Source organism: Megalops cyprinoides, chromosome 7 (genome assembly GCF_013368585.1).
Source record: "Megalops cyprinoides isolate fMegCyp1 chromosome 7, fMegCyp1.pri, whole genome shotgun sequence".
In the NCBI taxonomy this organism is placed as follows: domain Eukaryota; kingdom Metazoa; phylum Chordata; class Actinopteri; order Elopiformes; family Megalopidae; genus Megalops; species Megalops cyprinoides.
Window position 1 is genome coordinate 31705 of NC_050589.1, and position 62500 is coordinate 94204.

Here is a 62500-nt window from a genome sequence, read left to right on the forward strand (position 1 = left end):
CATTAGGGGACAGAGAGGGAATTTTCCAATTTTTTTCCTCCATCGCAGCTAATTCGCCTCTATCCGAGCAGGAGCAAATCTTTAAATAATTAAGCAGCACACTTAAGCTAGCTATTGGGGTAGTTTAGCTAACTAGCCGGCTCACTTTTTTTTTTTTTTTTTTTTACCTTTTTCTACTATTTTTCAGCGTCAGATTTTAGGATATTCTGATTCTGGTTGTGTTAGCGCGTCTGCTGAACTGCAAACGTAGTTTTATTGTATTAGGCTAAGTGCATTTCTTGCGCTTGATTTCTGCCTTTGACTGTTCTGAGCCACCTCGGTGCTTTTAGCACTTTTTAGCTGGTAATTCTGTCTCGGCAGTAAATCCTTATTTAGGGAAAGCGTTTTTCAGTTAGGGGACAAAATGTGGCCAAAACTGTGCGAGAGTTGCCGGTTGATCGGATTTTCTATCTATTTGGACTTTCAAAAGGCATTTGACAAAGTTCCGCATGAGAGACTCATATTGAAAATGACATCTGCGGGAATTACAGGAGCTATCACCGAGTGGGTTCGAAGTTGGCTGTCTAATAGAAAGCAGACTGTAACTGTGGGAGGAATTGTATCAGAGCAGGGTCCTGTACGAAGTGGAGCCCCGCAGGGATCGGTGTTGGGGCCTTTGCTATTTCTTATATACATAAATGATCTTGATGCAGAGGTTAGAAGTAAAATAGTAAAGTTTGCAGATGAGACAAAACTAGGGGGCCTAGCCAACAGTATAGAATCAACTAAGGTAATACAGGAAGACCTAAACAGCATCCAAAAGTGGGCAGATACCTGGCAGATGAGTCCTTACTTAACCTATTTAGACTAAGCGAGAGGAGGCTTAGAGGTGATTTAATTGAGGTTTTTAAATTTATAAAAGGACTCAATAAGGTTAACTATAATAGATGTGAGGGTGAGTTCAGTCTGTAAAACAAGAGGACATAAATGGAAACTAGTTAAGAGTAAGTTCCGCACTGATATAAGGAAATATTATTTTACACAAAGAGTTATCAATACATGGAATAGGTTGCCAGGTCATGTAGTTGAGGCAGAGACTCTTGCTGTGTTCAAGTCTAGACTTGATGCAGTTTTGGATACTCTTTAATTAAGAAATGGCGAGCTTAGTTGGGCCGAATGGCCTGTTCTCGTCATCATATGTTCTTATGTTCTTATGATAATTCGGTCTGTCACTATCCTTTTCTTTCTGTTCAATTGATTTGGGTGGCACGGACCCCGGCATCGCTGTGATTCTGTTGTGTTTGTGTGTTGTGATTCAGTTTTTTTTTTTTAATACTGAATGGAAAGTATATGAAACAAACAAAAGTAAGGAGGTGTGTAAAATATAAGCTGTGAAAGTGCAAGGTAAACAGAGTCAGATTAGTGTCCTTTTTGATGTGTGGGTGTGGCTGTGGAGTTCAGCCCCTCCCTCCGTCTATGCCCCTTTCTGCTCATTGGTTCTCAGCCACCCGCTACCTGCTGCACTTTGTTTTGGTCCTTTCACAGCGGTGGTGCCCCTGACTGTTGACGCCACCACATCAACGGCAGATGAACTTTGGACACTTGGGAAGAGCCCGGAGGCTGAGTGCAGCTGCGCACAGAGCGTGCGCAGAGCTGGAGCTCACGCTTCCCGCTTTCTTCACCAACGAAATAAGAATCCTCCCACCCCACCTGCCAGTGCAATGTGCTTGCCAGCAGCCGACCTCTCGGTCACGTTTGCTTTGTTTCCCGGCTTCGGCCACTGTGCTGTCTCAGGTTGCAGCTCTGCCCTGAAGCACTGCCCAGGTGCCTGGATTTCAGGGACATCCTGCATTCTGCCACAGACATCCCCAGAATGCATCAGTGTAGCGTTTGTACGTTTGTATTGTGAACCTCTTCTTTATGTACAATGCCCCGGTGAAATCAACTTTGTGCCTTTAGGGACGGACCATAAGCATGGACCACGTGTGTGTCGCTCTTCCCGGCTTGCACAGGGTAGAGGGCAGCAGATGGAAGACTTGGTATTGACATTGCAATACAGTGTCTTTCATTCTCTTTTTGTTCTGGAAATTATCATCCATTATAATAGAATATGAAATGTATTATTAACAGGCAATGTTACCAAAAGCACTTTTTCTCAGTGGAGGGTAAACACCATGTCATATTTGCAATGTGAACTGTAACTGTGCAAGGGTGATCCATCAAACCAACTGTTGCATTTGCAAGAAACTTCCTTTCTCAAATGAGATGTGTCATTTTGTGTTAACTGACAAGGGATGTTAAGCTGTATCCGGGAATATTGGGTCTTCCTCAGTGTCTAATGGTGCTCAGGACTCCATGGGGTGACGTCTGCCTTTCCTTGTTTCATCGTCAGTTGATTTGATAGCAGCCTGCCCCTACGTCGCTCCAATAATATTTAATCAATGCCTGCACTTTAGGCAAGTCAAAAATCCATTTTAATTCCTTATATAACAAAGGTGATGGAATGAGTTCTGGGGGCAGCAGAGGCCTGTCTTGTCCTCAGTTTTGGTGAATAATGCAGTGGTTTTCTAGCTAGCGTGAGGTGAAAGCACTGAATGACCCAGTCCAGCTAAGTTGGTGTTCTTTATCTTTAAATGTGTGTAGACGATAATACTGTAAATGTCTGTCAATTGTACACATTTACTCATTATTGAAACAATAAACCATCTTACATAAATGCTTTGTAAACTAGAAGACTTAAAAGACTTTAGACTTAAAAATCTTTGCTGTATCTGGTCCTTTCTCAATACAGACATTTTGCAGGTATTATAAAATGTTTTTTTTTTCCTCACGAAAATGACGAAAGACATAGTCAAGAGGTTCAGTTGCTGTTCAGACCAAACATCAGAAGGGGTAGGAAATCTGATTTAAGTGACTTTGACCGCGGGATGATCGTTGGTGCCAGACGGGGTGGTTTGAGTATGTCAGAAAGTGCTGATCTCCTGGGATTTTCACGAGCAGCAGTCTCTAGAGTGTATATAGAATGGCGCGAAAGACAAAAAGCATCCAGCGAACAGCAGTTCTGTGGGCGAAAACACCTTGTTAATGACAGAGGGTCAGAGGAGAATGGCCAGACTGGTCCAAGCTGACGGGAAGGCGACAGTAACCCAAATAACCACACGTGACAACAGTGCTACGCAGAAAAGCATGTCTGAACATACAACACGTCGAACATTGAGGTGAATGGGCTACAGCAGCAGAAGGCCCCTCCGGGTACCACTCCTGTCAGCTAAGAACAGGATCACTGGCATCTGTTTTAATGTACTGTAATGTATTACAGCATACTACAAGAATGCTATGATATATTCAAAGATAATACTATACTGTATATGCATCAATATGTTTCTGATTACAGCTGGGGTCTTTGTTTTGTGGTGAATAACAGGAGTTTGGTTCAAATGCATCACTTCACTGGCTGCGGAAACATCTTGCTGGATTTTGTCATTTGTGTATGTTGCCTGAAACTGTGGAATTAGATGTGTTATCTTTCTGTCTGTGTATGTGTGTGAGGCTGTGTGTGCATGTGTGTGTGTGTGTGTGCGCATGTGCGTGTGTGTATGCGAGTGTGTGTGTGTGTATACGTGAGACTGGTTGTGCGCGTGCATATGCATGTGTGACTGTGTGTGTGCGCGTGTGTTTGTATGCGTGTTAGACTGTGCGTGTGTGTGTGTGCATGTGTTCATGCGTATGTGTGTGTGTGTGTGTGTGTGTGTGTGTGTGTGTGTGAGACTGTTTGCATTTGTGTGTGTGTGTGAGACTGTGTGTGTGTGTCTGTGTGTGTGCGTATGTGCGTGTGTGTATGTGAGTGTGTGTGTGTGTGTATACGTGAGACTGGTTGTGCGCGTGCATATGCATGTGTGTGTGTATGTGCACACGTGTGTGTGTGTGAGACTGTGTGTGCATGTGTGTGTGTGTGTGTGTGTGCGCATGTGTGTGTGTGTATGCGAGTATGTGTGTGTGTGTATACGTGAGACTGGTTGTGTCCGCGTGCGTATGCATGTGTGTGTGTATGTGCACGTGTGTGTGTGTGTGTGTGTGTGTGTGTGTGTGTGTGTGTGTTTGTATGCGTGTTAGACTGTGCGTGTGTGTGTGTGCATGTGTTCATGCGAGTGTGTGTGTGTGTGTGTGTGTTCATGTGTGTGTGTGTGTGTGCGCATGTGCATGTGTTCATGCGAGTGTGTGTGTGTGTGTGCATGTGTGTGTGCATGTGTGCGCATGTGCGTGTGTGTATGCGAGTGTGTGTGTGTGTGTGTGTGTATATGTATGTATGTGAGACTGGTTGTGCGCGTGCGTATGCATGTGTGAGTGTGTGTATGTGCACGGATGTGTGTGTGCGCGTGTGTTTGTATGCGTGTTAGACTGTGCGTGTGTGTGTGCGCATGTGTTAATGCGTGTGTGTGTGTGTATGTGTGTGTGTGTGTGTGTGAGTGTGAGTGAGCCTCTGTCTGTGTATGTTTTTGTGTTTTAAAGTGTATTCATTTAAGGAGTAAAATGTAATAAAACGGTAAAAACTGTCAATTTGCGCCATCTGCTGGACAAAATGTAAAGCTACACCATTCATATTTGAAAGGGGATTTTCAAGGCGAAATGACTGCAAATTTTTAAACGTTTAAAAATAATTTTGTGTGTGTGTGTGCATGTGTGTGTGTGCGCGTTTTTCCTGTGTGTGTGTGTGTGTGTGTGTGCGCGCGTTTCCTGTGTGTGTGTCTTTGTGATTGCACAGTTTTTAAAGTGTACCTACTTTAAGTGTAAAACGTGTCTAAAGTGATAAAAACTGTCAATTTGCGCCATCTGCTGGACAAAATATAAAGCTACACCTTTCATATTTGAAAGGGGATTTTCAAGGCAAAATGCCTGCACATTTTTAAACGTTATCAAGTTTCACACTTAAAATCAGTACATTTTGAAACACAACAATACACGCACACTCACACACACACACACACACACACACACACACTCACATGAACGTGTTTTAAACATTTAGAAAATTGCAGTCATTTTGCCTTTCAAATCACCTTTAAAATATGAATGGTGTAGCTCCGTATTTTGTCCACCAGATGGCGCTGGTACAACTGGTGCAGTCATTTTGCCTTTCAAATCACCATTAAAATATGAATGGTGTAGCTCCGTATTTTGTCCACCAGATGGCGCTGGTACAACTTTTTTTTTTTCCATTAACTTTTACACTTTAAATGAGTACACATTTAAACTTTAAAACGCACAAACAGACGCAGAAGCACACAAACACACACACAATCCCAACAGAATTTTAAAACATTTAAAAAATTGCAGACATTTTGACTTTTAAACCCCCATTAAAATATGAAAGGTCTAGCTCCAATAAATGGCGCATATTCATATTTTTTCAGTTTTATCGTGCTGTTTTAATTTAAATGTGTATGTTTGAAAACACACAATCGCCCAGACAGACACACACAAACTCTCAAATACACGTTTTTAAACGTTTAAAAAAAATTGGAGTCAATTCGCTTTTAAAATCCCCTTTGAGATATGAATGGTGCATCTCCGTATTTTCTCCACCAGATGGCGCTTTTGTACAACTTTTTTTTTCCCTTAACTTTTACACTTTAAATGAGTACACATTAAAATGCAGACACAGACTCATACACACACACAATTATACTTGTATACTCACACTGTTTGTTTGTAAGGGTGCACCCAGTTACTTCCCAATGCATTATTATTTTAATCATTCATATTCTGTATCTTAGTAGTTTTGTATTGTACCTGTTTGATTTGGAATAGGATTTCTTTTGTTTCATCTAATCCATTTCATTTTATTTTAAACCTAAATTGACACAGTCCAATGTCATACATTGATATCAACATGCCTCATAACATTTCACAATTGACTATTCGGGTAAAATAAATAAAAATTAACACCTAATACTTTAAACACGGGGTCAAGTCTTTTCCTCCTGCGTAGAACCTAGACGTGTACCTAGCCATAATGGGTTGCACAACCAAAGAGGGCTGATGTTACACCTCTCTTTGTCCTGCTCCACGGGCTCCCTGTAGCTGCCCGCATCGTGTTCAAGGCCTTGATGCTTGCGTACAGGACGAGCAAAAAAGCTGCACCTAGCTACCTGGACTCACTACTACAAGCCTACGCTGCGCTTTGCTAGTGAACGGTGTCTGGTGGTCCCGTCACATCGTGGCGCAAAATCACTATCCGGAACTTTCTCCCCCGATGGTGGAATGAACTTCCACACTTCACCCGTTCTGCCGAGTCCCTCTCTGTCTTCAGAAGACACAGCTCTTCCGCTCTCACCCGAGCAGCTGATGATGAAATGATGAAAAATGTAATGGAATGCTTTAAGGCACTGGTTATCCCTACCAGCTAGCTGGTACCTTGTCTGGCCAGCCATTGAGAACTGGTCAGGCAGTTCTTTTACTATTGTTGACTCCTTATGGTTTTTTTTGCTTTTGTTGTGCTCTGCCTCACCTGTAAGTCACTTTGGATGACAGTGTCTGTCAAATAAATGAAAGTAAATGTAAAAGGATGAGTGCAATAAGGCTGTGGGTTGTGACTGAAATTTGCAGAACAATTTGATTGTATAGCTAACATAATGTATGCAAAATTTCCACCAGTCATGGGGACGGGGATGAGAGGCCAGGGTTGCTGGGCTGAATAAGGCATCTGAGGACACACATGACATGATTCTTTTCCTGTAGGGTATGATCGAGCAGTCAGATTACACCAATGCCACCAGCCATTTTCTGTGTACGACTGCGGAGGTCAAGACTTCAGGGCCCTTCTCTCCCTTTTAGCATAGTCAGTGTACGTGCGTGTGACTGCATTTACCGGGCCCGTGCACCTCGATTCCTCTGCGGTGGTGCTGTTGGCTGGGCGCTCACCACTGAGCGGTTGTTTTTAGAGGCCCACTGTTGGACTGACAGTGCTGGCGTATCCCATAGGAGGAGGGCCCCATGATGGGGGAGGATGAGATGGAGGATGTGGATGAGATGTTGTGGATTCTGACGGACTGGGGCCTATTTGTTAAAAAGTCCACTACCCAGCTGCACAAGGATGTCTACTATCACCAAGAAAAATGCCGGCATCCCTGGCCCCCTCAGGCCGCGGATGAGCTGACAGAGGTGCAGAAAATGCGCGCGTGCCAAGTAGTGTGAAGTAGATCTGCTGCTTGAATGACACACAGAGGACTCAAAACGTACCTGTGTTGCTTTTTTGATCAACGATATCGTATTATTGTCCAGGGCTTTACTGCATGATCGGAATGACAGATGAATATATCCGGGGCTATTTTTTTAATTATTCTTATTTCTGTTAAAAAAAAATTGAAATCAGGGGCTATTCATGAAACTTTCGAAGCTGTAGCCTCGGATGCCCAGGCCTAACGACGCCACTGACTGTTAGAATACCTCAGGAATAACACACAGGTTTGCCGCTGAGGTGTGTTTAAGGCCTACTGCAAACCAGGCCAACGTTGCCGTTTGATTCGTCTGTCCTCTCTCTCTGTCAGCCTCGGTGCCTTGTGTCTTTGTAGAGAAGACCACTTTTCACCCCCTTCAGACGCCTGTGTGGATTTGGGGGGTTTGTGTGGGCTCAGGTGATCAGGGGAATGCATTTACAAACAGGCTCCTCTTATCTGCTTGCTGTGAAGCCGACTAGTTTGTATCGCCCACTCACAGTATGCAGAAATGTGTGTGTATCTCACCCTCCTGTGAAGGCTAAATGCCAAACTGCCTCTCTTACCCCTTTACACCTTCACACAAGTGTTCCTCAGTGCTGTTGAAAGGGTTAAAAGAATGCATTCATGTGTGCATGTTTGTCAGGTGTCTAAAAATTTGAAAGCTAGTCCTGTTAGGGACTGACTATCAGGTGATTCTTTTTCTTTCCTCAAACTATTCCCTGAACTGCAAGTTCTTCTGTCCATATTGTTTGAAAATAAGTCCCTGGGTCAGAACAAAAGATTTTATACTGTAGTGTCCCCCTTCTTATAAGAAGTGTTTAAGGGCTCGATTGGGCGTCTTGCTCGATTGCTCTAGCGAGTCCCTGCTGTGTTTGTTGGTGTTGTGTTTGTGGAGTGGTTTCTGTGCTATTACATTCAATCGGATAAAAGTAAAAATTGGTGCTATTTACCTAGCTATTACATAAGGTAGGTCTGATCTGCTCTTAAAGTTGAATCTTTTGTTGGCATTAGGGGACAGAGAGGGAATTTTCCAATTTTTTTCCTCCATCGCAGCTAATTCGCCTCTATCCGAGCAGGGTTTTTTTTTTTTTTTTGTGACTTTTCGCCCTCTCAGGAGCAAATCTTTAAATAATTAAGCAGCACACTTAAGCTAGCTATTGGGGTAGTTTAGCTAACTAGCCGGCTCACTTTTTTTTTTTTTTTTTTTACCTTTTTCTACTATTTTTCAGCGTCAGATTTTAGGATATTCTGATTCTGGTTGTGTTAGCGCGTCTGCTGAACTGCAAACGTAGTTTTATTGTATTAGGCTAAGTGCATTTCTTGCGCTTGATTTCTGCCTTTGACTGTTCTGAGCCACCTCGGTGCTTTTAGCACTTTTTAGCTGGTAATTCTGTCTCGGCAGTAAATCCTTATTTAGGGAAAGCGTTTTTCAGTTAGGGGACAAAATGTGGCCAAAACTGTGCGAGAGTTGCCGGTTGATCGGATTTTCTATCTATTTGGACTTTCAAAAGGCATTTGACAAAGTTCCGCATGAGAGACTCATATTGAAAATGACATCTGCGGGAATTACAGGAGCTATCACCGAGTGGGTTCGAAGTTGGCTGTCTAATAGAAAGCAGACTGTAACTGTGGGAGGAATTGTATCAGAGCAGGGTCCTGTACGAAGTGGAGCCCCGCAGGGATCGGTGTTGGGGCCTTTGCTATTTCTTATATACATAAATGATCTTGATGCAGAGGTTAGAAGTAAAATAGTAAAGTTTGCAGATGAGACAAAACTAGGGGGCCTAGCCAACAGTATAGAATCAACTAAGGTAATACAGGAAGACCTAAACAGCATCCAAAAGTGGGCAGATACCTGGCAGATGAGTCCTTACTTAACCTATTTAGACTAAGCGAGAGGAGGCTTAGAGGTGATTTAATTGAGGTTTTTAAATTTATAAAAGGACTCAATAAGGTTAACTATAATAGATGTGAGGGTGAGTTCAGTCTGTAAAACAAGAGGACATAAATGGAAACTAGTTAAGAGTAAGTTCCGCACTGATATAAGGAAATATTATTTTACACAAAGAGTTATCAATACATGGAATAGGTTGCCAGGTCATGTAGTTGAGGCAGAGACTCTTGCTGTGTTCAAGTCTAGACTTGATGCAGTTTTGGATACTCTTTAATTAAGAAATGGCGAGCTTAGTTGGGGCGAATGGCCTGTTTTCATCATCATATGTTCTTATGTTCTTATGATAATTCGGTCTGTCACTATCCTTTTCTTTCTGTTCAATTGATTTGGGTGGCACGGACCCCGGCATCGCTGTGATTCTGTTGTGTTTGTGTGTTGTGATTCTGTTTTTTTTTTTAATACTGAATGGAAAGTATATGAAACAAACAAAAGTAAGGAGGTGTGTAAAATATAAGCTGTGAAAGTGCAAGGTAAACAGAGTCAGATTAGTGTCCTTTTTGATGTGTGGGTGTGGCTGTGGAGTTCAGCCCCTCCCTCCGTCTATGCCCCTTTCTGCTCATTGGTTCTCAGCCACCCGCTACCTGCTGCACTTTGTTTTGGTCCTTTCACAGCGGTGGTGCCCCTGACTGTTGACGCCACCACATCAACGGCAGATGAACTTTGGACACTTGGGAAGAGCCCGGAGGCTGAGTGCAGCTGCGCACAGAGCGTGCGCAGAGCTGGAGCTCACGCTTCCCGCTTTCTTCACCAACGAAATAAGAATCCTCCCACCCCACCTGCCAGTGCAATGTGCTTGCCAGCAGCCGACCTCTCGGTCACGTTTGCTTTGTTTCCCGGCTTCGGCCACTGTGCTGTCTCAGGTTGCAGCTCTGCCCTGAAGCACTGCCCAGGTGCCTGGATTTCAGGGACATCCTGCATTCTGCCACAGACATCCCCAGAATGCATCAGTGTAGCGTTTGTACGTTTGTATTGTGAACCTCTTCTTTATGTACAATGCCCCGGTGAAATCAACTTTGTGCCTTTAGGGACGGACCATAAGCATGGACCACGTGTGTGTCGCTCTTCCCGGCTTGCACAGGGTAGAGGGCAGCAGATGGAAGACTTGGTATTGACATTGCAATACAGTGTCTTTCATTCTCTTTTTGTTCTGGAAATTATCATCCATTATAATAGAATATGAAATGTATTATTAACAGGCAATGTTACCAAAAGCACTTTTTCTCAGTGGAGGGTAAACACCATGTCATATTTGCAATGTGAACTGTAACTGTGCAAGGGTGATCCATCAAACCAACTGTTGCATTTGCAAGAAACTTCCTTTCTCAAATGAGATGTGTCATTTTGTGTTAACTGACAAGGGATGTTAAGCTGTATCCGGGAATATTGGGTCTTCCTCAGTGTCTAATGGTGCTCAGGACTCCATGGGGTGACGTCTGCCTTTCCTTGTTTCATCGTCAGTTGATTTGATAGCAGCCTGCCCCTACGTCGCTCCAATAATATTTAATCAATGCCTGCACTTTAGGCAAGTCAAAAATCCATTTTAATTCCTTACATAACAAAGGTGATGGAATGAGTTCTGGGGGCAGCAGAGGCCTGTCTTGTCCTCAGTTTTGGTGAATAATGCAGTGGTTTTCTAGCTAGCGTGAGGTGAAAGCACTGAATGACCCAGTCCAGCTAAGTTGGTGTTCTTTATCTTTAAATGTGTGTAGACGATAATACTGTAAATGTCTGTCAATTGTACACATTTACTCATTATTGAAACAATAAACCATCTTACATAAATGCTTTGTAAACTAGAAGACTTAAAAGACTTTAGACTTAAAAATCTTTGCTGTATCTGGTCCTTTCTCAATACAGACATTTTGCAGGTATTATAAAATGTTTTTTTTTTCCTCACGAAAATGACGAAAGACATAGTCAAGAGGTTCAGTTGCTGTTCAGACCAAACATCAGAAGGGGTAGGAAATCTGATTTAAGTGACTTTGACCGCGGGATGATCGTTGGTGCCAGACGGGGTGGTTTGAGTATGTCAGAAAGTGCTGATCTCCTGGGATTTTCACGAGCAGCAGTCTCTAGAGTGTATATAGAATGGCTGCGAAAGACAAAAAGCATCCAGCGAACAGCAGTTCTGTGGGCGAAAACACCTTGTTAATGACAGAGGGTCAGAGGAGAATGGCCAGACTGGTCCAAGCTGACGGGAAGGCGACAGTAACCCAAATAACCACACGTGACAACAGTGCTACGCAGAAAAGCATGTCTGAACATACAACACGTCGAACATTGAGGTGAATGGGCTACAGCAGCAGAAGGCCCCTCCGGGTACCACTCCTGTCAGCTAAGAACAGGATCACTGGCATCTGTTTTAATGTACTGTAATGTATTACAGCATACTACAAGAATGCTATGATATATTCAAAGATAATACTATACTGTATATGCATCAATATGTTTCTGATTACAGCTGGGGTCTTTGTTTTGTGGTGAATAACAGGAGTTTGGTTCAAATGCATCACTTCACTGGCTGCGGAAACATCTTGCTGGATTTTGTCATTTGTGTATGTTGCCTGAAACTGTGGAATTAGATGTGTTCTCTTTCTGTCTGTGTATGTGTGTGAGGCTGTGTGTGCATGTGTGTGTGTGTGTGTGCGCATGTGCGTGTGTGTATGCGAGTGTGTGTGTGTGTATACGTGAGACTGGTTGTGCGCGTGCATATGCATGTGTGACTGTGTGTGTGCGCGTGTGTTTGTATGCGTGTTAGACTGTGCGTGTGTGTGTGTGCATGTGTTCATGCGTATGTGTGTGTGTGTGTGTGTGTGTGTGTGTGTGTGTGAGACTGTTTGCATTTGTGTGTGTGTGTGAGACTGTGTGTGTGTGTCTGTGTGTGTGCGTATGTGCGTGTGTGTATGTGAGTGTGTGTGTGTGTGTATACGTGAGACTGGTTGTGCGCGTGCATATGCATGTGTGTGTGTATGTGCACACGTGTGTGTGTGTGAGACTGTGTGTGCATGTGTGTGTGTGTGTGTGTGTGCGCATGTGTGTGTGTGTATGCGAGTATGTGTGTGTGTGTATACGTGAGACTGGTTGTGTCCGCGTGCGTATGCATGTGTGTGTGTATGTGCACGTGTGTGTGTGTGTGTGTGTGTGTGTGTGTGTGTGTGTGTTTGTATGCGTGTTAGACTGTGCGTGTGTGTGTGTGCATGTGTTCATGCGAGTGTGTGTGTGTGTGTGTGTGTTCATGTGTGTGTGTGTGTGTGTGCGCATGTGCATGTGTTCATGCGAGTGTGTGTGTGTGTGTGCATGTGTGTGTGCATGTGTGCGCATGTGCGTGTGTGTATGCGAGTGTGTGTGTGTGTGTGTGTGTATATGTATGTATGTGAGACTGGTTGTGCGCGTGCGTATGCATGTGTGAGTGTGTGTATGTGCACGGATGTGTGTGTGCGCGTGTGTTTGTATGCGTGTTAGACTGTGCGTGTGTGTGTGCGCATGTGTTAATGCGTGTGTGTGTGTGTATGTGTGTGTGTGTGTGTGAGTGTGAGTGAGCCTCTGTCTGTGTATGTTTTTGTGTTTTAAAGTGTATTCATTTAAGGAGTAAAATGTAATAAAACGGTAAAAACTGTCAATTTGCGCCATCTGCTGGACAAAATATAAAGCTACACCATTCATATTTGAAAGGGGATTTTCAAGGCGAAATGACTGCAAATTTTTAAACGTTTAAAAATAATTGTGTGTGTGTGTGTGCATGTGTGTGTGTGCGCGTTTTTCCTGTGTGTGTGTGTGTGTGTGTGTGTGCGCGCGTTTTTCCTGTGTGTGTGTCTTTGTGATTGCACAGTTTTTAAAGTGTACCTACTTTAAGTGTAAAACGTGTCTAAAGTGATAAAAACTGTCAATTTGCGCCATCTGCTGGACAAAATATAAAGCTACACCTTTCATATTTGAAAGGGGATTTTCAAGGCAAAATGCCTGCACATTTTTAAACGTTATCAAGTTTCACACTTAAAATCAGTACATTTTGAAACACAACAATACACGCACACTCACACACACACACACACTCTCACATGAACGTGTTTTAAACATTTAGAAAATTGCAGTCATTTTGCCTTTCAAATCACCTTTAAAATATGAATGGTGTAGCTCCGTATTTTGTCCACCAGATGGCGATGGTACAACTGGCTCAGTCATTTTGCCTTTGAAATCACCATTAAAATATGAATGGTGTAGCTCCGTATTTTGTCCACCAGATGGCGATGGTACAACTTTTTTTTCCATTAACTTTTACACTTTAAATGAGTACACATTTAAACTTTAAAACGCACAAACAGACGCAGAAGCACACAAACACACACACAATCCCAACAGAATTTTAAAACATTTACAAAATTGCAGACATTTTGACTTTTAAACCCCTTATTAAAATATGAATGGTCTAGCTCCAATAAATGGCGCATATTCATATTTTTTCAGTTTTATCGTGCTGTTTTAATTTAAATGTGTAAGTTTGAAGACACACAATCGCCCAGACAGACACACACAAACTCTCAAATAAACGTTTTTAAACGTTTAAAAAAAATTGGAGTCATTTCGCTTTTAAAATCCCCTTTGAAATATGAATGGTGCATCTCCGTATTTTCTCCACCAGATGGCGCTTTTCTACAACTTTTTTTTTTCCCATTAACTTTTACACTTTAAATGAGTACACATTAAAATGCAGACACAGACTCATACACACACACACTTATACTTGTATACTCACACTGTTTGTTTGTAAGGGTGCACCCAGTTACTTCCCAATGCATTATTATTTTAATCATTCATATTCTGTATCTTAGTAGTTTTGTATTGTACCTGTTTGATTTGGAATAGGATTTCTTTTGTTTCATCTAATCCATTTCATTTTATTTTAAACCTAAATTGACACAGTCCAATGTCATACATTGATATCTACATGCCTCATAACATTTCACAATTGACTATTCGGGTAAAATAAATAAAAAATAACACCTAATACTTTAAACACGGGGTCAAGTCTTTTCCTCCTGCGTAGAACCTAGACGTGTACCTAGCCATAGTGGGTTGCACAACCAAAGAGGGCTGATGTTACACCTCTCTTTGTCCTGCTCCACGGGCTCCCTGTAGCTGCCCGCATCGTGTTCAAGGCCTTGATGCTTGCGTACAGGACGAGCAAAAAAGCTGCACCTAGCTACCTGGACTCACTACTACAAGCCTACGCTGCGCTTTGCTAGTGAACGGTGTCTGGTGGTCCCGTCACATCGTGGCGCAAAATCACTATCCGGAACTTTCTCCCCCGATGGTGGAATGAACTTCCACACTTCACCCGTTCTGCCGAGTCCCTCTCTGTCTTCAGAAGACACAGCTCTTCCGCTCTCACCCGAGCAGCTGATGATGAAATGATGAAAAATGTAATGGAATGCTTTAAGGCACTGGTTATCCCTACCAGCTAGCTGGTACCTTGTCTGGCCAGCCATTGAGAACTGGTCAGGCAGTTCTTTTACTATTGTTGACTCCTTATGTTTTTTTTTGCTTTTGTTGTGCTCTGCCTCACCTGTAAGTCACTTTGGATGACAGTGTCTGTCAAATAAATGAAAGTAAATGTAAAAGGATGAGTGCAATAAGGCTGTGGGTTGTGACTGAAATTTGCAGAACAATTTGATTGTATAGCTAACATAATGTATGCAAAATTTCCACCAGTCATGGGGACGGGGATGAGAGGCCAGGGTTGCTGGGCTGAATAAGGCATCTGAGGACACACATGACATGATTCTTTTCCTGTAGGGTATGATCGAGCAGTCAGATTACACCAATGCCACCAGCCATTTTCTGTGTACGACTGCGGAGGTCAAGACTTCAGGGCCCTTCTCTCCCTTTTAGCATAGTCAGTGTACGTGCGTGTGACTGCATTTACCGGGCCCGTGCACCTCGATTCCTCTGCGGTGGTGCTGTTGGCTGGGCGCTCACCACTGAGCGGTTGTTTTTAGAGGCCCACTGTTGGACTGACAGTGCTGGCGTATCCCATAGGAGGAGGGCCCCATGATGGGGGAGGATGAGATGGAGGATGTGGATGAGATGTTGTGGATTCTGACGGACTGGGGCCTATTTGTTAAAAAGTCCACTACCCAGCTGCACAAGGATGTCTACTATCACCAAGAAAAATGCCGGCATCCCTGGCCCCCTCAGGCCGCGGATGAGCTGACAGAGGTGCAGAAAATGCGCGCGTGCCAAGTAGTGTGAAGTAGATCTGCTGCTTGAATGACACACAGAGGACTCAAAACGTACCTGTGTTGCTTTTTTGATCAACGATATCGTATTATTGTCCAGGGCTTTACTGCATGATCGGAATGACAGATGAATATATCCGGGGCTATTTTTTTATTATTCTTATTTCTGTTAAAAAAAAATTGAAATCAGGGGCTATTCATGAAACTTTCGAAGCTGTAGCCTCGGATGCCCAGGCCTAACGACGCCACTGACTGTTAGAATACCTCAGGAATAACACACAGGTTTGCCGCTGAGGTGTGTTTAAGGCCTACTGCAAACCAGGCCAACGTTACCGTTTGATTCGTCTGTCTTCTCTCTCTCTCTCAGCCTCAGTGCCTTGTGTCTTTGTAGAGAGGACCACTTTTCACCCCCTCAGACGCCTGTGTGGATTTGGGGGATTTGTGTGGGCTCAGGTGATCAGGGGAATGCATTTACAAACAGGCTCCTCTTATCTGCTTGCTGTGAAGCCAACTGTCCCCAGGCTAAGTGAGCTCCTTATGTCAGCGGGAGGACGTTACATGGGAAGAGCAGAGGTGAGGAGTGAGACTTAGCAAGCTTAGCAGGTCACCCTCCATGCCTGGCTTGGCATGTCTCACTCGCCCATTCAGCCTCCACGCACTGTCTAAGAAGCCTGGAGGTCGAACGGGCGCCACATTTAGGTACTGTTTATTATCTTTTCCTTTTTAGGTATCAAGTGTTTTCCATACTGTTGAGGATCGTCCAGTGTTCCAGTCGTATATTTGTTCCAGTAATTTTTACTTGAGTTTTCCTTGTTAAATTTTTAGGCCCTTTTACTGTTTTAGATGTGCAAATTTTTACTGAATTTTAGGACACATCATCAGTAGTGTACTTCAGGATCATCGGGTGTTTCAGCCTTTAAACACTATACACCCTCCTCTGAGGCGGCCAGCCAAGGGAGATCAAGCCTTGACTTGTGTCCCATGCCCAATTGGTTTTTTTGTTCGTTGTCTTGGTTTGTCTGCTGTTTTTCTGGTTTTGATTGTTTTATGTTTTAAGTTATCCCAATGCCTGTTTATTGAACGTGTTATACTCCTTCCGTAAGGGTTTTGCTTTTTTTTAGAAAAAGAATTTTTTATTTTATCAATCTCTTTTTCAGGGTTCCAGGATGCCTGTGGCCGTCTCTATCTTAAGGGTTAACCTGGTAGGCGGCGGGACTCTCACGGCTGTTCCGGGGGGAAACACACCAGAGGAGGCCCCACAGAAGAGACCCTTTCGCAGGCTCTACTCGAGGGGTTGGGTAACCTTGCGGTGTTAACAAAGATCGCTTGGGTAGTGCAAGGTAAGTATCCAGCCCCCCTGGGTCCACTTGGACAGCACGCAGGGAAGGTGGTCTGGGGCCTACAGACCTTAAATGGTGGCCCAGTCTTCTACCGGTGGCTAGCACCACTCACGCACCGGACCATTGTGCACTACACACGTGAATTTGACCAGCCAAAAAATCTTTATTTGGGCTTATTCAAAAACTCAACACCCCCAAACCATCGCGTTCCCTGGGATCCGGAAGATGGACGGAAGAGGATATGACAAGTTACAATAAACCTTTTTCTGAATACTGACAAAGTGGAACAACTAAAAAATACCACATGGCAAAAATGGTGGTCTTAACCTTCGCTAAAACTCTAAAAAACTGAAAATAACTCACCCAGAGATAAGATACTTAAAAAATAAGATTCGGACAAAACAATTAAACCTTACCTTTAGAAACGGGCATCCTGGAACCCTGAAAAAGAGATTGATAAAATAAAAAATTCTTTTTCTAAAAAAAAGCAAAACTCTTACGGAAGGAGTATAACACATTCAATAAACAGGCATTGGGATAACTTAAAAGATAAAACTACCAAAACCAGAAAAACAGCAGACAAACCAAGACAACAAACAAAAAAACCAATTGGGCATGGGACACAAGTCGAGGCTTGATCTCCCTTGGCTGGCCGCCTCAGAGGAGGGTGTATAGTGTTTAAAGGCTGAAACACCCGATGATCCTGAGGTACACTACTGATGATGTGTCCTAAAATTCAGTAAAAATTTGCACATCTAAAACAGTAAAAGGGCCTAAAAATTTAACAAGGAAAACTCAAGTAAAAATTACTGGAACAAATATACGACTGGAACACTGGACGATCCTCAACAGTATGGAAAACACTTGATATCTAAAAAGGAAAAGATAATAAACAGTACCTAAATGTGGCGCCCGTTCGACCTCCAGGCTTCTTAGACAGTGCGTGGAGGCCGAATGGGCGAGCGAGACATGCCAAGCCAGGCATGGAGGGTGACCTGCTAAGCTTGCGGCCTCACTCCTCACCTCTACTCTTCCCATGTAACGTCCTCCCGCCGACGTGGGGAGCTCGCTTAGCCTAGGGACTTTTGGGTGGTCGGTTGTTTCTGGGGGTGGTTTTATGCATTGTGGGAAGTGTAGTTCATGTTGGTGTGGCATGAGGGGGGAATTGTTTTCAATGTTTGTGTAATTTTACTATATTGGTAGTGGGGTAAATGTGTATGTTGAATGTGTTGTTTCTGTATTTTCATGTAATATATGTTAGGGAGAGAATTAAGCTTTTTAGTGTTTCTCCTTAGTTAGTTAATTTTAATCTTAACAATGGTGGGGTCTTATTTAAGGCCCTCCATCTGGACCAGAAGAGAAAAAAAGGGCTGAAGCCTACAGGTGGAAACATTTGGGGACTGCCTTATGTTTCACGTTTTCTTTTGGAGTTAAACTAATAATAACAAACAGTGGTTATTTTTGGTTTTTTGGCACTTTAATAAAATAATTAGTGCTGTTCACCCTATTTCTGTTGTCAGCTCCCCTTTTTGACTGCACACCATGCTCACAGCTCTGCTCTTGCAAACCATGCAGAAGGTGCAACAGGTGTCACTCCAAACCTGACAGGCTCATCCCCCTATTTCTGCATTTCTGATAGTCTCAGAGGGCTAAACTTGACTAATCTCTTCAAAACATATTAGTAATCTATATTTCCTACTGGGTTGTAAACATCATTTACGCTGGGGACATTTCCCCACCACTTTTTGTCATGGCCCATTTCGTCCCTACCACATTTTGAAAGCCTTTAGTTAGATGTGAACACACCAAACCCGTCATTGTCCCCAGCACTTTTCAAAACAAACTGACGCCCGTGGTTGTAAGGGGAGTGGAGGGTCCTGTGTCCCACAGTTTGGCTGTGTGGGGCGAAGGTTCTTCCTGGTTCTCTGACACCTTGGCCATGTCCCCACGAGCTTCTGCCCTGCTGCGGTCACTTTGGGGAGTTCTATGACCATTTTCTCTGTTTCAAATATATTTATTGTGAAGCATCTTTTTCCAGAGATAACATTAAATAAAATCCACATGGTTCTTTTGAATACAATCATATATATAACCATCAAGTACAGACATCAAACAAATTTACAAACAAAAACACAATACATTAAAAAAGTAAAATACAATTTAAGAACATGCCCCCCCCCCCCAACCCAGCCCCTCTACCCTCCCTTCCTATCAACCAGATACCCCAAAATCCCCTACCTCCCTACTTTATTTTCCTCCCCAGGAATGCTTTCTCAATTGCATAGCCTATTTCAGTTGTTTTCCCCTTCAAGAGAACACTAGAGAGACTAGAGGTTGCCTTTCTCAAAGTCTTTAAGCTTGTCCTTCAGAATGAATCTAATTCTGTCCAAGTGAAAACTATCAGTTAATTCTGTCAGTCAAGGTTTTAGTGAGGGCACCTCTTTCTTTTTCCAAAATAGTAGGATAAGTTTTTTGCAGTCATAAGACCATATACTAGAAGATGCTGCAGTGCCACTTGAAATTTCCTTAGATCCTCAGATACTCCCAGAATTATGAAAATTGCCTCCGGTTCCATCTGGACAACAAATATTTTTGAAAAGGACCATTTTTTTTCTGGACAAATTATTTTTGCAGTTTGGCATTTCAGTAGAAACAGATGCAGATTTGGAAGCCTGTAGATATCCTGTTGGAATTACCTTTGAACCCTCCCAGTGAGGAAGTGATTAGTTATTAGTAATTAGTAATTAGCTAAAGGTCCAGTTCTGTAGTGTGTTTTACATCTCACCGAACCCCATGTATGGCAAACTTTAAGGAAGCGTCATGCAGACCAGTGAAGCAGTAACAAATTTAGGGCCTTAAATACATGGACCTGGATACAAATAGATGTCGATTTGTAGATGTTGGAAGTACCTTTAGACCCTCCCCACAAGGCAGTGATTGGTTATGGAGCTCTGGTTCTGCAGCATGGTGTATGTATGTTAATTAATATTATGAATAATGTTTAAGATCCTAAAAATCAGAGAAGCCTGAAAACAACTAATTCATGTGTTTCACTTAACTTAATTGCCCTTCTGGATCAGATGTAGCCATTGAATGAGAAAAACAATGTAAACTAGAGGTTGTGTACAGTCTAAGCAACAGTTCAAATTAGTGGCATTTTGAGATCAGATGGATAACAAAGAAAAGAAAATATCAAACATGTTTGGATTTTACATTGAAATCTGTCATGTTCAAAATTAAATCACTGCACAACACACAAAACATGTTTCTCAGAGAAATGGGCTGTATTTAGCTAGCTATATAATGGACTGTATTTACATCTGGCTGCAGCTGTCATTTATGAGAGAGAAAATGTCACCTGTAAAGAGAAAAAAACTGCATGTGCAATTTTTGTTAGTTAATCAGGCAAGAAGAATAGTAAAACACGATGTTCATCTGGTGTACAATGTTCCTACTAAACTGCAGTTGTATTCTGGGGTAAAATACACACCAGCCAGTTAGATTTCTGCAGCCTAATACTTTACACAGAGTCTGTTCCAGTCATTTGTTTTCACATGGCGGTCAGTGACAGGGCAAAGAGAAATGAGAGATCCAGATCTATGAAAAAATATAGTTTATTTAAAAGATGCAAATACAACTGTCCATATTTCCACAAATTATAAAATCTTTTTAAACTCAAGGGGTGAATGCTACTTTGTTACACCCCCACACACTTTGAGAGGTCATGTATTGCTACATCTACATCACCCATATTCTGCTATAAGTCTAAAATACTTATAGGTCATTCTTAGTTTCTATCCATATTTTTCCTACTTCTTATCATGACCATCATCACTATCCCAGCAGCCCAGTGTAGCATGCAACACATTTCAAAAATTATTAAACAATTCATTCTAATGAATGTTAATATTCCAAACTGAACCCAACAGCATGGACACTCTATACACAGCGCTGCAGGAGAAAAGCAGAGAGCATCCTCAGCGATTGACACCACCCAGCTCACTCTCTGCTCAGGTGGAAGAACTCAGGATACAACCTGAGGCACCACAGGCCAGAGAGCTTCACCTCTCACAAGGCACACTTCCACAACAGCCTTTTTCCAGCCACTGTCAGAATGAGTGCAAAGGACATTAAGGTGGGAAGGAAATACCACACTCCCCACCCTTACTCACACCATGGACAATTAACACCTCACAACACTTGCACCTTACGGACTGGGTTTTTAGTTTTTAGTACCCAACTACCTCACCCCCTCTCACTCCCCGGGTCTCTGTCAAACGGAGTCATCCCAGTCCATTGTATTGTTTTGTTTTGTCTTGGTTTGTTCAGTATTTTTCAATTCAATAGTGCAATAATTTACTCTGCAGCAATTAATAGTGTGTATTAGTATTTGTATATAGTGTGTAGAGTGTGTATTTATTCATAGTGTGTCTTTTTTATACAGGTGGTTTCATTACTTATTTCTTATTTTGCTGCTCTTTTTAATTGCCTTTCTTTGCCTGTTTCTTAAAAAAAAAGCTGACTCAGGAGCACAAAAAAATTTCAATGCACCTGTACAGTCCTGTACCTGTGCAAATGGCAATAAAAATCTCTTGAATCTTGAATCTCTCTTGAATCTTGGACTGTCCTTATGAGAGTTTTGGCAGTAGTCTGGCCTGAAGTTGTACTTCTGTCCCAGACTGACAAAGCTGTAACCTTCTAGTGTCTTTCTCTGAGACTTAAGTGGTACAGGGCCTGTGATCTGAGGAAGAGTTTATCCCAGCTGCTGTTCACAGTTTGCCAGCAGAGGAAGAACTAGAGTGCTGGATTAGAGGTAGTGATTAGTATTTAACCGGCTCACTTCAGAGTTGTTGTAGGGTGTGAAGGAGAGCCTTCACCTCCCCTAGAAACTGAATGTGTGCTCATTGTTAGTTTGCATTGATCATTAAAATGTTAAATGTTCAAGGTCCCTTTGTCTTTAATCCAATTCAAACCTACCAATAGCATCTAAATCTTTACATTTACATCTAAATCTAAATAATTACATCTAAATCTGTTCATTGTTAGTTGTGAAACTTTGTCACTGTAATTGTGTGCATGTGAAGCCAGCCATTGGTTAATTGACTAAACCTTCCTAATCAGAAGCACATTAAGTATAGGTGTGTGGGCTTTGCTTAGAGACTTTTGTGAACAGCTTGTGGGCCTTGAGTCTAAAGCTGGGATTCTTTGTATTGCATTTTAATATAAATTATTAGATTTTTTTGTTCCCTCTCCCCACTAACCCCACTCACCCTAACCCTAACCCTCTCACACCAACTCTATCCCTGTCCTGTAACACACACTGGCTCAGACACACACATATGCACACACACATTTACATACATGCACAAACATACATACACACATGTGCACATACACATACATGTGTGCACACAAATGCACACACATATATATACAAGCACACATTAATTCACACACAACACATATATGCACACATACACACACATACACATACACATGCCCACACACAGCCTGTAACTGTGGCCTTGACTGTAGACTTCATCCTTCATGGGACTGCAGCCATTGTCCCCTCCTGCAAACCCTCTGCCTCCACAGCCCTGTCCTGCTAGGAGACCCTGCAGCAGCTGTGACCTTTCACCTCCACCTCCTCAGGAGACTCTGTCAGTCTGAGGAGGGGTGGGTCCCCGCTGGCAGGTGTGTAGTACACCATGCTGCCATTGGATGACACCAGGGGCATGCGGGAGTCACCTGAGCCTGCCCTGAGCTCCGTGCTGTTGCTATTACCCAGATGTCCCTGCAGCTGGGTGTGGCTGAGCTGCTTGGTTGCCGCCCTTTGCTTCTTGAGTTCAAACAGAGTGAGGCTGTGCTCCTTAGAGCAGGGTCCTTCAGAGGGCAGTGGGGGTGTTGCAGTCTGTAGCTCAGAAGCTGAGGGCTCTCGACAGGGGGAATGGCTTGGAGCTGCTGTTTCCATGGAGATGGTGCCATTCTTTTGTCCTCCCTCCCTCAAAATGCTGAGTATTTCCTAGGAAGTACAGATCAGGAGTGTCAGACAGCATGTCTCTTTGGTGTGTCTGTAATGTGTGTAGCATGTGTGCAGCTTGTGTGTGCAGTGTGAATGCAATGTGTGTGTGTGCAGCATGTGTGCTGTGTGTGTGTGTGTGTGGGGGGGGGGGGGTGTGCAGTGTGTGTGTGCACAGCGTGTGTGCACAGCGTGTGTGCAGTGTGTGTGTGTGTGTGCAGTGTGTATGTGTGGGGGTGTGCAGCATGTGTGCAGTGTGTGTGTGTGTGTGTGTTTGTGTGTGAGTGTGTGTGTGTGTGTGCAGTGCGTGTGTGTGTGTGTATGTGTGTGTGCGCAGCGTGTGTGCAGTGTGTGTGTGTGTGTGTGCCATGTGTGTGTGCAATGTGGCACAGTGGGTCAGTTCTGTTACTGGTAGCTTGTATTGCCTCAGTGTATTCTAAGCTGTTTACATAGTTTACATTCACCCAGTGCCAGCCAGAAGCAGATGGGCTCCTCCTCTGACCCGGGTTCTGCTCAAGGTTTCTTCCTATTAGTCAGGGGGCCATACGTATCAATCTTTGTGTACAACTTGCTGTAGGACCATGCATACACACAATGTCACGATTTGTTTACAGAAGTTTTTCGTCAGAGTTATCAAACACCACGTACACCTGATTGTCTTCAAAAATCTGAACGTAAATCAAATCAGCATGAAATTATGTGCAACCCACTTAACGTCCACTCCCACGATTGTTCTTATATGGACCTTTAATTCGTCGAATTAGCATATTAAAGATCCCAGGTAAATCTGACGGAAATGCAGAGACTGATGTTGAGGATCAATGGCAGGAAAGAGAAATTATTCGGACAGGGAGATAGAGGTGATGGTTGATGAGGTCGAGAGGAAAAAAATGTCTTTTTTGGAGGCCAGACTAGCAGCATTTCAAATTGATGGAAAAATACGGAGTGGCTCAAAGTGGTGACTGCTATGAATGCAGTTTCACCAGAGGCACTTACGGTGGAGGAGAAGAAAAAGAAGTGGTTGGGTTTCCTTGCACCATTTAGGGAATCGGAGCACTCGGAACGTAGGTCTACAATACGCAAAATAATAGAATTTATGAAAGATTCTAACCACTGAGAGATGACTGCTAAAATCAACAAAATAATAGCCAACAGTGTCAGGGTCATTAAGTAAAAAAACAAAGATAATCAGATCGTTTTGTCTGTCTTTCTGCTCATGCCATGCAGCTCTCTTCCAACACGTATTCCAATGATTCCAATATTTTTGTTATTTGCGCTACTTTTCTATAGGGTACGTTAAACGTGCGGGGGGGGGTGGGGGGGAGCGCTTATTCGTTTAATTGGCCTCTCTTTTAATACTGGCTTCACCACTGCTGTGAAATAAACATATGATTTGATTTTGAAACAGTAGTCTTACATTGTTGTTATTTAGCCTTTCAGAGGCTATTGCATGGTTAAATCAATGAATTTCATTAAACCTACCACCAGACCAATTTTAGGTGGTGACCTGGCCTTTAGGTGGTGACCTGATCTGCCCCAAATATTCCTATTTCATATTATGGCCATGACGCACAAACACATGGAAAAGGTAAGGTAGGGAATTGTTTGCATCTAGTCAAAACGCCACTATATTGCCACTCGCAGGATGAAAAAAAATGCTGAAATAGGCAATGGCAGGATGATAATGTAATCTACTGTATTACTATATAAAAAGATTTGCCCCACTGCCATTTTTAACTGCCCCCTCAGTCGCTTCATCCTGGTGCCGGGACCTGGTGCAATAACACTCATCAATGATTAACACAAGACCCGTTTACTTGCATCACCTCTTGGTGTCGGCAATCTGCAAAGTACAAATTTTATGCGCACGCCACCTGGAAACCATGCGCTGAGGTACGCAAGTTTTCCTGGGAAGTATCTTTTCATAAATACCGTTTTATGTGTGGAAAAGCACTCAGCATGATTTTAGTGCGTATGCACCATTGATGTCATCCAGGGAGTTTTTCCTTGCCACTGTCACCTTTGGCTTGCTCTGAGGGGGTATCAGGCCTGGAATACCGATGTAAAGCTGCTTTGTGACAATTCATGTTGTAAAAAGCACTATATAAATACACTGAATTGAAAAATTTTATTGAATTGAACATACAGTACATACATATACAAAATGTATATAAATGTATATACAAAAAGCAAAGCTTTGAAACACCCTGAATGAAAGCATGTCAGGCAAATAATTAATGACAAATATACCACCTGCATCTATGCTGTTTTAAACAGGAGATGGCAAGAACTCCAAATCCCAGATTATCTGTTGATGCTATATCATATTACTGCTGTAACCCTGTGTTCCCTCCCGACTGCTACGCTCTGCCACCGAACGGCGCCTGGTGGTCCCGTCGCATCGCGGCGTTAAATCGCTATCCAGGACTTTCTCTGCCATTGTCCTCCGGTGGTGGAATGAACTTCCACACCTCATCTGTTCTGCTGAGTCCCTCTCTGTCTGCAAGAAACATCTGAAGACACAGCTCTTCCGCTCTCATCTGGGCACCTTGAAACACTTCCCCCCTATCTCCTGCTAAACTATAAAAAATTAAAAAATAAAAATATAGCCACAAGCAGCAATTACGTGATCCAAGCAAATCAGCCAAAAATTGAATGGGTGATGGCTGCCATTGTTTCTGAGTCATCAACTTGTCCTTGAATCTTTATCAGGACCTTTGACAAAGATGCAGTATACAAAATTCTAACTTTTTTAGGGAATTGGTTTAGGAGATATGGCCATTTATTTGCTATAGTGCCACCCATTCATGGATTTACACCAAACTTGATCACCTTAAGCCTATTGTCCTGTAGATATCAGTGCTCATGTAAATATGACAGATAATGTAAATGTTAAATAGGTCATTTTTTACCATTGTGAAATACATGTATTATATGCAAGAATGTTTGCCATTAGAAGAGGCCAAATGATTTCTCAGGTCAGTGAAAGTTGACCTGAGTGTAGCTGTCTGGAATGTAGCAAAGTGTAGTTTTTGACTGGGAGAATGGTGGAAAGTGAGTTTGCCATGTAATTTTCATACAGATTGTTATTTGACACATCCAAAATAATCCCGCAAAGTTTCATGGTGATAGTTAAGTCAGTTTAAGGGCAGCTGAAATTTGATTGGCTGATGGTGACCATCTTGTTTGAGCTATCAACTTGTCCTTATAGACTTTATTAGGATCTTTGACCAAGATACAGCATGCAGAACTTGATCAGGCAAGTGCTTTAGGAGTTATGACCATTTGTTTGCTATAGTGCCACCTATGGATAGATTCACACCAAACACCATGGTAGGTATGAGTCTAATGGCCTGAAGATGAATATTTTTAAGTTTGGTGATGATTGGACATTGCATTCATGAGTTATAGCTCACCAATTGAGGCCACGCCCACACAATTCATTGGTTTACTGTGGCCATGTTTTTCAACATAGCGACTTTTTTTACACTGGGTTTAAAGATATTGGTCTGAAGATACTGCTTACCATATTTCATGCAAATTAGACAAATGGCCTAGGAGGAGATAGATTTTAAAGGTTTTAGAAAAAAAACCCAAAATGGCAGAAAATCCAATATGGTCCATAATTTTGGTGCAAGAGCCTTTTTTGTTCATCTGGAGCCAGGGAATCAGGGGAAAAAGAATTTTGACTCTAGGCCAAACGGTTCAAGAGTTATAGGCCAAAAAGTGGTGTAACTTCCAATAGCGCCACCATATGGCGAATCGTTTTTTTTTTTTACCTGAGTAGTGGGTGACCATAGGAACCTATCTACCAATTTTGGTAGCTCTAACATCTATAGTTTTTGCTGTGCAAACACTTTTAAGGCAGAAAAAAATCAGATCAAACACAATAGGGTTCCAGCAGATTCGCATATAGTATAACACTTTCTATAAGAGATTTTTGTCACAAAACAGCTTCACAGAGATCTCGGGCCTGAACTCCCAAGAGCAAGTCTATGGCGTGTGTCATGGATACCTTTAGAACAGGCAATAGAATAGGAGGCCTATTGGGTTACAAGCTGTGCTACCTTACCTCACATCTTACACATCCCATTTACATCCCTGTGCGTTCATGCTGTATACTGAGCCAAAAAGCATTACTAGTGTAGCCCTGAGGTTATCACTGGTTCTCTGATCATTATCACTGATTCTATGATCAATATCACTGACTCTGAGATTAATATGAGTCTTGACACTGTGCATGTGATACAGGTGTGTAACACACACCCACACAATCAGCAGTTCTGCAGGTGTAACGTGTTCAGGCTACATGTATGTAGCAAGTATTCAGATTATGTACACACACACAACCAAACAGGCATAAACATACACATACATACACACAAATACATATTGTGGCAGGGTGGCCCCGAAATAAAGTCACTGTTGATGCCACAAGCAAGTGTTCTCAATGTCATGGTTGTGTTCAGAAAAAATCAGCATCATGCGAACTGTATAAAACATGTTCATGTATTTATGGTCCTGGTGAAGTTAAGCATGAGGCATTGAATGAGATTAGCTCTGTCATTGTGCTCCTGCTGTTTGTGTGTTCCACATGTTTTTGTGTGCTTGTTGACACAAAAACATGACTGTTTTTATTATCGCAATAATGATAAAAGTATGGAATGTGCTACCTATGTACTTCCATCACAGATTTTCACATGAGGACAATCTGTGCATCCTGCGGTGGACGAGACATCTTGCTTTCTTCGTATGTCTCTAATAGACCTGGAATTGTCCTTAAGATGGTGACCAGTTATTGACTTCTGTGTCACGTAGGATATGAAAATGAAGGACTCAAGGAGAGGATTATATTTAGCACTTTTGGAACGCAGCCCTTTTTTGTGTCTGAAGCCTCACCGATTGACTGTTTTCCTGGTCACACTCTTCCTCTTCCTCCTCTTCCTCCTCCTCCCCCCTCTGTCCCATCCACAGGATGGCCTCTGTCTCATACTCCTTCCGATACAGTCTGGTTCTGTCCAACAGACTGGCTCTCCTCACCAGCTTGCTGTGAGACATAGAGCTTAAGGCACAGATACGGTATTTATTATAGTTCATATTTCAATATTTCAATTAGTTTTATTTTCCCTTAACAATTGTCAATGAATTTCAATGAAGTCCAAATGCAGTGTTCCTTTCCTGTAGTTTTGATTTGTACATGTATCATACAGACTTTACAACTGTTATTCTGAATTGTTTGTGCTTTTTTCCCTGTTACTCTCCCTTTCAAATCATTAATGGAATATTCCACTCATCTCACCATGACAACCTTCACACCTGCAGAGACCCACAGTGCACCTTAGTGAAGTCAATGCCTGCTGCAGGGCAGGTGTGTCTGTACTGACTCCTACTGCAGGGCAGGTGTGTCTGTACTGACTCCTACTGCAGGAGTCTTGACATTGCAACTGCATAGTGCATAGTGGTCAGTGCTTAGGATTGGCTAGTAGAGGGCAGCACTCACCCACGACTGCTTGTGCTGGAGGAACGCCGGCAGAGGGGGACCTTCTGCCTGAACTGTGACTTCATCATGACATCATGCTTGTATTTGAGCTCCAGCAGCATGGCCCGAAACTCCTCCTCCTCACACAAATCTGAAAAACAGAGATGGAAAGAGACCCTGTCATTGTCCACATTGTCCACTATCTCCACCTCTCCTCCTCATCACGATCTCCTCCCTGTCACTCTCTACTCTCTATCATTCTCCACTTTCTCCTCCCTCGACTCTCAGGAAAAATAGTGATCTCAAATATGACTGCACACATTGCACAAACACTTTTAGTATGTCCTTGTTTATTGGTAAGAAATTATGTTTATGTATTAAATCAGTTGTGAGTCCCATTACAGAATGACATTACTGTCACTAAAATTAATACCAAAATATGGGGCAATTTCATTAATTCGCATTTACTTAATGTGAATCTGACATTGTGTAGAGTTGTTTACATGCCTGAATCTGCAGCTGCAGGTGGGACCGTACCAGCAGGGAGGGAGAGGACTTTCCTTTATTTGATAATCACTCTGAACCTGTTTTTGATTGTTTTGCACGATTAACTGAGACCAGCTTAAATAAGGATCATTCAAGAGGATCTGACTCCTTTTTACTTGATTGAATCTGTAATAGTGTTATCTTTTGGCACACGGGAAAGGGCTTACCTATGGGTGTCTCATCCAGGTAGGTCCTGGCATCTAAACTGGCACCATGGGAAACCAGCAGCTCTGCTACATGCATCTGTGTGTGTGTGTGTGTGTGTGTGTGCGTGAGAGAGAGAGAGAGAGAGAGAAAGGAAGAGGGAGAGGGAGACAGAAAAATGAGAAGATACAGTACACTCACTCGGCAGTTCAGAAAGGGATCAATTTATATTCATTTCATACATTTACATCTGTTTAATTTGCAGTGACTGTGTGTGTGTGTGTGTGTGTGTGTGGGTGTGTATGTGTGTGTGGGTGTGTGTGTGGGTGTGTGTGTGGGTGTGTATGTGTGTGTGGGTGTGTGTGTGGGTGTGTGTGTGTGTGTGTGTGTGTGTGTGTGTGTCCTGCCTGGCCCCAGCAGGCTGCTGCATGGAGGGGCTGCCAGCCGTCTCTGTCCCGTAGGTCTGTCCTCGCCCCCCGCAGCAGCAGCAGCTCTGTGGGCTGGATGTAGCCGTTGGCTGCAGCGGTGTGGAGCTGGAGAGAGAGGGAGGGGCAAACGCATCACCAAAACACGCTGCCACTCCGCCATTCAGACTCACCAATAGCACAATGCTACTGCTAATGCTGCTGTTCTCTGGTCGAGCCAGAGGCAGAGCTACAGAGTTCAGCTGAGCATAGTGACCTTCGAGTTCTACTGATGATCCAGAGCCACTTATAATGTACACAGCAGAGTGATCCAGAGCCATGCTCAGTGCACAGAGTGACGGCTGGACTGTCTCACCAGCGTGACGCCCTGGGAGTCCTGCAGGTTGATGTCCTCACCATCTTGTATCAGCATCTGGATATCTTCCAGCATCCTCCTCTCCACAGATGCACGCTGTTCATTGATAATGGCCTGGGTGATGCCTGTTGGCCCAACAGAAAGAGCTTATTTTCCCTGTCAGTTACAGCATTTAGTTCAGCTCTGTCAGGCTGAGGTGTGTGTGTGTGTGTGTTGGGATGATCAGACAGACCTTGTCACAGCTGGGGACTCTCTCACACAGGGGATGAATGATCAGTCTTATTCTTGCTGATATTTATCTTTGAGGGATGAACATATAATCACAGTCATGAGTTCTTAAACTATCCACACTGTATTTGTGGAGTCATTCAGCCTGTCCCGTCACCCCGAGATTCACTCAAACCACCACAGGTGCCATTCAGAAAAAGCACAGATTAGTCTGGAAGCATCTCCAAATAAACTGATCTGAATTCAGTCAAATCTGCCAGGCTTTCTTAAGAGAAAGACACATAAAAAACACCCTCCCCAGATTAATCTGGAAGTTCACAATAATACTGTAATTCTAATGTGACTTCAAAAAAGGAAAAAAAGTCACTCCATTAAAATACAATGAAGTGTTAAAGGTTCATTTCACAATAAAACAAGGAACTATTCTTTCACTTACAGAGCTATAAATATATGAAATGGATTATCGGGATTCACACTGGAGGCAGAGCCCAGCTGGTGCTGTTCATAACCAGGTCTGGCAACATCAGACACAGTAGCATTGCACAATCAGCGCAGTTTAGTGACCTGTTCTCCTGCTCTTAGTGCAGCATAGCTGCCAGACAGCTGTAATGTATAACGCAGCATAGCTGCCAGACAGCTGTAATGTATAACGCAGCATAGCTGCCAGACAGCTGTAATGCGTAACGCTGCATAGCATGCCAGACAGCTGTAATGTATAACGCAGCATAGCTGCCAGACAGCTGTAATGCGTAACGCAGCATAGCTGCCAGACTGCTGTAATGCGTAACGCAGCATAGCTGCCAGACAGCTGTAATGCGTAACGCAGCATAGCTGCCAGACTGCTGTAATGTATAACGCAGTAATGTGTAACGCAGCATAGCTGCCAGACTGCTGTAATGCGTAACGCTGCATAGCTGCCAGACTGCTGTAATGCGTAACGCAGCATAGCTGCCAGACAGCTGTAATGCATAACACAGCATAGCTGCCAGACTGCTGTAATGTATAATGCAGTAATGTATAACGCAGCATAGCTGCCAGACTGCTGTAATGTATAACGCAGCAGTGTAAAGTGCTGTCAGGGGTGAGTGCCTCTGCTCTGTGCCCGTGCTTTGAGGGGGAGAGAAACGTGAGGGGCAGACAGGAGGCCGATGCTCACCACGCTCAGCCATGCATGTTTCAATAATGTCCAGCGTAGCATCATCCTCGCACAGGTCATAAGGCATGTTTCCATCAGAGTTAACAGCCAGGAGATCAGCACCACTGCAGGGATAGTAAAACAGAGGAGATAAACCAGTCCAGCTCCAAAAAGCACACACACCTGGGCAGCTCCAAAAAGCACACACACCTAGGCAGCTCCAAAAAGCACACACACCTGGGCAGTTCCAAAAAAGCACACACACCTGGGCAGCTCCAAAAAAGCACACACACCTGGGCAGCTCCAAAAAGCACACACACCTGGGCAGCTCCAGTATGTTGAAGTACCTTTTTCACCCCACACTACTACACTGCTGCACAGCACAGCTATAACAGTCTACACTAATATAAATATGTACAGCCAATAAACTAATTTAGATCAATTAAGCCAGGGTGATAAACCTGAATGAAAATAAGCACACATGCCCTTCAGAACATAAGCTTAATGCCCCTGCACAGCAATATTTTCTTAGAGATAAGATGTCCTTTCCAAAGGCTGCCCATAAACTATCCTCTTCCTCCGCTGGTACTTTATTAAGGTACAGTCCCACAATGCTCTGGCTGTAAGCGCTGCCCCCCTAAGCCCCGCCCTCCTGGCTCACTGCTGAATGAGGATGCAGATCAGACTGCTGTGGCCACAGGTGGCAGCGGCGTGCAGGGGGGTCCACAGCTCTTTATCCCGGGCATTGACGCTGGCCCCCCCACTCAGCAGCACCCTCACTGAGTCCTCGTGGTTATCAATGCAACACTCGGAGAAAGAGAGAGATACCTTACAGTTATTATATTAATAAAGGTTCCAGACTCCAAAGTTTACAGTAAATGCAGCCACTTCAACCCTAACCCTAACAGCTGAATGGTACACTATGCCTTTGATCTCTGTGAAGTTTGTATCGATAACAGCTTGTCGAGGCACACACAATACACACTGAAAAAGTGCCTGAACCCTAACACTGCACCACATGCACATGTCTAGCTGAGAGGCTACAACTGCCGGGCAGAGGTGGAAAATTTCAGCCTTCTATAACAGAAGTATTTATGTGTTTGTTCTACTCATGTACTGAACCAGCTGATTTCACTAATTATTCCCCCTTCTGGCATAAGAGCAATTAGAAAATCCCTGTGATTGGAGCAGATACTGGGCGTACTTACACACATGCACAAAATACAAACCTTCACTCAGTCAAGCACACACTCTTTAATTCGGCCTAAAATACTACCCACTCCCCTATGACAAACAAAAATGTCCAGTCAGAACAAGAGGTCACTTAGTCTTCCTCAGTTTAAGGTCCATTACATTATCAAAAAATGAATGAGTGAATGAGATGTCTGACAGAAAATCCTGCTAAAGCTTCCACTAATTCAAAACACAACTTTGTAATGGAAGTTAGATTCACTGCACACAGGTCAGGGTGTTTGCCCTGTTGTCTATTCACTGGAACTGATCACAGGTTAGACTCTTTAGCCTGTAATGCTGAGGTGGGGTGGGGGTTACCTGATGCAGGGCAGTAAGGCCATCCTCATTGCACAGGTCAGGATTGACGCTGTGGTCCAACAGGTACTTCACTGCAGGAGACAAAACACACAAAGTGGGGGAAGATGGGAAGTTCAACATTGCTGTAATTAATTGAAAAAACAAATTTCACATCAGTCATAAAGCATAGTGAACTGGCTAAAATACAACAGCAATCTTTAAAAGCGTCTCTACAATAAGCATACGTTCTAGATCTGGAAAAAGTCCAGATCTGGACTACTGAAATAGTATGAATTATGTTGTGGCCTTGCAAGTCCATATGGGTATTTATAGTAAATATTAGTCTTTTTTGAATAATTATCAGAATTGGATAATAAACTGCATTTATTGATGGAATCCTGGTTCTGCTGACATTTCAAGTGTAGTTTATAATTCTCATAATCAGTGCTTTACCAATTGTGGTCTGTGCTGTACTGAAACCAACATTTCTCATAACATGAATTAGACTAAAACACCATGGCTGCTAAGGAGCTTATTCCAGACTGCGCCCTACAGCCCACACAAATTCAAGTCTGTGCTGTGGCCACCATGACAGGGAGTTTGCAGCAGAGGAACATAATTTGGTCCTTTCCAGCGAGTGTGTGTGCGGTTGTGCGTTTTATTTTTGTTTGTGCTTTTGTTGGGTTACATTGGCCAGGGTCCCCTTGTCACAGCTCCTAATGTCACAGTCTGGCCTGAGTTGGTGAAAAGATGTCAGTTAAGATGGATGGAGATTTTAAATCATCATACGGTATTTATACAGGCTACAGCGTGTTTCAGTATTTACAAATCATCATTAACATTGCTGATACTAGTAGGCAGGATGCTTTTTAGATTTTACATCAGTGTTACAATGCCTGGTATTTATACTGAAGTTATACATGCGCAAGCATGAATGAATGCTTTGTGTAGCTGAAAGTGGTGACTATCTGCATATGACAAAAAGTGCCACATTTTCCAATAAACTCAGGTTGTGTACCTCAGCGTGCTGGGCTAATTGTTTGGCATTAAGCCATTACAAAAATGCACATTGCTTCTGCATCTGCTAAGTAAATGCTAGCCATTCTACCAGCTTAGCACGCAGTGTTTTACAGTCTAAACGTTATGCAAACAAATTCATTTCCAAAATCATAGCACACTAACACCTCAGATGCTCTCCATCTATTAAATTCTAGGTGTCATTTTGATATCCTGCAGTGCTATAAACAGCAGGCTCATTCTCTCCGTGCTCACAGCCCACTGTGCGCTTCAGACACAGGTGAGAGGACCTGGTACCTCCCCTCAAGTTCCTGGAGAGCAGGTGAGGGCAGGGAGGGGATTATCACTCTGCATCATAGCCTGTGTATCAGCACTGTGTATCAGCGCTGTGTATCAGCACCACATCTGCTGCATGGCAGAGCACGTACCAGCAATGGATTAAATATTTATAAAAAGCTGCTCTTGACTATTTTTTCACATTTGTGATCCTCAGGTTTAGCAGCTGTACTAGAGTAGATTTTAATAATATAAGCGACAAGAGCATGAAAAATAAAATGAACACAAATCCTACAGCTCTGTTTTCTGCCAAAGGATCCAGAGATTTGTGATGATAATAATCAAAAGCAGTATAATCCCCCACCTGCCCAAAACTCTATACCGCAATACCCACTACCCCTCATAAACTTGCCCCCATAAAAAATCTCCCCGTCCAACCCCATCTTTATCCATACCTTCTCCCTCATCAGTTATCAGTTTACTTTTCATTGGGACAAACCTAACCACGCACCCTGAGATCACTTCCCAACTGTACCCCCCCCCCCCCCCCACACACACACACACACACACACACACACACAATAAAGCACTCAGAATTCAAATTTGGCATAAGTATATTTGGTATAATCCAATGGTGCAACAAATCCACTCATATATTCCTGTACTGTGGACTCATGTTGGACAGACTTAGGGTTTAAATGGGGTTTTAAAAATCAAAATCTCTAAAGACGATACTGTCTGCTGCCAAATATCAACTGTTAGAAACAGAATTATGGATGTTGTGAGAATTGATATTTAGATATTTGTGTTTCTAATGCCTGGTTGTATCACCTTCAACATAACCATGATGGCTGAAAACTGAAACAGTATAGACACTGAGACAATGTCTTTATGGACATTTATTTCATAGCAGAATATTGGTGAAAAACACCAGTGAAGATTTACTGGCAGGCCTGCAGGCAGTTTATACAGACTGAATAGGATATGCATTTTGACTCTGTTTCACTGGTCCCTATGAACGATGCATGCAGTTTCGTTTACAAACCAAAATGTGCTGTGGCTACAGGAGAAAGCAGCTCAGAACCAAGCTGCTTCATAGCGCCATCATTGGTGCCCCAGACCAAAGCAAACGCAAGCAGAGAGCAACGTTATTCTCACTCACTGCTGCCTATCCCAGACCAAAGCAAACGCAAGCAGAGAGCAACGTTATTCTCACTCACTGCTGCCTATCCCAGACCAAAGCAAACGCAAGCAGAGAGCAGCGTTATTCTCACTCACTGCTGCCTATCCCAGACCAAAGCAAACGCAAGCAGAGAGCAGCGTTACTCTCACTCACTGCTGCCTATCCCAGACCAAAGCAAACGCAAGCAGAGAGCAGCGTTATTCTCACTCACTGCTGCCTATCCCAGACCAAAGCAAACGCAAGCAGAGAGCAGCATTACTCAGTTCACAATTTCATGATAATTTTTTATATTAAGCATGTATATATCTCCACCATCTGTGCAGTAGAATAACGTGTTTACAGAATAATCCCTTCAGTATAGCGACCTGCTGGTGCTACTGAGTGAAGCCTTTATCGATTCCCAATAGCAAACATGTAAAAACTTTTTACATGGGGTTTTTACATGGGGTACATGCAGACAGTGTTGAACACATTCAAATGCATACAAGCATGCATGTGTGTACACCACATACATACACATAAACACTCAAGCACACACACATGTGCATGCACATGCATTCACATTCCACTCTGCTGTGGAGGAAAGGTCTGAGGAGGAGGGGCTGGTCAGCTCAGTGGGACTGTATCAGTATCTTTCTTGGATCCTCTTCACTATATTTGCTCCCTGATGACAAATCGTTTCAGTATTTAACATTAGTATTAGTATCATTAGTATTAGTATCTCAGTATATAATATTTCCCTGCCTGGACAGAGGATATGAGAACTCTTACGATGGAGTAAATAAAGCACTCAAAGGAACACATCCAAAACAAAATTTTGCAAAAAATTACAAAATTTTTGACCCATTTTGCATCCCAGAGTTTTCAAGAATTATGAAGCAAGCAGAACACTTCCCGGAGACAGACCCACAAACTGGCTTTGTTTATCATCATCTTTTAATTTTCCGAACCTTTTCTATATCAGAATGAATCTTTCCAAGGACACTGTGGCCTCATTTAAAGGGCCTATTCATAGTCTGAAAATGTGTAATGTGTAATGAATAATGAATATAGTCTGAATTATTCATTATGCATGACAATTAAAAAGATAATAGATAATAAGCAGTAAGTAAACAGCTAATAGGAATTCTATTCTGGCTGATGGAACTGACATTCATTTACTCAAAGCAACAAATCTTTCTGTAAATGTTTTATAGGCACTTTATTCAGAGTACTAATAATGTAGTGTGACTAACATGTTTCAGTCAAATTCTACCTAAAGATCAAACTCATTCTGGAAGTAAAGCTGCTCTGGACTCCTTCACTTCCCCAAATATTCTGCCCTCTGCCATTTCCTGTTCTCTCTCTCCCCATCTCTTCGCCTCTCTCTTCCTCCTGCCCCCCCTTCCTCCTCTTTCTTCCTCCTGCCCCCCCTTCCTCCTCTCTCTTCCTCCTACTCTTTTTATACCCCCCTTTCCTCCTATCTCTTTCTCCTGCCCCCCCTCCTATTTCTTTCTCCTGCCCCCCCCCTTCCTCCTCTCTCTTCCTCCTGCTCTTTTTCTCCCCCCCTTTCCTCCTCTCTCTTCCTCCTGCCCCCCCTTTCCTCCTCTCTCTTCCTCCTGCCCCCCCTTCCTCCTCTTTCTTCCTCCTGCCCCCCCCTTCCTCCTCTCTCTTCCTCCTGCTCTTTTTCTCCCCCCCTTTCCTCCTCTCTTCCTCCTGCTCTTTTTCTCCCCCCCTTTCCTCCTCTCTCTTCCTCCTGCTCTTTTTCCCCCCCCCTTCCTCCTCTCTCTTCCTCCTGCCCCCCCCTTCCTCCTCTCTCTTCCTCCTGCTCTCCACCCCTTCCTCCTCTCTCTTCCTCCTCTTTCTTCCTCCTGCTCCCCCTCTCTGTTTTTCACTCTTTTCCTCCCTCCATCAGTACTCTACTCTTCAGTCTACTGTTCCAGTCAGAATGACTGCAGGTATGAATAGGAGCTGAATCTGAAAGACTGGTGCAGGGATGAAGGGATGAAGGATTTGAGGAAAGGGAAAGAAGAAACAGAAATGGCAAGAGGCTTGTGCCTCCCGAAGGCAGGTAAAATTTGGCAAATGCTTTTCACTGCAGAGAAAATCAGTTTGTTTAAAGACTTCTGTCATGTCCATATAAGTGATCTGTATTTAAGATCTCAAATGACTTAAAGTTCATCATTTCCAAAAGCCTCTTCTGCTTCTCTTTTCCAGGGAGTAAATGTGCCAGACAACCTTAACCATGACTAATAATATCTGGCTTTCAAAGAGCAGCTGAGAGTTAGTCGTTCATAGTCAGGTGACACCTAAGTAAGCTACCGGATCAGGCCCCTGGTCAGGAACATTTGGACAAGAAATTAGTGCCTCAGAACTGAGAAACAGGCTCCTATGCAGCTGTGCCTCTCGTTAGACACATACCAGTGGCAGAACTACTACTGCTGAGAGGATTGCAAGTGGGGAAAGTGTGGGTTTGATCTCCTGTTAACATGAAGGTGGGATAGTGGAGGGGGCCAATTAACTCCCTTGGGTCTATTCCTTACTGGTTTCCATGGCAATGCTTCTCAATGCAGGAGAATATGAGACCATTTTTGTTCTCATAACATATCCTGTATATCAACAACATGTGACTTGACTGATTCACCTGACAGATTCACTCATTTGCTGTCAAATTCTAGCTTTTGGCTGCCAAGCTTTTTCCTCTTTCAAATGGTTTTAGAGGCCTTTGTCAAAGAAGAGACAAAAGAACAGACAAATGGAGTTTTTCCTGGTAGCATCATTTCGTCAGCATATCACGCTCTCTATGCTTTGGATGATCATTTTCTCTCAAAAGCAAGCTCTACTGCTACCAATCAGCAAGAAAGGCAGCTGGGTCATGTGACCAGGCTCTGGGTTTGTGATAGGGAGAGGTAAAAGTGGTGGAAAGTTCACAATGTAAAAGGGCAGCTCCTTCTGCTGCCCAGGAGGACCCACCTTCCTCAGAGTCGTTCCTCATGGCAGCCTCCAGCAGAGCGATGGAGGCGGTAAAGGAGACGTGCTTGCTGGGCGCGGGTGTGGCGGTCAGCGCGATGTTGCGGCGTTTGCCAGCCTTGCGCTTTCTGCATAGCAACTCTTTCTCGTACGCCGTCCAGCGCTTCAGCTGCTGGACACGCCGCCTGCGTGCTGCCCGCACGCGGTCCGTGCTCGAAGCCTTCTCCATGGACCGCAGCTCCCGCAGCAGCTCCAGGTGATTGGCCATGGGTGTAGGCGGTGGGTGTGGACGGTGAGTGTGGCCTGTGGGCTCAGGTGTCAGCCAGGCAGAGTCTTATCTGCTCTTTCCTGTATGGCACCTTGCCATTACTGCCCCAGCTCAGCACCAGCCATCGCCACCTGCTGGTGAGAGTGAGAAACAGCACTTAGGGTCATACAGTGATCACTGCTGCTCACTCCTGTGTTGCATCACAAGCTATTGAGACACAAGATGAAACAGCTGTGACTGCAGATTAGGCCTCTGCTTTGATGAAGGCAGATGAAACATGTGAAACTGGCACTAAGATCAGAGACTTTGACTGGTGTGAGGGAGAGAGGCTCATCACCTTTGCACAACAAGTTTTTCATTCCCTTGACCACCCTTCTGTTCTCTGATTTTTCCAGCTCCCTCCAGCCAGAGCAGCAATTGTTCTCCATTGAGAGGATCTGGAAGCTGTATCACCAAAAAGCTTTCAGAATCTGCAGTCTCCCAACACTAATGAAGCCCTGTCAAATCCTGACTCAAACAGAAAGATAACAGCAACATGTTGCATGTTATTCCAATATTACTTCATTACAAACTATTTCAACACCATAATAAACACTATTACCATGTTAGCCAATTACTGTTACTAGTAAAATGACAATATTGCACTACATATTATTATAATTCACATTACATTACTGCCCTGCTCACTATTATGTCACAGTTTCAGCACACTATGCCAACTCCACTCAACTTTAAACCCAACTTTATCAATACAGAGCCAGGAAACACACAAAGTTCCTGCTGCACTTCTCTCCAAACACCTGACTAAGCCACACCCCCTGTTACCCAACACTACTGCTTAATAGCCCACAGTAGACAGGTGCAGTGCTGGACTCACAGCAGGAAAAACGTAATATCTGGGTCAGTATTACACATAAGCAAAATATTACCTGTTGCGGCAGCTTTACAGTTTAGGATTGTTGGTACTGAAAGAGTGATATCATGGCATCTGCAAACAGATGCATTTCTGGTTACTACAAACACATTATTGTTTCAACATACACCCTATCTGCACAGAACAATGCTGAATCATTTCAAAAATGCAATCACTCAATTTTTGTTGCTACCTTACTCTTGTATTTACACATATGGATTTTAAAGTTATCCTAAATCACATCTAATTACTTGATAAGGAGGCATCCAACATCATCAATGATTATGATTTCATGATAGTTGAAGACAAACCATACTGTTGCCATTTCAGGCTGGTATTTGTGAGGGTTTCCTTCAAATGAAAGTAACTGAAAGGCATTTTCTTCTTTTTGCAGAACCACTTCCTATGGAATCATTTGAATACAGAATTCTCTCTGTGGTGCCCACCATCACAGAAAATACATAATGCAACTGCTTCATTCTCACACTGCTGTCACTCAGAAATCAAATATAACATGATTTCTCTGTCACTCAGATTTAATCAGGCTTTCTGTCTGTTTATTCCTTATGGGTGAGGCTTTCTGTCAGAGTGAAATGAAGTTAGGGGGTTATTAGATGCCCAGATTAAAAGAGCCTGATTGGGAATTTAGCCAGGGCACTGGGGAGCTCCCGACTCTTTGTGACAAGCACTATGGAACTTTAATGAGGACAGAGTCAGGACCACTGTTTAATGTCTCATCCAAAAGACACAACTCCTACAACACAGTGTTCCCATCACTGCACTGGGGCATTGATCTCCTATTGGCCTGCAACCTGTCTTTTCCCAGATAATCTCCCATTGAAGTACTAACCAAGCCCAGCCCTACTCAGCTTCAGCCATCGGGTGGAACAGAGCTACAGGGTGGGATTACATCGTTACATTATTGTCATAGCAGATGCTCTCATCCAGAACAATGTACAAAGTGCACCTTATAAGGCAACATGAAGAGCACAAACAGGAACCACTAACCACACATGAATGAGCATCAGTGCCAAACAGTGCTGAGATCATAAATGCATACGTAGATCAACACACAATTTTAAAGTAATGTATGACTTATGATTATACCACACCTAACACCACACATACCCATGTAAACCTCCAAATGCCAAATTATATAAAACTCTGAAGTACGCTGCCACATCTTAACGGAGTGCTTGTCCGTTCCATGGACCTGTGTGAAATGAACAGGAATATCTGGGACAAACACACACAGACTCCCAAGCTGGAGGAAAATGTATTTGATTTCAGCGACTCCTTTGTTTGCCTCCTCCAGAACACACCCACACCATGGCCTCTACAGACAAACAAGGAAGCAGGCAGAAATATCTTTACATGCAGGGTGGCCAACTGGGTGTTTAGGAATTTCTGTCAATATACACCTTTTTAGCAGCTGAAGTAAATTAAATGTTTGTGGTTTGGGGGAACATGGCCTTCCTGTTCATTCAAGGCCACCAGCAGGACAGACTCCATCAGCCAAAGGACCCAAGTGCTGGGGGCTGATGGGATTTGTAGTATTGGGAGGGCACCAGCAAATGGGGCTGAACCACATGGGCTGTGACTGTGGGGGAGTTTCCTGTGTTTGCTTTTTAATCTTTTATAATTGAGTCGTATTGTTATTATTATTAACATTATTAATAATGAGTCATAATGTGTTTTAAAGAGGAAAAATACATATGACAGACTGAGTGGGGGGGTTCAGGCTGTAGGGGTTATGGTGAGAGGAGACTGAGTGGGGGGGTTCAGGCTGTAGGGGTTATGTTGAGAGGAGACTGAGTGGGGGGGGTTCAGGCTGTAGGGGTTATGGTGAGAGGAGACTGAGTGGGGGGGTTCAGGCTGTAGGGGTTATGTTGAGAGGAGACTGAGTGGGGGGGGTTCAGGCTGTAGGGGTTATGGTGAGGGGAGACTGACTTTTATCTAACTTACTTCCTGTATTTGATTTGGTGACATAATTTATATGCATCCTAGAGCATCATCTCACTGATCAAACTCACCCTACTGAGGGACTTTAGTGCATGCTTAACTCAGAAACATTCTTTCACACATTGAAACAATGTATGCTGTACAACAACCCACCAACCATGAGCCTATCTCCCAACATCAGCCAGTCGCACATGGATCTGCAACAACCCGCCAATGACAAGAGCCTGTCCCCCAATGTCAGCCAACCACACAAGGGTTTGCATCATATATCTGATTCACTCAGGCACACCATGCAGGCCTGCATATACTTTAAATATGAAATATTTACTGGCAGCACTCTTTACTTTGGAACACTGTCAGGCTTTATATTCAAAACATTCAATCACAGTTAGCACACTTCAGCAGAGTAGAATAACTGCCTAGACTGCCTCTTTGTCTCTGGCTAGAGGCTGGTGCCTGGAAGCCAACAGGGCCAGTGTGGAATCTGCAGAAGCCCAGCCAGCCTGGCTACACCATGGCCGCCAGCCTGCTATTGTTCACCAGTTTTTATTGATGCAAATACACTGTTCCAACTCCAGAGTGTACAGTTCAGTGTTCAGTGTAGAAGCATCACTCAAAGAGCTCAGAGTTCTCTCTGTATTACCACTTCTGTGGTAACAATCCTTATCCAGTTTGATGTACAGATCTCACATTCTGCATACTACTAAAGCAATTTGGCTTAACCCTCTACCTCAGGAATACAGAGTACTGTATGATTTGATCCCTGTTGTGTATCTCACACTCACACTCACACACACTCACACTCACACTCACACTCACACTCACACTCACACTCACACACACACACACACACACACACACACACACACACACACACACACACAGTGAGGGATAGGGAGAGGAATGTGTGCATACATACTGTTCAATTTCTGATGTCAGGCTCAGCTGTCCATAGTAGCATTTTATACATTTGTAGCTCTCAAGAGTACCTGTATGTGGTCAAAAAGAGGAGGGAGGTACCTGTATGTAGTGGAATATAGGAGGGGGGTACCTGTATGTAGTGGAATATAGGAGGGGGGTACCTGTATGTAGTAGAACACAGAAGTGTACTGTAGACCATTGACAAACTGCTGTGCTGACATTTTAGATTCAGGGTGCCCAACAGCCTCCTTATCAGTGTTTCATCAGATTGTGAATGTGAGCAAGGAGAGCGAGAAGGTCCACAAAAACTTTAGTGATGCAATTATTGCACAATATTTTCACAGTAACAGGATATCACCTCAAGGCTGTGTGCCTCCTGAAAAATGACTGGCCTCCCACCCCCAGTACCAGCACAGTCCTGGTGCAAACAGGCACTGCTTAGCACAGCCCACCGTAGCATGAAGCCGGGACAGACACACCATACCTCTGTGAGATTGCAATGAGAAATTAATTCATAACCTTTAAGATGATATGATATCATATAATATATGATATGAAAACAAGGTTCTCAATGTACCTATTAAAAGAAAACATTTTGGCCTCTTTTATTTATACAGGAAGACTTCGATTAAAACAGTGCAGTGTGCTTTCTAGCACTAACTACTTGGAAAATAACGCTGTATTTTGACTGATAAAAATGACAGCATAGTATTGATAGTGGCAGGACTGAAGAGCTGAAATGCAGCATCAAACAGGTTATGTATTATACAGTATGTAAGAGTAAAAAAGGATCAAGGCTAAAATGTTGATAATACATCACCTACACATTTTTTTTTTATTTCTGAGAATGCAGCTAATTGTATTTAAAACAGATCACTGCAATTAGATCTCTCGTGCCAACAAGCATGTCTTGTGGTCCAAAAGAAAGGTGTTAATGTTTAGTGCCGGAATCGCACGGGTTCGGAGTCCCTCTTGGCCAAGCATATTCCAAACGGCTCATCATATTCACCTGCACAGCTGCACCGCAAGCCTCTGCAGTGAAAGCCAGATGGTTGTAGCTAAGAGACCGTAAATTTTTTCCCGTAACCGACTGGGTATAGTTCTTAACTGTTATTCTGCCCCATAGAAATACATTTAAAATCTGCAATAACAGGAAACATCAACCTTAACATTATTGTAACTCACCTACAGCCACCTCCCCACAAACCTCAAAACGTCTTCTCTCAGAATGCCTCTTTCTTACCGCTTTCGCCGCAAGCCAAAATTACGCCAACGTCAGCAAAAGCGATATTCAAGAAATATCTTCAGGAGTTGCTTGCTTGAGGAGTTCTTGTGTGGGACGGTCCGGCCGGTTCGGAAACGCGGGTTAAACATAGTATCCAGCAGGCACTCCGCAGACAGACTAGCAGAAACTGGATGGAGGTACAGTATTGGCGGTTGCTGGATGCAGAACTCCCCCCAAATAAAAATCCTCCTCCCAGGCGGGGCTGCTGAGGAAGCCGAAGGGAGGGGATTACATCAAATCAGCGTTTGAAGACAATTGCTTCATATTAAAAACCATCTCTGGCTACAGAAGGGACTACAGTAGCGTAAGACGACGGCGACTGAGAGAGAACTTTCCAGCGACTGCTGCGCATTGTGTTTGAAAATTACAATGTATTTACAATTATATTATTCATCTTTCGATTGGACCAATGGGTTTTTTTAATGGGTTTTGATATTGAAATCATTTGTCCTTACATATGAGTTCCGGTAACATTCCAGCTGCGACAGTATCATCCCTAAATCATGCGAATCTTCTCCACTGTGAACGAGCTCTGCAGACAGCGGGACAGTCATTTTCGGTAGCTGCCTAAGAGTTTATTTCCTCATCATGTTCTAGTTCTAGTACCCCGTTTTAATGTGTAACTTATTTTTCATCTTTCAGCTGGAAACATGCAAAATACGTAAGTGTATTAAAAAGAATTTTATCATTGTAGAAACCTACATCCTACTTGAGAAGTCAGGGGTGTTTAAAAATGGTCTGTGCTTCACAATGGCACAGTTACAGACCAACTCAGGAAATGTTTCCGCAAATAAGTTACCGTGGGAGCTGTAAACCAGAGCTGGCTGCATACCCTCAGAGTTCAAGATACATTCTGTGCTGATACATACATTATCTTAATTTATCTGCGTATATCACAGTAAAAAGTATATAGCTGCATTATCATTAATCATTTAACCCTTGTAAGATTTTTTGTAACAAAGGATTTTTTCTTTAAAGTGTTCACTTTTAAACTGGTTTGAAAGTTAATATTATATATACACTTCACGTGCACGTGCATGTCTCTCCAGTTCAGCTCAATTGCCATGGTCAACTGATGTGCGAGAAATGACGTTCCAGGTACAGCAATCAGGAACTGAACGCAGGCATGTCAGGTGTAGCTGTAAAAAAACACACTAAAAGAAGAGAGGAGCTGACTGGCATGGAGGAGAGATGCTGTTTTCCTTAATGGGTCCAGGAACTGCCATGTTTGCTAATGCCTGCCTTATGCTTCCCCAGTGTTTAGGGGCCTGGGCTTTGTTTAGATGCAAAATTAAACAGCTTGGATCAGATGACCTGACTGGAACAGGGCAGGGCCTGCTTGAATGAGGTGCCTGGATATTTGCTGTTTAATCGAAGCTGAATATTACTGTTGGAACTATTGCGAGTCTCAGACAAACCCCTGGCAGGCGGAGGTAGCAGCACTTGTACTCACAATGAATGGCCTGACACACAGCTGCCTGTGAAGCCTTACACCCCTGGCAGGCGGAGGTAGCAGCACTTGTACTCACAGTGAATGGCCTGACACACAGCTGCCTGTGAAGCCTTACAGACTCACTTCCCAAAACACAAGAACAAGCAGGACAGTCCAGGTGCACTCTGAGCTCTGCTTGGTGCTCACACTCATAAATCTACCTGCTCTTCAGACACCATAAGCAATGAACTCACCTACTGCTGATCTAGTGTGAAATGAATTAAAACACCGGATACTGTGCTCCACACCACATCTGCACCATTCAGTTTGTGTTTCTCTCCAACCCGAACCAGCAGCTCAGCACCTCCACAGAAGTGCACTCCCATCAGACAGAAGACTGATGGCGCAGAGGAATCATGTGTCATATGTGATTAGCGATTACCTCACAATGTTTAGTACTTTACAGTGCTAAATCGATGTCAGCATAGCGAGATCTGAGAGGAAAAATTTGGTGATAAAAGTCATAATAAAAGACCACCTGCACCAAAGAATGAGCTGGAGGAAGAGTCATGAGTTTGGGAGAGAATTCCTTTGATTTTGACCCTAAACATCATTCTGGGAGAGAGTGTTCCTCTATCTGCACAAATCACATGAACATTAGCTATCACAACAATTTAAAATGATACAAATATTAAATTAAGAAATTGAAAATCAACAACAGCAAAGGTTTACAAACTATTTAAATTGTTCCACTCACTCAGATTATACTTCAAATTAAAATTATTTCAAATGCAACTAATCACACCTGGTAAAAACTGTAGTGAAATACTAAATAAATTTTATATTCAACACACACAGCAGAGCCTTGTAATTTTTCTCCATCATCTGATTTAATTTGGCAAATTATTTTCCTTTGCATTTTGCATGGAATTCAGAGCTTTCACTTCTAAGCCAAAATGCAGATATTTATCTATCAGTGAATGGACAGGCCTGCAGGTATCCGTGCCAACAGTAAATCCAGTGGCAACTCCATCTGCTGCCAGAGCTCATACAGATCAGCAGCAGGGGGCAACACAGGCCTCTTTAATGACATCATCAAAATGAGACATTATCATGTCAGTCACCTACAACAGCTGACTGATTCCCTAGAATAAACAAACAGCAAGGAGCAGGATCTACTGAGGATTTTTTATATGCACATGAATAATATGAGCTATAAAAAGTCTGCCGAAATATGTCGGGGCAGCAGAGTGAACGTGTGTCTCTGGCAGTGTGTTGTAATAAGTGATATGTGGTCTTGCACACAACACTGTGAGTCCACATCAAGGCTCGTCATCGAGACTTTTTTAATAAGAAATTCTCCCTCCACAGGGGCAGTGCACATGTTGCTTTTCTTGGCCGAATTTGCTGCATCTGTTGTGCTGTGTCCACACCAAAGCATGTGCTCACTGATCACGTAATACCAACACCTGTGTGCTGGGCACACACTGTGAAGGATGTTATCAAACAGAGCAAAATGATTCGGCACTCAAAAAAATTAAGAGCAGGATCCAAGACAAGAAAACAAGAACCGTCCTGCAGCAGTCTCGCAGGAAGCGGCTTTCCACAGCACTGCTGTAGACACACACAGCAGAGAACTGCCGTGAGATAATGTCATGGTGACGATGTCACACTGATGATGTCACAGTGCAGGTGGGGAGAGGTTCAGGGTTGGCTCGGGGGGGTGCTGGGAGCTCCCGGGCAGGCGGCTTGCTGATCCTCATGGGGATGAAGGTGTTGGAGGCACAGTGTTCAGTCAGATACTCTCCCCCTTTCTCCTCATAGTCCTGTCGGGTCACCCAGCCCAGGCCACCGCTGCCGTTCTGCAGCACCCACTGCCGCGCCCCGAACCAGGCGTCCAGGGCAGGCTGCGTTGCCATGGAAACCTGGAGAGGACACGCCACATGTAACATTGGAGCAACGCTCTACCCGGACAGAGGCCATAACAGCAGGAGAGCCCTCAGCCTCACTACATTTTCTGACACACTGCTGTCTGGAAATGATGCTGCAAACTAGACGGTAGATGGCAACACAGGGAAGCAGGCTGCAGGACAGCCCCCATGGTGAGTCACCTGAACACCGTACCTGGAAGTGTGACTGGAAGGGTCTCATGGCGAGCAGCTCTCGCTCCACGCGCTCCTTCATGCCCGGGTACTGCATATTTCCTCCCGTCAGGAACACATTTTGCACCAGCGCCTCCTGCTGCTCAGGAGTGTATCTACAACAACAACAAATGACTTCACACATTTACATTTACATTTATTCATTTAGCAGACACACCCTGGAAACAACTGCAATTACAATTAGGGCCATTATAAACACAAACATGCAAGAAATAAAAACATTTCCTTCATCAAATCACCAAATTTAACTACCATTTACCAAAATATCTAAAAATATTCAATATCTATTTTTTACTGAATATGTATTAAAATATGAAATAAGGGACAGTAATTTGCTAAAAAGGAGATGTGCTGCATCAGGACCACACTGTCGGCAGTGCGTTGGGACTGTGCTGTGTCAGGAGTGCGTTGGGACTGTGCTGTGTCGGCAGTGCGTTGGGACTGTGCTGTGTCGGAACTATGTTGTGTTGGGACTGTGCTGTGTCGGCAGTGCGTTGGGACTGTGCTGTGTCGGCAGTGCGTTGGGACTGTGCTGTGTCAAGGACGTTCTGTAGTTGGTCTGTAGCAGCCGCTGCTGAAAGTGCTCAGTGTTCTCTGTGACCTCTGACCTTTCCAACACAAACTGCAGCGCCTCCATCAGGCCCATCTGCTCCTCCCCAATCAGAGACGGCTGGAACAGGATTTCTGGAACCCGCAGCCGCTCCGTCCCCACAAACAGCTGGTGATACTCAGCCATGTTGAACACAGGCTGAGGGAAGAGCCAATCAGCACTGAGGAGCTGCACGGCATAAGCACAAGCCCCGCCCACATTTTGCATGCCATTTGGCAATTGCTCTTAATGCAATTAAAGCGAGACAATGCACCAATAACAATCAAAACTTTCTGCACTGAAACAGCAATGCTTTAACTTCAGAGATATGAATACAGAAACTGAAGAGAGCTAGACAGTAAAAATGCATAACTGTATCACACAAATAGGCATGCACTGACAAAAATGTTTAAAAAAATGGCAAGCTACATTATGCATGTATAATTAGGGGGCACTATTTTGGGATTAAAAATGTTATTCAAGTTTTTAAAGACAAATGTTCTTGGCGTGACCTCAAACCCACTTGTGCTAAAAGAAGCCAACCCAGCTCAGCATTCAGGTAACAGCTTACTAAAACAGACTAATGAAGAGTCCATCTAGAAGGAGAAGCAGCCAGCACAACAAACTTACGCTCGTTACAAACCTTTGGCACTGAAACACCAAGGACAAATATACCATGCAAATCATAATTAGAAGACTAGCACAGGATTACCTGGGAGGAAGACCAATTAGGTGATTACCTGCACAACGCTGACAGGCTTCTCTCCCTCTGTGTTATCCTCTGTGATCTCGGGTTCAATCTCCAACACAGCCTCACCTTCATCCATAGGGGCCTCCAGCTCTGAAATCTGACAGCTAGAGTGTCCCGTTACCCTGATAATACATCTCCTCCTCAGCCCAGCAGGATGTGCGGAACCAGGCACGACTTCAGCTGTAGTAGATGCTCTACTGCAGAGCCACGCATCCACTACAATGCACTCTCTATGTAACAGTAAGTGACTCATTTAAACAGGTGCTGCATTTTCATTTGCTCTTTGCTTGCCGTGTCTTACAAATACTACAAGTTCCACAGTACCTAAAATAAAAAAAACATTGAGCGAGATATTAAATGACATAACCCTAACGCAGGGTCAGCATAGTGCCAGTGCGAAGAGAACAGTTCTCAGAGAGCTGTTTGGAACAGCAGTGACGGAGTCATCACAGCAGCTTCCCACAGTGAAAGCAGCACCTGCCACTCCCAGCATGCTCTCCTCCCATCAAAACTCAGGTTAATCAAACACGCCTGTAAAACAGCTGGTACTAAACAACTGCTACCACAAACAGCAGTTCCCACATGCATAACCATGAAGTAATTTCACCTAAAAATCCCAAATATTTCAGCTTTCGTTTGTCTTTTTATTGTTGACCTGCAACCTAGAGGGCCAATTGATCCTGAGTCCGACAGACAGCCTGAGCGACTGTGACCCGAACAGCAGCATGTCCTCACCGTGGCCTTGCTGTCCAGCCCCTCGCTGTGCAGCGCTCGCTGGCGGCCCTGCTCCACCGCCAGGCTCAGCTTGCTGATGTAGGACTGCAGTTCCTCTGAAGAGTCCATGTTCAGCTCCACCAGACGCCTGTGGAACTGCTCCAGCAAGCCATCATCCAGCAGCTCCTGCAGCCAGACACCACACACACAGCAAACACTGAGACAAAACGTCTCACAGAACACTTTCAAAGCGTCTCTATAGTACCACTTGGAGGCAGTGTACACACAATTAGTGGTTATTTCACATATCCGGATATTGTTTTTTCTACAATCTCACATTTACAGAAATGGACTAACATTTTAGGGAGACTAAACATAATATCATGACATAAACTCAAAGTTTAGGCTCACAGACAAAAACATCAATAACCATTCTGAAGGAAAGGCTTCGCTGCAAACTAATTCAGTAATTGTGAAAATATTTTCTTTTTAATATTGAAATGAGAGAGGGCAACATGATTATGGACATGACTGTGACTGAAATAAAAATTCTTTCATCAAAAACTTTCTGCAGCCTGGAAATGTCAAGTCTGTCTAAATATAAGTGCATGTGTATTGTTACAAAGTGTGTATCTTTGCCCATGGTATACTAACAGCTGGTACCAAGGTTTCCTTTAGCTAACATGTACCAGCTTTTGGCTGTAAAAAATAAAGTTATAAAAAAATCTAACCAGACACAATGGCCCGTAGCAAATATATCCTAAAAGAAAATACTGCACTAACCCTAACCCTAATGCTAAAATACTGCATTCAAAAAAAGACACACAGAGATGGGCTGTTCTGAAAGAGGCTAGGTTATGTGGACACATGAAAGATGGCCTTTGGTCTAGTGTGCAGTTCCTGTCAGGAATGTCAGGACATCTCTTGCCAAATCTTTTAAAAACCCCTGTATAACAGCTGGGTACAGTGGACTGAGGCTCCACACTGCTGGCCATCAGGAAATTCAAACACTGGCAGACTGCTGAACCAAGCGTGGGTCAAACATGAGTACAACAGCAGACAGACTCTGTTTCCAAGAGGAAACATTTAGGAGACTGACAAGAATCTGTTGCTGCTCAAGGAACTTTCAGCTTTGCCAAAGCAGAGGTGCACTTTGCAGGCATGAGGTTGCATGGAAGTGATGTCAGAACCAGCCCCAACCTTTGCTTTTGCAATCTGCAATATTATTTTCCTTTGACCTATGCTTAATTCCCATCTACATTAAAGGCATTTTCATGAAAATGTTATATACTCATTTCACCAATAAACATTTCTAATGTAATTTAACGTGTTAAGGACCCTGCGTCATGGGTGTGTGTGTGTGTGTATGGGTGGGGGTGTGTGTATGTATGTGTGTGTGTGTGTGTGTGTGTAAGAGGGGGGGGATGCATGTATGGGTGTGTGGGGAATTTGTTTGTGTGTGTGCGCGTGCGTGCGTGCATGCGTGCGTGGGGGTTGTTTCTGTGTGCGTGTGCGTGTGTGTGTGTGTGTGTGTGAGGGGGGGAGTTGTTTCTGTGTGTGTGTGTGTGTGGGGGGAGTTGTTTCCGTGTGTGTGTGTGTGTGTGTGTGTATGTGTGCGTGTGCGTGTGCGTGCGTGTGCGTGTGCGTGCGTGTGCGTGCGTGCGCGTGCGTGCGTTTGGAGGTGACGCCCTGCCTGCACAGCCAGCAGTTTGTCCAGACGATCCTGGTCCTGCTGCAGCTTCTCCTCGCGGCGCCGAGCGTTGCGGGCGTTGATCTCCTGCAGCCGCCGCAGCTGCTGCGCACGTTTCTCCTGCCGCTCCTCCACGCTCACAGCGCCCCCCAGCAGCTTGGAGGAGAAGGGCAGCTGCAGCCGGTGAACCTCGCGCTCGTAGAACTCCGCACTGCGCCACTTCTCCAGCTCTGCACGAGGACAGTATCACAGCAGGACACAATGAGACCCTACCAAACACAGGCCACACCCTCACTCACACAATGCAGAAACCCTACCAAACACAGGCCACACCCTCACTCACACAATGCAGAAACCCTACCAAACACAGGCCACACCCTCACTCACACAATGCAGAAACCCTACCAAATGCAGGCCACACCCTCACTCACACAATGCAGAAACCCTACCAAATGCAGGCCACACCCTCACTCACACAATGCAGAAACCCTACCAAACGCAGGCCACACCCTCACTCACACAATGCAGAAACCCTACCAAACGCAGGCCACACCCTCCCTCACACACATGCAGAAACCCTATCAAATGCAGGCCACACCCTCACTCACACACATGCAGAAACCCTACCAAACGCAGGCCACACCCTCACTCTCACACAATGCAGAAACCCTACCAAATGCAGGCCACACCCTCACTCACACAATGCAGAAACCCTACCAAATGCAGGCCACACCCTCACTCACACAATGCAGAAACCCTACCAAACGCAGGCCACACCCTCACTCACACACATGCAGAAACCCTACCAAATGCAGGCCACACCCTCACTCACACACATGCAGAAACCCTACCAAATGCAGGCCACACCCTCACTCACACAATGCAGAAACCCTACCAAACGCAGGCCACACCCTCACTCACACAATGCAGAAACCCTACCAAACGCAGGCCACACCCTCACTCACACAATGCAGAAACCCTACCAAACACAGGCCACACCCTCACTCACACAATGCAGAAACCCTACCAAACGCAGGCCACACCTGCACTCACACACATGCAGAAACCCTACCAAACACAGGCCACACCTGCACTCACACACATGCAGAAACCCTACTCTCGCTCACACACATGCAGAAACCCTACCAAACGCAGGCCACACCCTCCCTTCGAGTCCCAAAGCACAAGCTCGGCCATCACGGGCTGTCTTGTTTCATTTCAAATCGCATTCTCTCCTTACGGAGCTGCGTTATTTAAAAATGGTCTCACACACCCTTCCAGAAGCAGAGGAAAGCTTAGCAGCACACAGAGCTTCTTCTAGCTCTAGTATCCTCCCAGAGTGAGAAACTTAGCTACATATTTTACCCCTCCTCACATCACTGGTGCTTTGCATGGCAATTAGCAATTTTGTTATCTGTTTCAGATACTTCGAAATACTTCGACACAGCTGACATGTTGAAGCTTGTTGCTGGCACTCATAATTAACATTTATTGCATGTGCATGCGCACAGTCAATGCGTGATCTTATCGGCCAGGCACATTGGCAGAAATTTTCATATCGGCCGATGCTGATAATTAACTTCTTAAGTTTTTATCGGCCAATATTAATGTTTTGCTGATATCATCGTGCATCCCTAACACACATATGCTGAAACCGTACCAAACGCAGGTCACACCCGTGCTCCCCCCAGATACACTGATCTACAGATATGATCCCCCTTCACAATTTCCTCTGTATGTGGTTCCACACAGTCTAGTCATAAAAATAAAACTGATATGAGGAGGCTGGCGATGATGTGATGGTGATGGAAAGGACAGTATCCCTCAGTGCCCTCAGTTTAGTGAACACACTGTTACAGGACAGAAACACCAGCACAGAAGCACATATGGATTGTCAGTTGATGGATAAACAAATTAAAGTGCAGCTGTGCACTTTACATGGTTTTCATGGTTTGTCCTGTTCCAGACTGTTCTTTTAAGCTGAAATTTGGTTATGTACTGTACGTCAGCTACTCTTACAAAATGAAATCAAAACACTGAAATAGGACTATACACAGTTCGGCTTTCTCTCTGCATGCGTGCATGGAATAGTTATTAGTTCTACTAATTCAAACTGCCATACCATCCATGGACTGTTTATATGTTGTCAAAATAATCAAATAAAAGACTACATGCAGTGCAGTGTCCCCAAAAAGTTTTACATTTTACATAAAACCTGAGGGGAGAAAAGGGGAAAAAGATACAACATTCCCCTGATGACTGAATACTAGTGTAGGCAACTTAACAGCCACAGCTCAGCTCAGAAAGACACTGCACACTGGGCTTCAGTCTATCTGAAGCTGTCTGAAGCTGTCTGAGCATGTTTGAGGCTGTTTCAGGGTGTCTGAGGCTGTCTGAGGATGTTTGAGGCCGTTTCAGGGCGTTTGAGGCCATTTGAGGCTTTTTCATGGATGTCACCTTCTTGGTAGTCCAGTGCTGTGTAGCTGTGTTCATGGAGAAGCTCCTCCATGCGACTGAGCGTCACAGCCGCCAGGTGTCCCGGGTACTTCAGCTGCAGGAGGCGCTGCAGGTACGCAGCTGCATGGCTGCCCCCCACATTCACGCGCTTACAGTTCCCTGCATCCAGCCTGAGGGACAGCAACAGCAGCATTACATTACCCGCTGTGCCTGCTATCAAACCTGCACTGCAGGTATATCCCCACACTGCTTTTATTTTTTTCCCGCTCATGAATACGACATAAATCATGAGATTTTCCAGTGCTACACTCCATACTAAAACAGCTACTGTGCCTTGAAGAGATAGCATCCATTGGGGGAGTGGGAAAGGTACTGTACCTGCCATTGATAACAGGGAGGATGTGCGAGCAGTGGTACCCAGAGGAGATGACCACCCCTGTGTGTGGCTGTGCAACTGCTTGCTGAATGTTGTTGTAGTAGAAGCTGTACAGACTGTCCACCCCGTAGGACAGCTGAGGGACGCGGTAGCATTCAAACAGCAGCTCCGACATCATCTGCCGGCAGTGCAGAGGATTGCAGGGCGCCTCGGTGAGCACGACGGGGTGATCCACGCCACCCTGTCAGAGCACACTGCAAGCTTTAACGGCTTAAGCAAGTAATGATGTTCTCTGTAAATATTAGATAAAATGTTACTTATCGTTGTGTGTTAGTTGATTTAACCACAGAACTATGTCTAGCAATCAGTTGCCTGCGCCAATGTTACACATACACAATCAACGGCAGTTCCATCAAGCAGCTAATATGTAGCTAAAATTTTGTAGCATTTTTTTATTCATAGATTCAATAGCAGAACATGTAAAAGTTATATGTAAAGTAAGAAGCAAATGTAATACATAATCAACTTGAGTTTAATTAAGCTGATTTTGCATAAAAGTGCCTGCCAAATGAATAAATGTAAACGTAATTACCATAACCATCGCATAAATTAACATACAAACTGTTCAAGCCTTCGCCGAGGTGTGAGAGAATAAACCATATAACACAATGTGGCCAGAGTCTAACTGTCATGGCACAAGTGACATTTTGGGAGCATTTCTTTTCCAATCTACTCGATTAAGTGCCTGGAGATGCTAGCGAGGTTTATTACAGTCTCTCACAACCTGTTTGCTACGCATCGTACCAACAATAATTCTTTCAACAAAAGCATAAACGGCATCTAAGTAATGTCCCTTAAAATATATAAGCTAAGTATGCTGCCAAAATGCACACCTAGCCCACTAAATGTTTAAATATGTTATTTCTCTAGTTGGCTTCCTTCCACAGTGACTTACTCAGTTTCAAACGGCAGAAAAAGTTTACCTCCGTGCCGATCCCCAGGTGCATGAAGATGTAGTCGAACATAAGTTCTTGGATTTCGAAGTTGACGACGACATTTCTGTCGAACTGACTCTTTAAGAGCCAGCGTAGCGGCTCCAGGTTGGGAATGTCGTTACCGATCTGCGTCTCGCTGCGGGCCGCCCCTCGACTCCGTGCCGCCACAGATTTAAACTGCAGCAGCGGCTGGGACAGCCCGTCCCCCGCACAGGCCCACCCGGCCCGGGTCTGGAAGGAGCCGTTATCGATAATTATAGGTGCCGGAGATGGCTGTAAACATTCTGGATTAAGATCATATACGGGATCGGGTGTGGATCTGTAATCCTGAAATGAAAATATTTTACATGTTGTAGGTAGCTTTGCAGTCATCTTGGGTTGTGTAACGTCAAAAGTCGTCCGACGTGCTGTGCGTGCTGGCAATAACAATAGTCCCGACGCCAGACAGACGTGCCAGATTTTTAGGATTGAGATAAATCTGTAGTGGTCTTCAGTGAAATTCATGCCAAGGAAATATTTTTTCCCTACGCATCATTCGGGATAAAACCAAATGCAAATAGGCATTCTTTTACTCGCGTCATTATTAGCGACGGAAATTTTGTGTCTTTTTACGAAACGGAATCGTTTCCTTCTGTTCAGTGTAGAGTGCTTTTTAAATTGCGTCCTTTCCTCGATTCCTCCTTCCTTGGAAATCGGAACTGGGCCCCTCCTTAAAGGATGGATGCATGCAAAAGCAATGTCCAAATAGGCTGAAAAACCACAAAGATGGCTAATATGGTACATGCATAACTGATATTCTATAAATAATTCCCACTGACAGTTAGGCCCTTTACCTCATACCTATACAGTACTGAGAGTTAGACTTAGTTAGCGAACTAATTAGTTTGGTGGCTAACTCATTATGTACTAGTGTTGTGAGTGTGGTCTTACACTGTTGCTTGTTTAACTTGAACACACTTGATACACTTATGTTCTATTGTGATGGAAGTCGCTCTGGATAAGACTGTCTGCTAAATGCATGCAATGTAATGTGATGTAGCTAAATCACTAGATACCTAGCTAGTCACTCAGCTACGAATGACAAGCTCAATGAAGTTTTAAATGCTGTTTTAATTGTGATTAAAAAGTAAAGGCAACATGATAGCTCATGTCATGGTCAGCCAGTTAGCTAGGTCCACTAACAGCCTAGTGTCAGATAAGAAGAACCAATGATATGCAAGAACCAATGATATGCTCCTGCGTGGAGCTTAAACGTTGGGGCTGGACCTGCAGCTTTGTGCTGTGAATCTCAGCCAATAGCAGCAGGCCTGTAGCCTGGGCCACACACTCAGCACAAAGGAAATCTCCTCTCAAATGTCAGACACCACCCTGCTCATGCCGCTTCTTTGTTATGGAAATTGTTGTCATATAGTCATGTACATCTGATAATGTGGAGGGGCATCAAGGGCATCACGGTCTACACCAGAAGAGACACAGAATGCCCTAGGGACTCGTCTCTTCCTGATGCCCTTAACACCTTTTATGCCTGTTTTGAGGATTGCAACACCTCTCCTGGCTCCAGGCTCCCTCTCTTGCAACACCTCTCCTGCCCCCCCCCCCCCCCCCCACACCAGGTGAGCTGCCCCTCAGCGTGACCGCAGCAGATGTGAGGAGGTCCCTGCAGGGAGTCAACCCCCGCAAGGCTGCAGGCCCGGACAACATCCCAGGCCGGGTCCTCAGGGACTGCGCACACCAGCTCTCAGAGGTGCTGACGGACATCTTTAGCACCTCACTTTCCCAGGTGATTGTCCCAACATGCCTTAAGACTGCTATCATTATGCCTGTGCCAAAGAGCTCAACAGTGTCATGCCTGAATGACTACCACCCGGTTGCACTCACCCCAATAATCATGAAGTGCTTCGAACGGCTGGTCATGGCACACATGAAGGAGACCATTGACGTCACAGCTGACCCCCACCAGTACGCATACAGACAGAACCACTCCACCGCAGACGCCATCTCATCTGCGGTTCATCTGGCCCTCGCTCACTTAGAGAGTAAGGACTCATATGTCAGACTACTCTTCCTGGACTTCAGTTCCGCCTTTAACACCATCATCCCACAAACCCTGATTGATAAACTGGCACTACTCGGACTGAGCCCATCCTTGTGCAACTGGGTTCTGGACTTTTTAACAAATAGGCCCCCGACCGTCAGAATCCACAACATTTCATCCTCCCCCATCATCCTCCTGTACACACTTCTGACCTATGACTGTTCAGCCAAGCATCCGAGCAATCATATTGTGAAGTTTGCTGCCGATACGGCAGTGGTGGGACTCATCACTCACAGCGATGAGTCCGAGTACAGGATGGAAGTAGAAAAACTGGAGGCCTGGTGCAAAGTTAACAACCTCTCCATCAATGTTAAGAAAACAAAGGAGATGATTGTGGACTTCAGAAAGACCTGCACCACTCCCCCTCCCCTCCACATCGGGGGAGCAAATATCTGGGGGTGCACATAACTGACAATCTCACCTGGAGCACCAATTCAACCAGCATAGTGAAGAAGGCCCACCAATGCCTCTACTTCTTGAGGAGGCTGAAAGACGCTGGCCTTGACGCCTCAGTCCTCATCTCATTCTACAGGTGTGTGGTGGAGAGCATCCTCACTTCCTGCATCACCGTGTGGTACAGTAACTGCTCTGCTGCAGACAGACAGGCACTGCAGCGGGTGGTAAAGACTGCACAGAAGATCATCGGCAGCAGCCTACCCACCATCGGTGACATTTACAGCAGCAGGTGCAGGAAAAAGGCCTCCTGCATCATGAGGGACTCTACCCACCCTGCTAACGGACTGTTTGCCCCCCCTCCCTTCAGGCAGGAGGCTACGCAGCATCAAGGCCAGAACCACCAGGCTGAGGAACAGCTTCTTCCCAGACGCCGTGAGACTGACAAACTCTGCGACTCACTGAACAATTCATCACTCCGCATCGGGGCATCATTACCCACCAGGGCATTGCTGCAATCTCTTAACTCTGGATCTCACAGAGAACTGCTGCTATCATTGAATATTTTCTTTTTTTGCTGCTATGCTGACTACTACTCTGCTCACTTGCACTCATATTTATATATTTTATATATTTATATATATATTTTAACCTTACTAGTGTGTTATTGTGTGCCTCCTCTTTTTTATTGTTCTTCTTGATATTGTTACCATAATTTTTCCATAATTTTTCCGAAACGGGACCTCATTTCGTTCCCTGTCATGCACAACATGTTGAGGAATGACAATAAAACATCCTTATCCTTATCCTCAATCTCATGCGCTGAACACTGAATATTTTGGTTCTATTCATCAGATACAGGTTTTGAGCATATATATATATCTATATCACATCTGATTAAGATAATGGGAAACATGCATTTGGAGATATTTTGATGTAAAGCCTTATGATTAAATGCTTGAAATTGGTTTTATAGACAAATATAAATACTGAAGTTGATGCCTATGTATGAATTTCTTTTTTCTTTTTTGGCTACTTTGAAGAATCCAAAATATAAGATAAATTTGAATTGTTTAACACAAACACCTCCTCTGCGCGCTTCCTCTGATCCTGAAGTGAGTGAAGTCTGTTTGCATAAACTAGGTTCCTGTACCTCCCATATTTTGTAACTCTATGCATCCTCACCAGTAGGTGGTTGTAAAGAATAATATGATGATAGAGCTAAAGAGGAGGGCAGTCAACCAAGAGTGACTCTGATGGCCTCGACAGGAAGATAGATAGATAGATAGATATGTACTTTATTAATCCCAGTGGGAAATTAAGTGGAAGCACCGCATGAAGGCAGCCATAGCAACAGCTGCTGCTGAGGAAGACCGGACTGAGGAGGCATCTGCACTCTAACAGCACATCCATGCAGCTGCACTCACACATCCAGTCAGAAATGCATGCTGGGAGAAATCATGCCAAAAATGTGCATCGCTGCGGGGTGGGGTGGTCAGGTGAGAGAATGTGAAAGAGGCACCAGGGGAGATGCTGGATGAATGCAGCTCTCACAAATCCTTCTCCAGATGAGGCTGCCTTGGGATTTTATATAAAAAAAAACAATTGACAGGACAAAATCCATGGAACTATACTGTATTTGCGCACAGCTATGGTTTTTTGTACTTGCTAGCAAGATCTGTATTTCAGGTCATGTGCAGATAGTAAGTAATCTCATGTTTTCTGCATTATATAAAACAAAGGGCTTGCTACTAAATACAAGGTAGCTGCCTAGTGTGTGTCCTTCCTCTCACCTCAGTGTGAATGTGTGGAGCTGGGCATGGTGAGAGCAGCCTGGCATACTGCCATTGCCACACAGGGTCACATAACAGGGTAAAAAAATCACTTTAAAAAGAGGAACCTTAACCAGTAACTCAGAGAGGGAGAGGCAGCGCATATGGTGACAGAGCAGCAGGAAGGCAGGTTCCAGGGAAATTTGGAATTATGTTGTGAATGATGGCCTCCCAGTGTGAGATGCCAGGCAGAAGGTGCTCAATGGTGGCATCAATGATTAGGACATTTAGAAATTAGCCTTCTGTGCTTCAGCATTATTAAAGTAAAATGTGTAGGTAAGCAGATTTACCTTTACTGCTTTGCCCATTAAAATGTAATTATTCTGAGTTGGGCAAAACACCTTCTCTTCCTCTGGCTTCCTTCTGGCAGAGGGGCTCCCCCTTTCCCTCTGCTCAGTGAGATTAGTGGCTCCTGCTGGATCTTTGCTGACAATCAACAGTAAAGAGACCTTTATTATCCTGATGAGAGTTTGCTTTATCTTATTCACAGTTTGGACACCTTGCCATGCTGGCCACATCAGTGAACAGAAATGATTGCAGAGTGCAACACCTACAGGATCTGTGCATCTCCTATAAGCCTCAGCAGTTACTTTATCCATAAGAAGCCGGTCCTATAACCCTCAGCAGTTACTTTATCCATAAGAAGCCGACTATAACCCTCAGCAGTTACTTTATCCATAAGAAGCCGGCTATAACCCTCAGCAGTTACTTTATCCATAAGAAGCCGGTCCTATAACCCTCAGCAGTTACTTTATCCATAAGAAGCCGGTCCTATAACCCTCAGCAGTTACTTTATCCATAAGAAGCCGGCTTTCTGCTTAATCTGGTGCTAGAGCCTTGTCACACAGAGCTCGTTTACTAACTCACCAAATTATGTGGGAGAATTAGACACAATTTCAATTTTTAAGTGCAGATGAACAATCTGTCTGTATGATAGGTCTTATAGTCAAATCATCATGTTTCCAGACAATGAAAAGAAGTTGTCAGTGTAAGTAATGTAAATAATCTGTATAAGTAATGTAACCACTTTGTGCATTGCTGCAAATTAACACTAGTCATTATTATTGTTTCACATCATAATGAAATTGACAAAAGAGAGAATCACATGGATGGTGTTGTGTGGGACTGCCCTGGGCTAACAGGGCCAGGCTGAGTCTCGGGGAAGAGGTCTCAGCTGACTGAGACTGAGTCCACAGGACAGGTCACTGACCGGACACAAAGCACTGAGGAGACCAGGCTGATGTTAATAAGCGAATGTAGGTCATCTTACAAACAGCCTGTCTGCAGGGCAGCAGTGACGCTGTGCTACACCCCACCACAAGGACAAAGGGCCATATGGTGCCCAGCCTGGCTGCCTCATGCCAAGGATGTTTGTAGATATTGCCTCTTACTGAGCTCCGCACTGTCTGCACCCTGCAGCCCTGCGTTCGGCCCAGAGTGCAGGTGGAGTGTTGCGTTTAAAATCTCTGCGCTCGGCCCAGAGACGAAGTGGAGTGTTGCATTTAAAATCTCTGCGTTCGGCCCAGAGTCCAGGTGGAGTGTTACGTTTAAATCTCTGCGCTCGGCCCAGAGTCCAGGTGGAGTGTTCAGTTTAAAATCTCAGCATTTCATTGGATAACAGCAGAGCCTGTGCTCACAGCAAGGTGAAAGCAGGAGGCTGAACAGCTCAGTCCAAGGAGATGCTGTAAAATGAATGATTATATTGAATCTGTCATTATATCATTCCCTCCCAACCACTATGCACTACTACTGAACGACATCTGCTGGTCCCATCTCGCGGCACGAAATCAATATCCAGAACCTTCTCTGCCATTGTCTTTCAATGGTGGAATAAACTTCCACCCTCCATCTGATCTGCCGAGTCCGTCACCATCTGAACACCTGAAACACTGCCACCTAAAGCAACTTCTTATGTCCTAAACTCTGTTGTTAAATAATTTTCAAACCTAATTTTTCATGCACTTGTATCTCTACCAGCTAGCTTGTACTTTGTTTGGCCAACTATTGAAATGTGGTCATGCAGCACTTCTAGTATTGTTGACTCCTTCGATGGCTATTTCCTTGTGTTGTACACTGCCTCACTTGTAAGTCACTTTGGATAAAAGTGTCTGCCAAATAAATAAATGTAAATATAAATGTAATAATGTCAGTATAGTCAGATTACATTTTTCACTGAACTGTGGGACCCTCTTGTTTTTGTAGTGTCAACTAAACATTCAGGCAGATTTGCGATTAGCAAGTGAGTCCCAGTTAGCAGAGTGCAGCAGCCGAACGGGATGGCCAGTCTGATCTTAGTAAGCATGTGCACATCAAGAACCGACGGGAGATTCAGGGGAGCACGTCAGCCACTCCCAAACAGCACTTGCTAAAGTGATGTCAAAATGAGAAAGTTGCAGTCCTAACATAGAAAATATGGAATGAGGTGCTTCCCTCAGATAGCAGGGGTTACAGTGAGCACTGTGATTACTGTGGGCATGGCTGTGTCATGCCTTTGAACACAAACACATGAAATGAAGACTTGCAACATCAGTATAATGGCATAATTCAGCTGAATATGGCTGAATATGACTAAATATAAATATGATCATAGAGAAGGCTGAAATGCCATGGTTCAGCTACTTCATCCATTAATTTAATAGCATGCAGTGCAGCTGTGCATGAATGCAGCATGTCTGTCAGCCTCAGGGCTCTCTCTCAGTGTCCTGCTGCCACTCCGCACACACAGGGCCCATCCACTGAAGCACAGCAGGTTCAGATGGAGGACACAAGCCCACATATTCTCAACAAAGATTTTATTTTCATCAAATTACCTTGCAAAACATCAGAAGACTGACATTCGGCTGTCTGCTCACTGTCTCTTCCTGACTGTTCAGTATCTACAGGGCAGAATTGCATCGGCCACTTTGTCCTCCGCACAGCCTCTGACGCTCGGGGGGCAGGTTCCACTCCCCTGCGCTGTGAGATGCCATGTGGAGGGACAGATTAAGCACTGATGGAGGGAAGACAGACAGGGGGAAAAAACAGATATGGAGGAATGACAGAAAAGCATGAGACAGAAGAGATTAAAGTTTGAAGTGAGCATGTGCCACAGTACTGCAACCGCTCCCCACACACAAACACCACCCCCCACTCACACACGCACACACGCACACACGCACACACACACACACACACACACCCCCACCCAGACATTTATCAGCAGCATCCAGCCCCACCGTTTCCTAGCAACACAGGATAGATCACTCAGTTTCTTATGCAGGATGGGTTTTCATCTCATTTTCATCCTGTGAAGCTAATGAGTGTATTCATGTGTGTGCAGACATGTGACCTCTCTGTGTGCACCCATATGTTCCTGTCCATGTGCCCGCTAAACATGTTTCCCACAGGCTTTTCACGCAGCACATGCAAAAAACACACAACACTAAGCCATGACTTACATTCATAATTGCACAAACAGCACAGTGACAGTGAAAAGCCATGTGATGCATCAGATGCAAAATCAATTAGCATTTAATGAGGAGGCGTGTGAGCTGAGCGCTGTCTGACAGGAGAGAAGCCGCAGCCTGCTGAGCCCCAGTTTGCAGCAGGGCAGATCTCGGTGCCGTGGACTTCTTCAGTCTGCTTTTTTTGTCTCAACTGTCAGGGAAGATAGT

The 62500-nt window shown here is 44.1% G+C and overlaps 2 protein-coding genes across 2 annotated transcripts; both read right to left on the bottom strand.

Annotated features, from left to right (window-relative positions):
• Positions 1 to 27599: 27599 nt before the first annotated feature.
• LOC118780231 (protein phosphatase 1 regulatory inhibitor subunit 16B-like) lies at positions 27600 to 38280 on the bottom strand. Its single transcript, XM_036532640.1, has 9 exons — positions 38016 to 38280; positions 32609 to 32679; positions 31719 to 31864; positions 31079 to 31182; positions 29695 to 29819; positions 29322 to 29447; positions 28938 to 29013; positions 28246 to 28375; positions 27600 to 27792 (listed from the first exon to the last, which is right to left on the bottom strand). The coding sequence occupies exons 1-9, from the start codon at positions 38278 to 38280 to the stop codon at positions 27600 to 27602; spliced, it is 1236 nt and encodes a 411-aa protein (XP_036388533.1).
• A 7509-nt stretch (positions 38281 to 45789) lies between these two features.
• On the bottom strand, positions 45790 to 55068 carry actr5 (actin related protein 5). The gene is made up of 9 exons (XM_036534328.1): positions 54516 to 55068; positions 53535 to 53773; positions 53157 to 53326; positions 50703 to 50929; positions 49031 to 49195; positions 48285 to 48392; positions 47564 to 47703; positions 46918 to 47050; positions 45790 to 46718 (listed from the first exon to the last, which is right to left on the bottom strand). Exons 1-9 carry the CDS (start codon positions 55029 to 55031, stop codon positions 46461 to 46463), a joined length of 1956 nt encoding a protein of 651 aa, XP_036390221.1. The 5' UTR covers positions 55032 to 55068; the 3' UTR covers positions 45790 to 46460.
• Between the last annotated feature and the right edge of the window lie 7432 nt (positions 55069 to 62500).

Coding starts and splice junctions, on each gene's coding strand:
- LOC118780231 (XM_036532640.1), bottom strand. CDS start 38,280: ATGGCCAATCACCTGGAGCTGCTGCGGGAGCTGCGGTCCATGGAGAAG. Junction 31,183..31,718: donor ATCTGCATCCTCATTCAGCA/GTGAGCCAGGAG, acceptor CTATCCCTGCAG/TGGTGCTGATCTCCTGGCTG. Junction 28,376..28,937: donor CCTGGATGAGACACCCATAG/GTAAGCCCTTTC, acceptor TCTGTTTTTCAG/ATTTGTGTGAGGAGGAGGAG.
- actr5 (XM_036534328.1), bottom strand. CDS start 55,031: ATGAATTTCACTGAAGACCACTACAGATTTATCTCAATCCTAAAAATC. Junction 53,774..54,515: donor ACCTGGGGATCGGCACGGAG/GTAAACTTTTTC, acceptor GTGCTCTGACAG/GGTGGCGTGGATCACCCCGT. Junction 46,719..46,917: donor CCTTCCAGTCACACTTCCAG/GTACGGTGTTCA, acceptor TGTCCTCTCCAG/GTTTCCATGGCAACGCAGCC.